Consider the following 72,089-nt stretch of genomic DNA (forward strand, 5'->3'; position numbering starts at 1 on the left):
AGCTGCCTTTGCTTCTAATTGTCCTCGTTCCACTGAATAACTAATTCTCTCCTCCTCCCACACACCAGAAAGAGAGAGAAGAAAAAAGCATGGGTTTGTTGGAAAGGATGAGTTGACTCAATTCCTTTCCCACAGCGCATGACAGCAAGCTGCAGTTTTTAGCTTTGCATCCAGGCAAGTTTAGAATATCCCTGCATGCATTTGTTTTGTTTCAAATCTTCTGGGATCAGCTAAAAATACTGTCTTGGAGAGAAGAGAATATGGAAGAACTAAAGGCTTGTGTTCCTTCGGCTCCTACATTGCAGCTGACCAAAGGGAATAGCACAGGTAGATCCCATTTGTAAGGTAGTTGTATTGAAGTAATTTTACACGTGTCAGAGGGCTGGGATGTGGGAAGTGCTGGGGATCTGAGCATGATCCAGGGAAAGAAGTGGATCCTCTCAGCCCTGAGATGAAATGCTGGGTTTACCGTAAGACTCATCCTTCACGGGGCTGTTTCCCAGGAAAGCCATTGCTCTTCCCTTGCCCTTGAACCAGCGCACATTTCCAGCATTTTCCAGGACACACAGAAGGGAAACACTATCTAAGCTGAAGAATAGACGACCAAAAAACCTTCAAAACTGTGTTTTGCAGGGCCCGAGCCCAGCCAACATGGTTCAATGCCTTACAAGTCACATATTTCAACAGAAACACTAAAAATAAACCACAGCAAACACGTCAGATAAAAACTGCAGAGAGAAGTGAATCTGATTTAAATTGGAGGGGAGGTGATGAAGCAGAAACAAATACAAGGACAAAGACAATGAGCTATAAATAAGAAGACAAGCTGATTTTGGGAGTTATAAGTAAAGAATACACACCAGCAATCTTCCCCCTACCACCCTTGAGTGATTTAACTGTGTACTGCACTTTGGTCTACTGTCTGAAAGTGTGAAGTATCATTTCCTACCTCCCCTCTCTGTGCCATTCATGCTTCGTGCAGTGCACTCACTGGGAATCCTTAAGAGTCCACCATGTGCTGTGCAAATGCTGCAGAAGGGAAACCTTTTAATGAGACCTTTCCACTAAGAAGAGGAAAAAAAATAGACAATCCTGGCATGAGTTATAACTCCAAAGGACTGTACCTGCATCGTATTTCTGAAAGGCAGCAGATCTCCAGTAGCGATCTCAGTACTGAGCTGTTATTATGTACGTAGACAAGGTAGAGGAAGAAGTCAGAGCAGATTAATAATTTACTTCTGCCTCAGAGCTGTTTAATGACACTAAATCAGCAAAAGCATTCACAATAAAAACATCACAATACTGCAGGCATTGCTAAATTACAAAGGAGTTGCCTCTACCAGCAGGGATGTGCCTCTCTAGTGAATCCATAAGGTCTCTGCTCCCTGCATGGCAGGGCTGAGCCCTCAGCAAGGACAGCAGAACTGAGTATTTTACTGGTGCCTTTGCTGCTGCCACCCACATATCCTCGCAAGCGTAGCCAGCAAACATCACAGGCCAGAAAACAGGCTGATGCTGGTGCTGGTTCTCGTTGCCTCCTGTCAGCCCTGTAAGAGGGGCAGTAGGACAAGGACAGAAAGCTGAGAACACTAGCAGCAAAATCCAGAGCAGCAAGGAGTGGGCAGGGAGCTCCTGATTGCCAGCACTGGCATTTGGCCTCCCATTACTCATCTTCCCCCAGTTCAGCCTCAAGGTACACAGCCTCAGCCCATGCCTAACCTGATCCCACTGGAGGAGGAGGGTGAGCAGCAGCTCCAAGGGGGACCCAAGCACGGATGTCAAGATTCAGGCTTAGTGCCAATGCCTTTCCCAACGCTGTGCTGATGTACAGCCTTCAGGCATGTCTGAAGCCACGGGTCCCCTAAGGCTGTGTTTGGGATGGCTGCTCTCACAGGGGCATCTGAAGCTCAAGGGGAAAAAGTGCATGGTTTTTATTTTCCCCCTGCTTTTGAAATCTTCCACCTTTTTTGCTTTTAAGGAGGAGAGAGAGCACCAGAGCGACAACCAGTAGCACCCAGCCAGTGCAGCTGGAGCACCTGCGGTTCCTTGTGCAATAGCACGCATCGATGTCTCCCCGGGTACGTTACCATGGGATACTGCATCCTAACAGCGCACTTTGAACACAGGGCTCTTATCTGCAAGAAAAACAGGGTCCTCAGCTCTTGCTGATGCCCTGGAAGCAACACTGGGAAGTGGCAGGCTTGCTGCTGCCCATGCAGAGGCCACGCTTGCCAAAGAGCCCCTGACACAAGTCGCAGCAACCATCGCAGCTCCCACAGAGCTGCTTTCCCAGGTCTTATACACAGGATGCACGACAGCATTTGTACAAGTCATTTTCTATCACCACGAAAGAGCCTCAGAAGCTGCATTTCCAGGATGATCACAGCCCTTATGTTAAAGCTGAGTGCTACAGTTAAAAATAGATGGAAGCGGGGATTACATGAGCCAAGAAATAGACCAGGAAATCTGGTCTAGTTCAACAGCACCCAGGTCTAATCCAGGAGCGTGCAGGTAGGGAGCTGTAGTCATCATGACAGACTTATATTGCAAAACTGAAAATGTATTTTTAGAATTGGGCCTGGAAAGTGTGTCTTTAGAAAGAGCTCAAGCATGCCAGAAGCAGGGTCGTTGAGGGATTTGCAGAGCACCTTCAAATAGAGGAAGACTGCCTGGGTGCTGTTAAACCTTTGTGGATATCAGCCTCATTCTTGTAGGTGGAACAAGCCTGGCATACGTGAGATGAGAAAAAAACCTCGACCCTCAGCCTTCAGCACACACCTCAGAGCCACACTTCACACTCCTGGTGTTGCCTGAAGCCACTGTCTCAGCCAGCAAAGGGCACAGAGCTCCACGTCGGTGCTGGCTACCCACTGCCTTCCCAGGGAAAGGCTTCAGCAAACCCCTCCTCAACAAGCTCCTGCCCCCTGTCGAGAACCAACACACCAAGCTGCCCCACTCTGCTTTAGAAAAAAAGAACCAAAAGGGCCTCAATAGACAGCTGCTGTCTTTTACTAGTGTTAACTATGCAATTTCCTACAGTGAAAAGGCAAATTCGCTTGTTAAATCACCCGACACACCACACAAAGAACTATGCAGAACGGAATAGCTGTGCACAAACTGAATGCAGAAGGTCAGTTGCTCCTTTCCAGATGCACTTCTGTACACCTTCACAGAACTTTTAAGGCTAGGAAAGGGTCTATGCTTACCTCATTTCCACACACATTCCCTCATCATTTCCACACATCTGCAGTGTTCTATCCCAGCTGTTGGTTGCATCACTTGCCTTTTTTCCAGTCGAACCAACCTGTGAAATCAGGTTAAGGCCACACATCCCCTTTGGGGCTGTTTTTTGCAGGTACAAGGAGCTGAGTTAGGCTGCACACAAGAGGAGCTGGAATCATCTCAAAAGCCAGCGTGGTCCAACCTCTTGCACTTCTCCCAGCTCCCAAACTTGTTCAGAAACAAAGGTCTTCAAGTTCAGAGTGCTTCAGTCAACTGGTTAAATCAAAGGGGTCATTTCACTTTTAATCTTCATTCATTTCACATTTCTATTTTATTATAGAAGCCCAGGGGGAACTCAAATAGGGACCTGAAGTCAAAACTGCTTTCAGTTAGCTCACACATGGTATGGAAATTGTTCCTCAAGCTACTCAACAGCTGCTATATCCTGCTTTGGATGTGGGCTTTGTGTGTCTCAGGAGTTTCAATACCCATGTTCTGCACTTTTAAAAATGGGATTAAGCCCAGCATGGGTCAAGAGAATACACAAAGGCAGAGAGTGTGTGTCAGACTCTGAAGGGTTATACAAGCACAATGCTACCCAGAGAAACAGCCAGTCATGCTAAGACTTCTGTTGTGTTTCATTTTTATTTGCGGGTGGGGCAGGGGTAGGGAAGTACAATGAAAGCCTCAAGTACCATCTTAATGGAGTAGGGTCTCTATGATGGTTGTGTTGGGCACAAATCTGTCCTCTTACCCTCTCCAGTCAGATGTGCATGTACTCAACTGCACTAGTGGCTTCACACCAGCATCCAGCCATGCCTCCAACGTGGGGCACGCACGCCACTTTCCATATGTCTGCTGCCTTCCAGTCCTCAGTCTGTTTACACAGTTCATCTTTATATTACTCATACTGCCTTGTAGCTTTCATCACGTCCCTTTCTGATTTTTCATATCCCTGCAGTCAACAAGATCAGGACAAGCAAAGAAGCATCAATTCCATTTTGTGGCAGACGGAATCAAGAGCTCTTGACATTTTACAAGAGCCCGGCCATTTAGTTGAAAGTTTCTGCTTACACTTCATTACTTGCAACTTACTCTGTGAAGAGATTATTTAACTATGTCTTCTGAACAACAATCTCACCTTTGTTCACCTAGGGTGAAACATAACACACACTGAGAGGTCACGTCTGAAAGGAACCCTTCAAACCCAGGACCAAGAGAACACGTAAACTTTTTATGGTTGGCTTCTTTTGTTGTCATCTTAATCGAGATGTGCAGAACAGACACCTTCCATGGCAGCAGAAGGGCTACCTTTCCCATTTCTTGGAGCAAAAACAACAGACAATCCCAGCATTTCTATTTTTGAAAAGTGTTTACTCACGTAGGTTGAATAAATTAATTTGCAAATAAAAATTAAACTACAGTATACTATAGTTGGAATAAAATGATTAGAACAACTACAATACAGGGATTTCTTGCTGCATAAAGTTTCATTACTTAATGCATATAATCTGGGAAAATGTCAAAATCAGTTATATTTCTAAGGAAAGGGAGTAACAGCAGTTACTTGTACATGACAGCTAACTGAACTTATAATACAGGTTTCCTGACACATGCGTTTCCTGAGTGAACCAAACAATATATATCATTTCTTTTTAAAAATGGAGAAGCAATTGACAGTCAAAGGAAATAACTTGTGACATCTAAGCAACATAGGTCTCTCTTTAAACCAAGGAAATTTTAGAACAGCTACAAAAGGGGAAAAAACCCAAAATAAAGCTATGCTATAAAGTACAGAAGTTTGCTACTGTCAATTCTACAATATGCATTTTGGGAAGAGAAAAAAAAAGTATGAAGCTGGCCAAGAAAAAGCTCAACTCAATCCTAAAAAGGTCAGGTTGTGTATTTGCCATGAAGCACAGTGGGTTAGCAGCAAAGCTGGATGTAGTGCACTGGCCTTTCCTGGTGGACATAGAGGGAAAGGAAGTATAAGGAGGGGAGAGCAGAGAGAGACCACTAACCAGAGCATCCCACTCAGAGTCTGTCTATGAGTCCAGCCCAGGCCCAGCTCAAGCTCTCACCTAACAGATTGCCAGTTGTGACAAGTTACACAAGGAGGCTGGGAGATGGGTGGGCATCCCTCGGGTTATCAGGCTTCAACTTTTGTTCTGTGAGTGGCCTAGAGGAGGATTTGCCCCTCGCAGCAGGGTGAAGGCAAGCACGCCAAGCCCGTGGCAAAGCCTGTGGCTCCCATATGCCGAAAGAAAGGCAGCACATCTGACTGACACGCCTGTCCCAAGCTGGGACTGTGGCCAATTCACAAATTGCTCCCTGCTCTCCACACACAGGTACATCCACTTCTCCCCTCACCCCCCAGCCCCAAACAGCAAGGAAGAAAATGAACCTCATCTTTCAGATTTAACATTGGAAAAACCCTCACAAATGTCACTAATGCTAAATAAAGAGATGTGTTAGCATGAGGGGAGAAAAAAAAATCCTTAATCTAGACTAAGTTGCATATTCAAAGAGTCTGGTAAATATTCTTCTCATAACCAGATCTTAAGTACAGTCCTACCAAAAAGCCATTTTAAGAAGTCCTCCTTAGCTACCTTTCGACACGGTTAAAGCACACCTTTATGTCATCATCGTTTGCATTAGCTTCATTTAAAAAGCAGGTTTTAACTATCCTAAGAACTCAGTATTTTAGATTAAAAAAGATTTGTCTACCATTTCCCCTCTCACGTCCTCCTCCATCCAGAACTACTCTACACATCCAATTGCTGGATGAACACACTATGACCATGCTACTCTAAACGTTCTACGCGTTTTCAATAACAAAGATAAATAGAAAATAGTTAATATACACGTTATATTTTACAACGTTTGCATCCAAGCTGTAAACTAATGGTCTTGGAACTATTTACCCTCCATATACAAAAAGAATGAAAGGACTTTCAAGCACTGTGGGCGTGTGATTCCAAACCACTCAATGGAAGGCATCGAAGTTCATTCTACAACATTTCTTGCACCTCTTCAGAAGTAGTTATTAACTAAAGAAAGCAGGAGTTCTCCCCCTTCTTCCCCCTGTTTCTTCCATTTCCAGACTTTTCTCAGTAGAGAGGGATTTAGGTGTTTTAACAAAAACCCAAAAATTCTTCATCTTAATGCAAACCAGCAAAGCCCAGAGAATAAGAAAACACAGTTGGGTTTAAAAATCAGAACCTCCTAGCTCATCAGTTTACTGCAGTCCACGGTGGCACGTGTGTTAGTCAAGAGGTCCTTGGAAAATGAGTCTGATGTAACCTTGCTCACCAGCCAGCTGATGCGCACAGAACGGACAGGCTGCGTGAAAAGTGTGAGTACCGTGAGGAAGAGGAATTTGGGACCAATATGCAGTTGTCTTTTCTGAGCACACGTGTCCGCAGGGGCTGAAGGCATGAGTTGGAGGTCCTGCATCCACATAAAATCCCGCTTCACATCCGAGCCACAGAGGCACGTAGGGGCCAACGGAGCGGCACATGGGACACTCGCGATCCTTGCCGTCTCTCTCCTCTTTGTTCCCCCAATTGTGATAGCCGTGGACGTGGCCACAGTTCAGGTACACCCATGGCTGCTTCTCATCTACAACATCTTTTCTCTTCATGCTGGGAAAGGCCAAGGTGTTAAAACCCACAGGACACTGGGGTCTTGCTGCATTTATTTCCTGTCTTAGTGCCTCCAGGTGCTTGACAGTAGGGGTGCGTGAAAGGCCTTCTGCCGTGCGCCACAGCAGTGTTGCTCCACACAGGTCAATCAGAGAGCCATCCTGGAGCTGGTTCGTTTCATTCTCAACCTTGTGATGGACAAAGAGAACTTAAGGTTACCTGAAGAGTAATGTAATACACTTCCATAATACAAATCCACCTGGCAGATTCAGATAAAAGGGGTTTCCAGCAGCTCCTGACTGCCCTATAGAGATTTCTACAGAGAGCCCAGGGCCAGCTTCTCCTCCTCTTTCTATTAAAAAAAACCCCACTTCTTAAGAAGAGTTGTGTACCTTCAAAAAACAAAGGCATGAAAAGCTCCTCTCCAACCTTAATAACTTCTCTCAACTCCAACCCTACAGTACTCCCAACTATGTTACCTGAAAGGCATCGAGAAGGAATGGCACAAGGCATGTTTTGTTTAGTCCTCTGTTTCATTTTAAGACTGTTTTCTTCAAGCACACCTTTACACGTGGCTTTCCTCTCCTCCAGAAAAAGTCAGCTGTCAGCATTTCTAGCTAAATGCATTACTTAAGCATTCACATAGCATCTACTAAGAGATCCCAATTCACACTAAGACCAATCATCTTCTGCAAATGTCACCAATGCTTTGAAAACAGGAAGAAAACTCAGAATGCCAAGGTGGAAATGGATTTCCAAGTATATAGGCATGTGTCAATAAAACTGTAATTTATTCTATAAAAAAGGAAAAGTGGGGAAACCTTAAAAGCACAAACTCAAGAGGGAGAATCAGGAAAATACTCTTTAAAAGCAACTGAAGTGCTAGTTTGCAAATAAACTGTCAGTTATTCAGGTTGAGCAAGACATCTTCATCTATGAAGACAGACACATAAGAAGTCAGTGTTTCTAATTACAGAGGTGACAACATCTACAATGTATGAGGCAGATCCCAGCCTCTGTTTATGCCCAAGCTTTACCACCTATGATTGTACCCATTTTAAACAAGCTGCATAAACCTGTTTTATAGGTTTATAAAAACATTGGTCACTTTTCTTACCATTTTCCCCCTCTGCTGAGCTGATCTGGTTTCACGGAGGCTGAACACGTTCCCACACACAGATATCTCTCTCCACACTCCTGGCTTGGAGTCTTCTGTAAATCCATTACGAGGATGCATAACGAGAACTCCATTTGTGGTCAGCCCATCCATTTGCCCATCTGATGTCTTCCACTTCGCAGCTTTCTCCTAAGAGAAATTACATGAATGGGAACTTTTGGCTCAAGAGGAGTTACGAACTAGTGTAAAAGTAAGCCTGTAGAGAACTCAGACGGAGAAAAAGAGTTCCCCCTTACCCCAAGAAAGATGTTTTTGGAGGAGTCAAACCCTGCAGCATATATCCTTGCTGTAAAAGGAGGGTTGCGTTCACATATGATCCTGCAGGCAAACCTTGATATAGTGCTCTGCACCGACTGCGTGTCCGAATTACTCTGACTCCCAGGAACTGTATCTGTCACAACAAAGTCTATGGGACTCTCTGTTGATCGACCAATCTGGAAAGGGATTAGGAAAACAAACAAACCTGTTTAGAAGTTTGCCTTTGGGTCTAGGAATACTCAAAACACTTAAAAGTGATGAAGAAAAAGTCATGACATTCCAGTTGGAAGCATTCCCCTCCACCGATCTAAATTTAGGTTTCTAAAGCTTAATCTGATGTGTTATTTCACCTCCATGTGTTCAAAGTTATTCTGAAAGCTGAAGAATTCAGCCAACTGAAGGAAGGGGAAATAAAATGATGTAATTAAGTCAATTCTGAGGCAGTTTCCCATTGAAGGCCTTCTCATCAGAACGGTTATGCTCAGGTCAGCCGGACCAGCTGCAACAGTGCCAAAACAGCTAGGAAACAGCAGTTAGATGGAAGAAAAGTTATATTCAGTCACTTTGCATGCCTGGAACATTATGAACAATGTCAGACTAGGTGGAGGTGGAGATGCAGAAACATGAGATTATGTGAGCTGACTCTCCGAGCTCTGCTGAGGCACTGAGAAGCTGTACATCTGTGTGGAAAGATCAGGTACAAGATGCTTGTGACAGGGAGGGGATGCATTAATATGCATAGAACACAAGAAGAATGGAACATCTGACTACAATCACTTTTTTCTAGTAGCTGTGCCTTCTTTATCTCGTTGCATGGAACAGTGAGTTTTGCAGTCCCACACAACTGTTACTGGGTTTAATAGAATGACACAGATTCCCCCGTTTTTCAGTCAACTCATCTTGTCCTTTTCCTTATAAAGTACAAAGAGGAGTTACAACATACTCTCAAACATCCACATAGCCAGGTTTAAAGCCCAATACCTTTCATTCACTTCCAGAGCTCTCAGCCTCTTACAAAACAGCTGGCTATATTAAGACTGATTAACTGCTGGGCAGGAGACTCAAAACCCTGAGGTGTTTTTTTTTTTTTGTGAAGGCTGGAGAGCTTTCATGAGACTGAAACTGCTTTGTCAGAAAGTATTTTCCTATTGCTTCCTAGGCAGGATAACTCATCACTACACAGGGACTGCCAGTGGCAATTTTAGAGCAGCATACATGCCACAGCATGCCTGAAGAGAGAACACTTACACAAACAATAGCTTATGCTGCAGTTAGTTCCTTACAGCTCTTTTGCTCTGTTGTAGGTATTTGCAATTGCATAGCAGCTTCCTCCACCACTTACCCACAACCTCCCGCCTCCTTAGACCTCACAGTGGCGTCACAGCTAAATGCTGTGACAGCAAAACTCCTTGCCATAAATCAGTGACAAGTAGTAAAACAAAATCAACACAAGAACAGCCCAGGAATCAGAAGGAACGAATCACACAGACACACACACAAAAAAAACCCCCAACAAAACCCTTTTGAGAAAAACAGGAAACAATTAGAAGATTTGAGCCCACACCACAGCTGCAAACGTGTTTGTGGTTCCTTCTCATACGTACAGGAACTGCAGCAAAGATGCTCTAAACTGTCAACACATCAGAATCGGGTCTCCTCTCTTTCACATTTCCCAGCCCCTCTGGGTTTGCTTAAAGGAGTTAGGGGTATTTTTCACATGAATTGTGTCAAAAGCTTTCCTGTATTTTTGCATTGTATTTCTTCTACCCCATCTCCAACTAGCTGATCTCAAATCCCTCAGTGAATGCCAGATGCCAAGTTCCAAGTGCTTAAAGAGAACTGTGCACCTCATTCTTCTTTTTGCAAGGAAGGACTAAGAGACAGGTTACGTGACTTGCAGACTGGCAAAGACAAAACCATCATCATGTGCATTAGTCACAAAGAAACAACTTTCGCTTCTGCCCAAGTCTAAAAGAGATGCCCAGATATCCAACCTCGTCCACACGACAGCCTTGGGAATGAACAGTAAAGTGTACAAAGTGATACATGCAAACTTCTGGGTCTGAGGGAAAACACCTATTGAGAGGATGTCATTTTAGAAACTACCAGAATCAACAGTACATTTATATACCATATTTACTTCACATACCTGGAACATATCTGTGTTGCTGTCATGTGTATATTCAACTACTACTGTCTGGGCCCGAGACAAAGTGTAGGATATGCTGTGTTGGTCCTTATTGCTTATTGCCTATGGAAAAAATGCCAAATATTATTGAAACATTGAACAACAACTCCACTGGATACAGCAAAGAAATAGACAACGTGTATAACTAGGCTCTTGTTCTGTTCAATTAATGCATTAAGGCAGATGGTTGTTAGTGACACACCTCCAGTTAATTCCACAAAAACCAGTTCCAGACATTAAAAAAAGCTGCAGGATTGATTCAGCAACAGACCAAACTGGTCTCTTCACCACACGCTGCAACAAAATCCACGTAACCAAGACATATTATTAGTCATGCTTCATGTTAAAACAACGCTGGCCTTGACACAAAAGAACAAAACAACCCAGTGCAAAGCCTAAAACTCAATGTAAACCTTCATGGCCTTCTCAGCCTGTACTTCTCCAACCGCAAAGCAAAGACAAAAACTTAAGGACTTCAATCTAAAAACAGGATCTGAATTCATACTAAAATCAGTGCTGACTACTAAGATACAGACAAAAACTGTAATAAATAGCAGTGGTAAACAGAATAAAGTGGAGAAAATCAGCACAGATTGCTGAAGTTGCAGTAAAGTAATGCAGGTTTCAGTTTGTTAGTCTAGATTCTCATTCTGCAGCTACCTACTAGAAACACACACTCTTCTAAAAAGCGCTTCTAAATAGCACTTACTTGCAGACCATAAAGAATTATCAACAATAAATGTTCTTTTCACAGATCTCCTATAAAAGTAATTCTATTACTGGAACTTTGGTTAGAAAAATGCTTTGGATTTCAGAAAACTGTGTGTCATTCCCTGAATTTAGAAATAGATATTCTTAGGTGTCAAAGTATTTAGGGAGTCAAATACTTCAGACTATTGTATTTCAGGGTGTGATTTTGACACTGGAGATCTCTAAACAACCACTAAGCATTCTCAAATGCCATTGCTCTTTGTGGAAACCCTCCATCTGTTATTGAACATAATTGCATATACACTTGAATAGCCACAATACAGAAGTATTTCATGGTAATACCTTGGCTGTGCAGTACATTAGTTTTGGCATGAAATACAATTCAATTTCAGGACCTAAGCCATTCCTTTACTACTTCTTAATGAGAACTCTGAAACTGACTGCAAGCCCTATAAAACATGCCCTGCAAAACCCACATCTCCCCATCCCTGAGGAACTCCTACCCACTGGATGGAAGGGCAAGTGTGCACAGAGCTTTGGCAAAGGACCATTTAAAAGTCAGCTTCATGTGAAGCAAAGTTAGCCCTGAAGCATGAGTACAAAAACAGGAAGTCTAGAACAGATGGCTGTAGTGAGTTCAGAAGGAAAACAAAACAGAAAGTGTTGTAGAGGACTAGCTTGTGCCCTAAACATTCATGTTTCAAAAATAACCATTTTTCTTTGCGGACACAAGGACTGGGCACCAGATTTGTTTTGCTGAGCAGTTTCTTGCTAACCCTGACAGGTATCAAAAAACCTTGGATAAACATGAACCATTCTTTCTGCAGTTAGAACTTCATGCTTTTTACATCATTTCATCTCAGCATAACAGCATTGACTTCACTGAACTCTTTTGACAGCAACAGAAGAATTAAGGCTGAACCAGACAAATGGAGCTTACCTTTGCTGCTTGAGGGGTACAGGCAATATGCACAGTACTAGGTTTCACCCCATTTGCCTTGGGCCTTTTAAATAAGGCAAATCTACTTTTTCTTCTTCCTCTATCTCCATTTGGGAGAGACCCATTGTACCTATCAAAAAACACAGGAAAATAACAAAGTCCATCTTCCTATCTTACTTGTCTTCTTGTGACATACAGATCCACTAGAACTTCCATTCTAAGCACAAAGTCTTTTTAATTAGTAAGGTATTAAGAATTACAGATTTCCAATTAACCACACTTAAATCTGAGAACTGATAAACAACATATTGAAACTTGCCCACAGAATTACAGCATGTACACACAAAGCTTGTAGGGCAAGGAATGCCACCTGGATTAATCTCAAAGCTACTATTTGACAAGCAAAAGAAGCTCAGGTCCCAAATGTGAAAATAAGTAAGGTTATATGCCTATCTGTAGCTTTATCTTTAAATGATGTGTTCACACTGCAAACAGAACATTCTAAATACTAACCAATCCTAAGTGGAGAACTAGTACTTTAGAGATCTTTGATTGAAATGAATATCTGTAAAACACATAAATGCTGCTCTTCGAGACTCCAATTTAACCTATTAGAAAATCCTCTCACTTTGAACATATCAACACAAACAAGTCAGATGGCATACTTGCTTTATTAAAATCTTCTGCTTGCACTTGGATATTACAGTCTCTTACTATGTTCCTAAAAAATTCCTTTTATTTTACTTCAAATTTGAGGCCCTAGGGAACCTCTCCTTCCACATTACCACAGTCAGTCATCTGTCTTGGCCCAACCTGGAACCAACTGGGAAACTCTTCATAAATTGTCTTTGTTTGTCATGAAATGCTTCCCTGGGAAGTACACAAGAGCTGAAAATCAACTCAAGTGTTGAGAGCCCTACCTCCAAGCTCACACTGTCACCAAGAAATATGCATTCCGCAGTGCAACATTCCAGTATACGACATTTAAGGCCTAGTTGCTCCTGAAGAAGACAGTGCTCTCTCTATTCCCTCCCAAACATGAGATCAGCTACCAAAGAAAAACTTCAGTCACACACTCACTAGATACAATGCACAAGAGAGAGTTCAGGTGATAAGTTGTGGGCCCATCTCACAGCAAACTGCATTTTATCTGCTTTAAGAGCACCCTGAAATTCTACCTTCGTTCTTACTTCCAACCAAGATACACTTACCCTAATACAATCAATTCACCATATTTGACTGGTGCTTTTGATGGATGATTTTCTTGATCAGGAGAAAACATGAGCTTAGCTAATGACTTCTTCTCAAAGTTCAGGTCTCTGATCAAGAGTTGTGGCACACTTTTTTCATTATTTCCTGTGAAAACAAAGATAAAAAAATTAAGTGTAAGAGAACAGACTCAAATCCATCAATTATACAAACCCACACACTCATCAGAATTATGTTTTCCATAGTTTGGATTAGCCTGAAATAGTTTTTTAATTATAGATATCAACCCACATCATTTAAGATTGAATTGCCTGTAAGAACTACCAGATCACCAAAAAACCCCCACCCAAACCCCACAACCACATGTAGAAAATCCCAGTATAGCCTTAATAAAACATGCCATAGTAATTTTCCTTCATGCTAATTTTCAGTATAAATGGTATATAGTTTAATTATTTAGCAGGTCTGGTTCAGCTATCAAGGAGAGCCAGGTAAGGATTAATTTTAAAGAAAAAAACAGCACAACAAAACAAGACTAGTCCATTGGTTAGCAAGGTAGAAGTTTTCAGGGAACATATCTAATTCAGAAGTTTCCAAGAAACTTCTGGACTTGCAGATGGAAGGAAGTCATATAACAATTTGATAGTGAGTCTACCATACAAGTTTGAGGTGTGCAATGTGATCTCTCATGTTTAACCAGAGACAGAAGTGATAGAAACAGCTGTCTGAAGATTTCCTGAGAGAATTTCATATCATTCTTAATGAGAACAGTCTTTTGTTACACTTCTGCTTTGAGGAACAGTTCACACTGGTATTTTTTACAGCTTCTCATCAGTAACATTTTCAGATACATCTGACCTACTCAAACCACCTCTGACCTTCCTATAGACAAAGCCTACCCAACAGAGCATTTGCTCGATGAAGAATAAAGCTGATGCTAGGCTGTTTGAAGCTCTGACAGAAATAAGAACATTCCTTGGTCCTTTCTCACCTGTAATCAGCTCACAGAACTCTCACAAAACTCAATATGCTCCTTTGTGCTTTCTTATGTGCTATCCCACATATTTGTGAGGGCTTCACACAAATACATCTTAGTGGCCTACAAACTTTTGCTGCCATGCCTCCGAACACAACCAGGAAGCTAAATCAAAACTTCTGTCTCCTTCCATTTCTCATTAGCTGCTGTAGAAAAGTGCTTTATACCGATCCAACAGTCTCCATCTCTCACACAGCAACACCAAGAGCAGCATAGGAAGGTACAAAGCTGTATCGTTTGCTCTGAAGAATTACATTGCTGACACATGTGTAGCAGTAACTTCTCTGGGACAGTGAAGGTACTCACTGGTCTAGCTGAGGCCCAAAGTTTTGCCTTTCAAAGTCTAAAATGAAGAATTTGAAGTTATCACATGAAAGCATGACCTTAAACTCCATTCATACCAGTCACGTAACACATAGAAGTGGAAATGGTCCCATTTGATAAATGGACTCCCACAACATTAACAGTGTTCACAACTTTCACATTTGCTAGGGCCATTTGGGATTTTCCTTGCCTCCTGCCATCACCACCCAGCCTTGGAGACCACGCCACCAGTCCTCTGAAACCATGTGCCTTGTAAGACACTGCAGAGGTAACTTACTGACATTATTACTGAACTTATCTAGCTCCTAGCATTTAATAGGGCTTAGTTCTCTGGCCACATTTCCTTTCTGAAGTATTTCTACTTAAAAAGTGAGTATAAATCTTAATTATTTATCTGTACATAAAAATAAGGATATAAATGTATTTAATTTTTACTGTAAACTTCAGCATTTCTTTTGCTTTAAGATTTTTGCATTACAGTTCCTTATATATTTGTCCTCTAAAACCAGCTCCTCATGTTTTAATCTCCTTCCCAAATGATTAATCTATTTTCTACTTGATTATTGATCTCCTCAGCAGCCTTTCTTCTGCAAGTCAGTCTTCTCCACATACCACTAATTTCAGCTTAGCCATTGGGATGCTTCATGTTTCTCTGCTAGAATACATAATGGTTGTCCTTTGAATTGACATTTAGCAACTCAGAAGAAATACTGCTGTGAAATCTATAGCACCACCCATTAAGAAATAGCATAGGACTAGTAAATGCCATGGCAGGGGGGAAAAAGAAAAAAAATGAGTGCTGAGCAGTTCATCCCAGTGAAAAATTTCAGGGAAAGCTAAAAAAAAAAATTAAATCTCCCAGTCAGAGTCAGCTTCTGAGTCTCATTAAAAGTAATTCCACATCAACAGTTGAAGGAACCCCTGCTTTAAAGAGTTATCTGACCGGGTGGCCCGTGTCCTCTTCTTAAGAGAGACCTGAGCAGAAACCATAACAGTGACCAGTTTCAAGTGACAGACTTCAGCAATGCAAGAACTAGAAAGTCTTAGTAGAAAGAAAAAAGTATCCCACATGTAACGCTCAGCTCTCCCTTAATGCTAAACTATTTTTTGTTTCGTATTTAAAGAAATCCACACAAGTTTATTTTGGGACCAGCACATATGATGGAAACCCACTTATTTGACTTGAGGAAGGTTCAAGAGTTAGAAATCGAGAGCTATCATTAGCAGAAGAGCTTGCTCACACATTTTCAAAAGTATGGCTTGAATATTAGAACTTGATTTTTAAAATGAAAACACATCTCAGAACCTTTATGAGCTACACATGCCACTTTCACAACTACTAAGACCACCTAGTTAGCATCAACTCAAGCACAAAATTCAGCACCCCTAAAAAAATAATTACTACAACATACATGTTTTAGGAATGGAAACCCAGTTTCTCGACAGCGTTCTTTTTCTTCAGTATTCACTTGAGTCACAGAAAGCAAAGACTACTATGGCACAAAGCAAGCCACAGACTTCCTATTACTTTCAAGTGGAAAAGCCGTATCATTGTACTCCTCCTCACATTCAAACACTAGTTTCTGAACCTAGGAACAAACTGTTCACTGGGAAGATCTCACAAACTATGCTTCAGAGTAAATGAAGAGTTTAAGAGTTTGCCCACTTCCACTGAATATGTCATGTTCAGCAGAGGGACAGAGATATAGTAAATTTTGGTTTGTCTTGTACTATGAGCTTTAGCTTAACAGCTATCCCTAAGCACTCAGCTGCCTTGTCTGATCATGAGACTCATACATGACTAGTCTTGGGTGCCTTCCACAGAAAGTCTTCAGATCTTGTCTGAACTAAGGCACAGCACCTGGTGAATAAGTTCTCTCTTTCTTAGACAAGAAGAGCTTTTGGAATTGCAGCAAGAACAGCAGCATATTAATGGTTAAAACAGGGCAGGGGGAGGGGAGAACATAAATTCAATGAGCCCAAGCAGAGATTCATTAAACACTCGGCTGTGAGCTAAAAATACTAGAATAAAAGTCTCTTTGTAATAAATTACCATCATTTTCTAAACACAGAGCCAGCATTATAGGCTGCTAGCAACGGTAGCTAGCGCCAGACTAGCCCTTTTCTAAAATGCTGCATAAAAACCTGACTTTCCCAGTATAAAAAGAAGTCCTCTGTCAAGGAGTATATTAAAATAAAAATATGCTGATTCAGGTGAAAAAAATTGGACTTCCCCACCCCTGTTTTTTAATATTATCTTCCTTATGTGCTATACCTCTAGCTTGTAAGATTTGGAATTTTGGGGAGGCTTTTAGAAATCAAGCACAAGACAGCTCATGTACCGATGTTTTTATTTTTTACACACTTTGCTATTTGTAGTTCTCCATTTACTATCCTTGCAGTTCTCATATCCAGCTCTTCCCTCAGCAAATTTCTGTTAAATTGGGGAAGGGATAGGGAAAAAAAAAATACACCCCTGTCCTTCTGACAGGCATGCAGTGACAGGACAAGAGGCAACAAACAAGCAACAATATGGAAAATCACAATTAGCTATCAGGGAAAAACAACAATCCAGAGGGCATGTGGGATTCTCCATTCTTGGAGACATTTAAACCTCAGCTGAATGCAGCCCTGAACAACCTTATCTAAGGCAGTCCAGCCCCACTCTGAGTAGAACTGGACCAGACAACGCTCCAACCTGAATATAGGAATAGAATTAATTTTAGGAAGCCACATAATTTTATGCAGCAACTGATGCATGCACCTTGGGTGCACTTTTGATCAGTTAGACATGAATTCTGAGCAACTCCATTGGCAACTAAACAAAATTTTATCCTTACCCTCTTAAGACTTAAACATTACTGTCTATAGCTTTATTTGGATTTAAAGCCCCATACTGTTCTTCAAAGAATTCACATTGAATAGTGCATTCCTTGTGTTTCAGCAGGTAAAGACTCAAATTTGCCAACGTCCATTTTCACGTTTATGCTCTTTAGCAGTCCTGTTTCCACCAGCAATCTTGTGATTGCAAGATAAGAAACCGAACTCCTCTGAACACATGCACAGTATTTCAGTGTTGCGTGTTCTCTTCTGTGGTTATGTCTCACCCCTTCCAAGGCAAAAATCTTGATTTACAGATTTAAAGGACCAGAATATCAAAGTCACTGTGAGACACAAAGGATCTATGCTGAATACTAGTCTCTCAAGATGAAGACATTTGCAAGCAAGAAGAAGGAAGAGGTGATAAGCAATGAGAGACTGAAGTAAAAAACCCCACAACCCAAAGTAATTCCCAGCAGGCTGTAATTTTGTTTGATTACAAGTCCCCATAAAGTCCAGTTTGCCAGATTTCACAAAAAACATCAGTGATGTTATTGTTGACCTCCACCGGTGCAAGCAACAAGCAATCAGCTCCTTGCATCACTGTGGTTCTGCAAGCTGAGACTAAGATTGAGAAATCCCTTTCTTCTACATGATGATTCAGTCATCACTGGAAAGTTATTATCTTTTAACTGTTTTTCCTAAGAAGCTTTTTGGAAGCTTTTATTAAACTAGTTTTTACTCAAGCAATCACCTGGGTAAAAGAACACACAGAAAAGTCTGTTTATCAACCATAGTTTTCACACTTCCTCCAGTTTCCAGTTAAATACAAGCTCATCTTCCCTTCATACACATCTGGAACTTTAAGTTCAGCAGTTTCTATATTCCACTTTCAAGATTAGGTAGATTCTGGCTACAGCTTGCTTCGTTCACTACAGACACAAAGAAAAGCTACAGCAATGCAGGTGTTAAAATATTCAAATTGCACTATCACTTTAGACCAGTAGCCCCATTTAACCTAAGGAAGAAGAATTAACTTTCTTCTTTCTAGAAAACAGGAGTTTTTCAGCACCAAAAAGAAAAAAAAAAAAGGTAAGCCTTGGGAGCATGGAAGATCAGTCCAGTTTTATGCTTATTCTTTCCTTAGTCTACACCATTTGCCTTTTATTACCTCTGAATAAACTTAGTCATCCACTATACACACAAGAATATTATATGAAAGCAATGAAAGTAAGTCAAGGCCAAGCTCTGAAATGAGCAAACAGTGTCATCTGCACAGGATACCACACGTGAAACAGCGCAAACAACTATCTACTGCTATACTTTAAGAACATCTTTAAAATCTCAGTAGAGAACAGAATGAAAGCATCTTTTTACCACAGACATGTGCCATTAGTAGGCTGGTCATCCGGGAAACAAGTCATGCAAGAGTCACAGCACACACACAATAAAGCAACATGTCGCCTGTAGACACTTTCAAAATGGTATTAACTTGATACCCAAAAGCAAACCTATTGCTTTGCACCAGGGCTACAGCTAACGTTTTCTGTTTAAGCAGCAGTAGTTATAGTTGGATTGGCATCCAGTGTCCTACTTCAAGTTCTGTTTCAACTTCAGAAGCAAGCCTGAGCAGTTCTCAGCAGTTTTAGGCAAGTCAGGAACAGTGCTGGGAGGACACGCAATCTTGTTCAACGAACAAGGAAAGCGTTTTAGAATGAGACTTCTATTATAGGCACCTGTATGAAAACATGTACTTCATGATCTCTAAAGGTCCCTTCCAACCTCTACCATTCTATGATTCTATGACACTACTCAAAAATAGCATTTCTGTTCAGAGGACAGAAAAAAATCATCTAAGGATAGGGGTCTGATTTCAATCAGACCTCTGCTAACTTCGGTCCTGTTATTCTGAACTGCTGTCAATGGGATGAGAATGTGGCTGAGTGTATTAAAACTGAAAGATTTATGTAACAGCTGATGATCCACTCCAACAGACTGGCAAAAACGAATTCTGACAATATTCCCCTGGAAAAAAAAAACCCTATTCCAGTATTTTTTACAGTTAGAAAATAAAAAAGTAACAGCTGATCCTCTCCTGAGGAAACCACGATAGCCTCCTACAGGTTATAATGATGTAATTCAGACTGCGTGTGGGAAGCTGAAAACATTTGTCTTTTAGCACAAAGTGTCTATTTTAAAGCTGTCATCGCAATATTATCTATAACCTTAATTAGCTGAGAAAGTTCTTCACCAGTTAAACTGCTACATTTACATGCAGTCTACACCCCCTTACCACCCGTGTCCTCCACGTCATCTTTCGGATATACCAGTGACGATGCGCACGACCTCGCACGAGGCAAAGCTCCTCTGCTGACAGCCCCTGCAGCACGAGGACCAAATGCCACAGGTTGTACTTGCTCAGTCAGCTGAGCTACCTGGGAAAGTTATTCACGTGTACATCGGTTGTTACTACCCACTCTAGGTTTGATTAAAAAGGGATAGGTTTGATTTCATATTCAGGTTATCAATGAAGATTGTTTATATCACCTGTAATGCATGAAGCCATAAAACAACAGGCCAGAGGCATGACAGTAGAACAATATAAGGTGTTTGCTAGCCATAGCACTACCTATTTTTATCTTGAGGAAGTGCCTTGGAAAAACACAAGCAGGAAAACAACAAACTTTTCCCATATTGTACAAAGTACATTTCTGATACAGAACTTCGCAGTCAGGATCCTTTAAAATTATCTTCTTTACTGCCTTCAGACAAATTACACAGCATTACCTTAAAAACAAGCAGTCCTAACTGTCCAAAAGCTTCTTATGCTTTGATGACCGAGGCCGGGGAGACCTACTGTCTGAAACACTTGAACTAGAATACACAGCTGAGTACCCTGTGCTCGCGGGAAACCACAATGACTTCTTGTTCTACAGATCTGAACGTTACCGTGTTGCTTTTTATGAGCCTCTGACCTCCAGATGAAGCAGTGTATGTACCAAAGTATCAGCTAAATAGGCGTCTGTATTACACCAAAGCCTTCTTCACATACTATACTGTGGCATTTTGCAAAAATAAGAATTACAGTTACATTTAAAGCCTTTTTTTTTTGGTGGAGACAACTCAAATATTTAATAGCCTTATGAGAAACTCCCCTTGGTGTGATTTTGCTAAGCAACAATGACAGCTTCAAGGCATCTTGCTCTGCACCCTACAAATGGGAAACGACTGATGCTTCTTACAAACAAGAAGCAATTATTATACTATGCACTCTGTCTGTCCTATTTTAGGTGGAAGAGCAGCCTGCAGACACACTGCCTGTTCATAGATTCCCTTTCAACTACACGACTGAACTATCTTTCAACTTCTCACTAAAAAACTGCAACCAAGGCGGCTTTTAGAAGAGAGACTGAAACAATACAACACCAGGAGGGAAAAGTGATGGCATGCAGAGTACTTACCAGTATCTTTTTGTCCTTTCAGTACTTCCACACAGCAGAGAAGAAACAATCCACCTCTTCGGTCTCATTTAAAACCAGCTGAAATCCACCAACTCCTTTAAAACCCCCAGCAACTGCCAGACTGAGTGCCTCTGCTCTCTGTGCTTTTACTTAAGCAGTGGGTAGTGCCTTCTGACTAAAGAGGGGCTGGCTCTGCCTTGCGTAAGCTAGGTAAACACCACTGCGCCACGCGCCATTGGCTGGAGTCAGAGTCTGCATCCCGCTCCCCGCTCCACAAATTCATCCATCTCTGGCCTCAAAAAGGAAAAGAGGAAGTGAAGGGTGTGTTGAGAACGATCTTGCAGCCCAATTTCCTGGCAGCTTTTGTGGATGAGGTTCTCGGAGAAACGTCGATCTATTTCCTTCTCTGCTTCTCTTACATAACTGTACCCATGCATGCTATACCTTCTTTCTTCTTCTATTTCTTTTCTAATCATAATTTATTAACCCAGCTAGTTTTCCTCACCTCCCACACAAAAAGTGATTTCTTCATACAGTTAAGATTTAAACCAGCAGAAACTCTTCAGGCATTGCTATCCCTGTTCTCACTAATACTACAGAACTGGAGACCCGATACACCTGCAGACACCACCAGTGTGTACTGGACTCCCATGGCCAGTGATGCTCCAACAGCTCATTTCTGTAGGATGCATGTTTAGAAAGGCAAATCTGCATGTACTAGCTTCTCAGCTCATTCCTTATTCCACTAACATTAAAATCACTGCATCAAGACAGCAGATAGGGTAATTTAAATGTCTGAGCCATAAAAGGGTGATCAAGTTCCCACAGCTTCCAAGTTACCATCTCTTAAAATGCATCATGCAAATACTCCCAGGTTGCTGCAAGCATATGACACAGTAGCCTAATCTTTGTATCAAGTTTTACATCACAGTTGTAGTGGGCCAAGGAGGTGTGAGTGGTTACCCTGACTCAGGCAATGTATATGCAGGCTGACACTTGAGATCAAGCTCTACAGGTGACTACTGCTCCCCGCTTCTGTTGCTCCTTCCTTGAGACTCGCCACCTTAATTTTGCAAGCACATCTTTATGGATTGGTTTCCCTGATCTATCCATGCTTTTATAAGTCAGTTTAACTTATTTGGTTGTTTTTTCATCTGGATCTGTCTCCCAGTTCAGCTCACGCACGGCCACGCAGTCGTACCAGCAGAACCGAAGGCGGGAAGGCAGGGGTATTACTCAGCAGCACTCAAATGCTGCCGAATGAGCTTTTTGTTCATGATGACATAACACAGCATGAGTTGCAGCTCTGCACAACTCAGACTCACTGCTGAAAATGTGGCAAATGCATACCTGTTTTTTCTCCCCTCAACCTGTACTCCACAGCCAATCTTTCCCCAAGTAATATCGTAAGGCTGTCCTGTTACAGGATCTCGTCATCTACCTGAAAACTCAACTGCAGAACACCTTGCCTGCCATAGGATATTCTGGACAACACAAGTACCCATAGGCTGCTAAGCACAAAGATATCCCTTTGCTCCATGAAGTGACTGAGTCACAGCTGCTAAACACTGAGAAGTGCCTGGATAAACATCAGTGCACAGGTGTTCTCGGCTTCACTCTTCTTCTGGTCACCAAAAAACCTCATGCTATTGAATACTGATCTGAGATAGAATGGTCATTATCACAGCTATCAGATTGATAAACTAGTAAAGGGCTTAAGGGAAAAAAAACCCAAAACAACACACAAAACTCAACTATTTTAACACAAATCGTTTTTCTTATCTGCTTGGGGGTTTATTCTGTAAATCCTCAGTTTCACAATCAGTTGAGGAGATAAAAACCTTCTGAATCAATCAGTAAAGCTAGAGACTCATCAAGTCACATCTTGAGATTAAAGTTGAAGCTTCTTCCCTGCCAAAAATCAACAGCCTCACACTGCTGGCATGTGAACCTAGCTTTTCCAATGATAACTTGGCAGAACCTTAAAATGGCACCTTTTACTGCAGTAGAAGAGTCACCCAATCCCACCTCCCCCGTTATCTTCAAGTATTTTATACTGAGCCCTGGCCTATACAAGGTCAGTAGCTTTAATGCTGTTTTAATTAGGGCTAAAGGTTTGGGTTTGTGGCTGGTTTGTTTAGATTTTTGGGGGGTTTTTTAAAAGGAGAAAACTACATGAGGACTGTATTAATATCAACACAGAGATAAAGCAACAAGAGCACAAAAGGTTCTGTGTATTCAGGTATTTAACTGTAGTGATAAGTTACATCAGTATGACCACTCACAGTTGCATTACTGTTCTCACACAAGCCCTAACACTTGAGTTGCACTGTGTCAGAAGCTTAAGTTCTGCTTTTCAGAACGAATGACTAATTTGCTTCTAGAGTTCCTTTATTTTCCCATTTTACAGATGACACTGTTCACAGTCCAGGTTTAATAAGCGTGTGGATTACTTTATGCTGCAGCCACTCTGAGTGAGCAACTGCAGGTGGATATGCCTTTCTACTGCCCAACCCAGCCTTCCACAGATAACAACCCTTATCTCTACCTGCCTTCATATCTATGGTATTCTGCAGCACAGTCTCCTGCTCTCAGGCAAATATACCACATAATGCCCTTTTCATAGCTAATGGTGTCCCATTTCAAAGGAATTTTTTGAGGGTTTATGTTGCCACTTAGCCACACAGCTATGCGTCTGCCTCTGAATCTCACCCTTCTGAGACTGAACCACTTTGTTTCTCTGTCCATGTTTACTCACAGCTATGCTCTACTCATCTGTTCTTGTGTCAACATTGTCTTTTATTAAGAGGACAGTTTAATGATTTCTACTCCACACAAGAACGACCCTCTGCCTTGAAGACTAGAGGCAAATGTCTCAAGCATGCTGTCGCTAGGCAAGCTATCAGACTTTTCCTGGAGCAGAGATGCTGTCGACCATGCCAGACTAAAACAATGAAATTCGTAGCCCAAGATATCACTGCTAATTTCATGAAGTGATGCTTAACTGCAGGGGAGGTTCTTTCCTTGAAGTTGTTCAAGAAATAAAGGGCTGTATCGTCATGTTCTTCTACCTGACTCACAAGCGATGCAGTATAGTTTGATATAATTACGTGATTTCACATGACATTCAAAATGAGCTTTGAGGAGGAAAGCATTTCTAGCTGTATCAGTTAAAAACACAGCCTTGCAGATAGGGACAAAGGGCAATGCTGTGACCTCTGGTATGCAGAGAGCCGAGAAGTCTGAATGGCAAGCTCTTGATACTAGAGTTGATCAGCGGATGACTGCTGGATTTCAAGACGGACATTTTAAACATGTCTGTTGATAATTTTATTTAGCAAAACAGGCAAGGAATGGAATAAAACCCTCACACAGCAAAAGTACTTGAAATTGCTGCAGACAGGCTACAGAGGAACAGAGACTAAAGGAAACATTGAGAAAGAGCAAAAATGTGGAAGACTACAATCTGTTACTGTCCCAAGGGGGAAGTGTATTTGTATACTCAATACTGAAGGCTGAACACGGACTATACACCACCTTAACTCTATTTCCCATTAAGTCAGTGGCTGAACTCTGATCAAAGCAAATGATATTAAAAAAAGATGAATATTTCACACATTACAAAGTATTAACACTTTTGGGAAGGTCCCAGAAGGTTAACCTCAGGTACATGAGGGAAGAAGGATGGAGAGAATTACTGACTTGCCAGCCCTGTTAATCTTTCATTGTGTTATGTCACATGTAATCTCTGCAAGGAGTTCCCATGTTACACAGTTAATAAAGTCATACTAGAGTGTTTTAAGGAGATTGGGGGGGGGGAAGACAGTCTGAAGCCAAGAACATGCTAATTAGAGTACACAATAGAAATGTTAATCAAATAATCTGCAGGAAGAGGAGGAGGGAAGGAAATGACCTAATCCCCTGCCTACTGTGTGCTGCCTTGTGGCAAGAAGAAAAGTCTTGTAAGGGCTGAGCAAACAAAAGTCCATTGTTAAAGCTAGAGCTTTCAGAAAAGAACACTTCTCTGCATCTCAAGTTTCTGTAACATGAAAGGCAGATGGTACTTTATGAACTCTTTCACACTGACCACTTCTGGAAGGGGTAAGAGAGGCTAATTAGATTTGCAGGACACCTGAGTAAAAAGAAAACCTAAGTGGAACCTCAAGATCTTAAGGCACAGCATATTGTCCTTCCAAGAGATTTGCCAACTCTAAAATGTCTGTCATCCAACCACCATGGTGATCCTTAAGCAACTCGTTGCTGAAGCTGCGGTAGCCTAGTTACAGAGAGGCAACAAATCATCATGTTGCAGAGGCACTTCCCGTGACACAAATCTGATGAGCATTTCTTACAAAGTCCTATTCCACCCTTAGATCCTTCTCTGTCTTCTCCTCAGGTACACCAGGGAAGCCCTTCTATTCAAGGACAGCATGTTACCATCAATGCTTATCCCACCCTGCAGACCAAAAAAAAAACTCCCAATTGGTCCTCTGTTTTCAGTTTGATCTCTGCTTTAGTAAGCACATATAGCTTTCAGCACTGTATTAACTCAGTATTATGAACTTCCTAGGGAAGAGACCCCCATCAAGAAAAATGCACATAAAATTTCTGATCTTTGGACTGAGCACACGTTTCAAAATGAACCTTACTATGAGCTGACGGAAACTCAGGCGGGAATAAAGAAGTCCGTACAGGACAGCACAACCACTGATTCTTAACATGCTGTGGCATTTCCAAGAAGCCGAGTCAATTCCTTTCCTCAAAAGGGACTTCACAGAACCACAGGATAATTCAGGAGGTCATTTACTCCAACCTCCTGAAAGCAGGAGTTGGTTTCCCAAATATCAAACTGTTACTACAGAAGACAGGGATCTTTAGGTATGAAACAGCCTCTCATGTTGCAGGTTCTCTCAAGAAACATGAAAGCAGTACTGAATGCTGGAGAACTGCAGATGACAAGCAGGCTTGTAGACCAGTCTGGAACACCATGTTTGTTCTCAGCCTTCCTGTGACTGCTTGATTCAACATTCGCTTAAAATACAATAATTGGCAAAAATTACTGCAGAGAGCTTGCTGTAGCCACACCAAAGATTGTTTGGGCTGATTAAACACTTCAAAGGGTGAGATCCACAACATACCCCGTGTTTTATAACAGCTTCACAAGAGAAATGTGTCCCAATAAGCAGTTCAGCAGCGACACTACAGAATCCTATTCACAGAAATCGTTGTCCAAGTTAAGACACTGAGTTGCTCTTAAGACAGTCCTTCACTTGGCTTCTCAAGAACAGTGTGAAGCATCAGATATGTTAAATTCCAAAAAAAATCCAAGACAGAGGATGACAGGTAAAGCATCATTCTCAAGAAAACAGTTGTTTTCCAAAAGGTCTAAATGATATAAACCATCTAAGTCAGAAACATGAAGATGTAGTTGTACCAGACTTCTTTCCAAGACAGTAAATTCGTGTTTCCCAGGCACTTGGAAACAGTTATTGTAAAAAAATATTTTAAAGTTCTCCAAGAACATTGCTGGATCTTAAAAACTCTGCAAGTCAAATAGCCTACATGAAAGTTCAATTAACCTAGGCTATGGACAAACATTTCTTAAAAAAAACCTTTTTAGATGTAGTTCTGCTTTTTTTTTTTTTTGATTCACTGAGCATCAGGTATTATGTTTTTCCTTAAATAAAGGGAAGCCTCATTTGAATTAATTTCCAAGACATGGTTTTACTGCTTGCAAAACTTTGAAGGTACCTTCTAGCAGAACTAGCTGAACCTGTGCTACCTGAAAGTTTTCATTCCCATTTGGCCATGGACTTCTTCAGCGAAAGTTAAGACAGACAATTGTAGAAGTATTAATGTATCTTCGCCTCACTTTCAGTGATGAAAAACATTTCACATAGATTATTAGAAAAAAAGCCAGGAAAGGTATTCACAGTTATAGAAATTCAGCTATAATTGCCTGGCTCTCCACACTCAACAGTCTAGGAAAAATATCTACAGCAGGCGAAATTTAAAACGCATTCAGTACAGTTTCTATTCAACTTCCACATCACACAAATGGATATCCTGGAATAAGGCAAGTACCTTTTCCGTCAAGAGAAGTCATGAAGCACAAAAGCCAAGTTTATCCAATATGGTTTCCCTCTGCTTCATCCTAAATTCTTCACTACACCGTTGTTAGACTGTTTTCACTCACGGTTTCAACTATAGTTCATCTGCAATTCCAGTAAAAGTAGTGCGGGATAACCTCCACACTGCTCTCCTCACCTCTGCATGTTAATGTCCCAGGACTGCAGCTCATCCCTGAACATCTTGTAAGTCACTGCTAATAGATGTACCATCTTACTATATTCGCACTCCTCAGCTCCAAACTTTGGATAGTCTTTATGTAAGGGACAAAATCTGGTCCTTTCTAAACATATCACCTCCAGCATTTACATATAAAAGCATATGACCTACATACCTCTGAATAGCTGTCAGAGGTCTGCCTACTCTCTGCAAGCCAAGTGTCAGGTTTTTATAGTGGTCTCATTGGATATATTACAGCCCTATATATAAATGGCTGGTTCAGTACCTCAGTTTCCTGTATTTCTGATGTTCAAGTGTGTCTTTTTAGGAATATTTTACATAGTGTTGTATGAGCTCAAGTACAGAACAAAGGTTACTTTAGGCAACAACCCAAAAGAATAAGAATGGATTTGCATATGCAATAGGTTTCTAATAAAGTTATATTGAAATATCTCCAGAAACATTAAAATCTGTCCCTTAAAGAGTAAGGTGAACCAGCTTTTATGCTAATACAACTTGTATTTATATATAAACACAAAACTAACTTTTTGCACACTTAAGTTCACATGTTAATCGCCTCCTACAGCCAGCAACTAAAGCAGGCTGAAGTTCAAACATCTTTCTCCTCTGCATGTTAGATCACCTACCTGCTCCGTTTATTAAAGCTCAGAGAAAAAGAAATCCCATGCATTTGATGATATCTTTTTCTTTCCTTTATAATCCTACAGGCAGTGCATGATTTAGCATATCTAGAGAGGAGCAACACTTTACTTCCTAACACTGTTAATCCAATTTGGATAAGAGCTTTGCCGCTTATAAAAATAAACAGGCAGTTGCACTTCACCTCTATGCAGACACTAACACTTAACTATAGAAGGTCATTCCCAAAGAGTAGTAAAAATCCAGCACTAAGGACACCATCAAATTTTACTCCTTGGTTGAGACAGGAATCCAGTTTCTTGTTTAGAAGTACAAAGAGAGAACAGGCAGGAACTCTTGGCTCACCACATACAACATTTGGCATTATTGTGACAAACATTCTACCACACAAAAAAAAACCAGTCAAGGGCAGAATACATCAGTCATGGAGATGGAGCTGTGCTACTTCCATAGGGACCCAAGAGACTTTGGTCTGAACACAAGGTCCAGTTGTAATTACGAACTAAAGAAATCATTATATTTAATATTTGACTTCCAGTTGGAACTTTAAGGTATCACTAGTTTCAAGTTCTCAACTTGTTACACATAATGAAAAAGGTTACCTTGAAATAAGAGAATACAGCAACTTTAAGCTAGCACAGTCATCACTAAGAACCAGAACTCTGATAGAAAAATACTTAAGTGTGTGGGCCATAAAAGATCCATTTTCTAAAAACATCAAAAGGGATTTTTGTACCAAGATGATGTTTTTGGGTTTTTTTAATAGCCATGCTCCTCAGAATGCTTTTAGTCCTCTCAAAGTATGTCAAAGTCTAGCATATTAAGAGAAAAGTAGTTTTAAATTGGTAGAAGGATACTGACAGTCACCGTGGCAGAACACTTTTCCTGCAACAAAGTGTGCACCACTTGCTACGCAGCTGGTAGTTTCATGGGCTGCCCTTGCATTTTCAGTGATGTTAAACCACATCACTAACCATAATGAAATTATGTTAGCAAGACACCACTCTGACTCTCGGTAACTCTGCCAGTGAGGAAATTGCTTCTGGAGACAAAAAAACCCCAGTTATTTCTTCATCCACCAAACTCAGAATCCTATGTGAATACCAAACTTCAAGATTTGGCCTAGAAATTTATACCATCCCTAAAACTGAGGTTTAGGGACATAAGTTCAGTATAGTTCTCATCATCCAATGCAAGTTTACTCCATTTCCCACAATATTCCCAAGCAAAATAGCTCAATAATTTCTTCTGAAAAAACTCACATGCTTAAAGCTGTATCCTGGCTAGGCCTCTGGTTCTCTGTAGAAACCAGCTCATATTTCAAAGTTACCTAAAGAAGTAGCAAATCCAAGTGTAGTTGAGCAGTTACAGATTGGACTAGATTTGAATTAGCCCATGCATGCAAGAAAAAAAAAAAAAATCTACATTTCTTTCCCATTTCAGGCATTTATCTGACAGGTAAACAGATGCAAAAGTATCTTAACACTTGCAAACTCATTTCTACCAATTACCCTGGGCTTTGCCCTTTGTACCTGAATGCACCGAGAAGCAGGCTTTAAGCAGCAAAGAATTACTCATTTTCTCTCCAAGAAATTATTTTCCCTTCAGGAAATAGGAAACACCATTGGGCAAATACATCGAAAAAGAGCATACAGCCACACAAAGTTGCAGTTTTGACAGCACCACAACTAGGTAATTTTTAAGCTGTACCAGAACAGTTTAGAACACAGTAGTACTTCAGTTTTGAAAACAATTTCACATGATTTACAGCATGCATTTATTCATTAACCAAAATGACTGGTTAATATCACACGGACTTCTTCCTTTCCTAATGTTGGAAAGAGGCTGAGAGAAGCCTTCACTTTAACCCATGGTGTGCACCTCAGATAGCAACACAGGCTCCCAATATGCTACTGCTCAGATATCTTCAGGCACATCTCTGCGTACCACAGAAATCTGAAGTCTCGTTTTTCTAGTATGGCAAAGTTAAGTAATAATCTAGCGTGAAGGAGCTGTTTCACTTGCCCTTTTTTAGTCAGACATTCAGTACTGACTGATTCAGTACTGAATCTGGCTCTTCAGAAGTAGTATTTATAAGTTTTTAGGAGCAGACCAGTCCTCTCAGATGGAAATTGTTCATGAACATTTCTTTTAAATAATTAACAGCTGCTCATGCTGAGCACAGCGGTGCCTCATTCACACGCAGTCATAAAGGTTTGTAGAAGTCCTGCTCACATTTGATTTTTTGCCTGTCATGAGCTACTCTCCTGGGTGAAGGATGTCTCGTCATCCATTTGCAGAGCAGAAGAATGCCATACAGCTGCAGAGGGTACAGACAGTACCTGGGCTAATAAGTTGGCACACATTAAGAAGTTACTACCTAGACTCAGCAGAGATGCCTGACCACATCCAAACTCCTGGACCAATGCAAAATCAAGGTAAAAATAAACATTTTAAGAACTCCATTTAGGTAATTAACTATGCAACAGGCATACTAAAACTAAAGAACTACCAAGACAGCAAAGTCATTGTAGAGTTTAACATCAAACAACCAGATGAGTTCATTATGAAGTGTCAGGGGACTGCGACGAAGGCCACAAGTTTGTTGGGCTGATCAGCTGAGACAATAGGCAAGCTGCTGCCTTTAGCACCATGTACTGCCTTGATGCAACTCAGTGCCAGACATTTCATTTAGAATTTCAAAACCAAGTTGTCAAGCACACTCAGCCTCACTTCAGCAACCTCAATACCAGCTGTAGAAGTCACATACTTTCTGAACACGAAGGAAAGGCTTCCTCTGGCTTCACAGCCACTGTTGCACTAAAACTCTTTAAAGTCATCTGTACTTTTAGGATTTCGCTGATGGAAGTGTGTGAATTGCATATCCTCAAAATAAACTCTGAACTATACAAATAAACACAGCATTGTCACAAACTCACCCTTCTCTAGCCTCTCTTTTACAATACTTATTCCTTGTCTGTAAACATGACTGCTAGGACAAAAAGGTGTGAGGACAGCAGTAGCAAACAACTGAAATGCTATCAATGCTACAGAACATACCCAAACCGATTTTATTTGTTTCTAAGGTTAATTATTTTTTTCTTTAGTAACCACTTCCAAGCTGGCTGAGGCTTTTTTCCTTCTTAGAAGGGAAGAAATTCACTTTAATTGCAGAAAAAAATCCAATAACCCCCAATAAAAACAGGCAAATACAGAGAACCTAGCTTCTAAAAAAATCCTTAACTTTAAAACCAAATCTGACTTAATTTTCCTCATATTTAACATCTAACAAAAATAATTGCTTAAGAGAAGGATATGAGCACAGCCAAAATGCAGAAGTGCAAAAAGAAGTTGGCACAAAGCTCCAGTCCCAGAACTTGCCTGACGAGAACTGAGTTAAAGCTCAGTGCCTATGAAGCAGAGCACCACTTCTGGGAATAGCTGCACGTTCCTAGTGTTGCAACAGAGAGCTGGTTTTTACTGTTTCTGGAATTAAAACTAAGACTGCTCATAGTTGCTGGATTGGGATTTGCCAAAGTCCACCTTGGGAGTAACTGCATCTTTTTCTTCTTTTAAGAACAGGATTGTGCCTAACATTAAAAGGTGTGAGTTCAGGAATTATGGGATTTCTTTTTATATCTAGACCTGTCTTTTCTGGTCACCCTCTCTCACCTGGCAAAATGATAATGTTAATAGAAACACAACAAATATTATTTCCACCCCAACATTCTCACATGTTACGTCCCAATTAACAGATTTAAATATCTGTTTCCTCAAGTTATAGCATGGTGCTTATTGCTTAACTTTTGATATAGAAGTCTACCTAAAACATAAAAATTAGAGAACAAGAAAGTCTGCAGTCCCCACCCCCAAAACAATACCAGCTGTATACATTGAAGCTGCCAAACTTGCCTTTACCAGCAAAAATAAAAGTCCAGAACATGAAAGTTACGTGAAGATAGCAGAAGACCTAACACAAAGGGGCAATGAAAAATCACAATTGAAACTCCCCCTGAAGTGTCAGCCAACTGAAATCAAAGATCATTAGAAAAGTTTTCTTGTTCATTGGAAGCAACATTGAGTCTCTTTCCAACTAGAAATGCACAGAGTAATCTAAAACAGCTTCTGCATACAGAAGACTGCATCCTTTGACAAAACTACAGCCTTTCAGATAACTGCTTGCAAGCTCAGCATGCTCCAAGGACTGCTTTTATTGTGGAATAAACAAATCTCTAGTCAAATTTGAAAAAAAAAGAAAAAACACTACTCACAGCCTATAAATTTAACACAGACTGGAATACTGCAACAAGTTCCTTTTCCCTAAGTGTCCTCTTAAAGCGTGCCAAAACCATTCCTTGGAAGGATAATCTAAATAAAGCCACTGTTAAAAAAATAAAAACTATATCATACCATAGCTGGAAAAGCTAAAAAACTGGTCAGGGAGTGAGGATTATTTCCTGGCACAGTAACATAGCAAGAAATGGAGTTCTCTCTCTTTTTATTATTATAATAAGCCTTCACAATGTTTTGCAAAATAAAACTGAGGTTTGTAGCTCATCTGTTTAATAGATGATTGATGGTACTGAGCAGCAGGACTTTGTTTCTAGGCATAGTGTGTACAAAAATCCTCCAAAAGAATACTTGGAAGGGAAAAGAAACTAAAATACAAAAGCTCTGATTTTGTACATCTACCAGGTCACCTCACCAAACCTGATACCTGAGCACAATTATGTGTGTGCAAGTAAGGACTCAGCTGCATTGAAGGCAACTGAATTAACCAGCGTAAGCAAGATCACTATCGGCCTACCTAAGCAAGACTATACTAGAGCAGATCTGGGCTGGATGTGTAATTTAATTCACTGCTCTGATTTTGGATAAGCCCTAGAATAATTACAGCACCACCAGAGACAACACTCAGCATTGGTTGTAGTATATAAGTTGTTTGCTGTTTATCTGAAAAGACAAAGCAGTCAAATGCGAGGTACCTTCCAGCTTTTCAAGCCACCAGCTTCACAGCTCTTAAGGAATGATACTCTTAATAACAGCTCTTTAAAAGTATTTTGGCTCATACACAAGTACTTGAACATGTAATCCCCTCTGACCCACCATATTTCATTAGAAAGAAACTGCTTCTGAACAGATGAGACTCTTGAGTTGATGAAACAAAGCTCTAACAGCTACATTACTATTAGAGCTCTAGACCACGCTGAACTTATCTGTTGAGCTTCACCTTGAAATGCACTGGCAGAGTTAAGTAATTCTGAAACAAGAATTCACTCATGATAGAAAACTTGGCAGAAAATGGAGAGGCACACTGGAATACACAGCTGACCAGAAATTAAAAGAAAAATGCAGGATGAATTCAAGTCAGAAACTCATGTGAAATCAATAATGAAGTGATGTTTTCTATACTTAAAATGTTTTTGGGCTGTTAATCACCAATACTGGCTGCTCATAACCAGTTTTAGGACTTTGGCAGTTGAAACAAAAATAGCAGCCATTGAAGTACTGATATCTTTGATCATGAAAAACATTATGATGATTAGCATCTCATGCCTATTTGCTTCAATCCCCCAAGAGCTAAAACAGAACTATAAACATTTTCAAAGTTATATGCCAAAAGTCTTCTCACTATTAATCACACCCATTGTACTTGAGGCTGTACTCTCAGTTTCACTAGAATTAACTTGGTATGAAAACTGGTCCAAGTAAGGAAAAGTTTATGTCCTCACAACACCACATCACTACTTCAGAGCAAGCAATAGTGAAGGGAGGCAGCAGCTGTTGTCCTCAGACCAGAGCACTAAGGAAAAAGGACAAGCCACAGATACATGCACAGAGAAAGGTACAGAAAGCAGGAATTTTAAGTCTAGCACATCAGAAGAGTATATAGTCAGGCTAGTGACAAAGCCTAATACATGGCTCCCTGAACCTCTTAGTAAACTCCTGTCATTAAATTCCTTCCTCTCGCATTAGCGAGAAAACTCAGCTCATGGAAAAACTCTGGTTGGTAGGTCTTGAGCAAAGAAAGGTGCAGCACTGTACAATGTAGATCTAGGGAAAGGGGACTTTGTGTGTACACAAGCAAGGGAGATGAGAGAGAAGGCATCACCCTCAACAGGCAGTATATATCCTATCAGCTCAGAGCCTCTGGAAACAACCTTCAGTAGAAATCCAAAATTAGGGCAAGGGAAAGTACTATTTGGTCCAGCTCTGGACGCACATCTCTAACAATCACCTGCAGCTTTATAAAAGCTGAGAGTGGTGGCTGTAGAGAGACGTTAAAGCATTCTTAAAGCAACTTAAAGCATTCTCTCTTTATTTACCTTAGTACTTACTTTAAAAAAAGATAATTATTTAGATAATAAACACCGTTAGGGACAGTGACAGCAAGACAATACTAAGAGTTTGTATCGTCCTACATTTGCACTTCTAGCAACTAATCTCAACCAAGATCTTAAAGAGGTAAATAAAAGGTCTATAAAGGTAAAGAGGTAAATAAAGAGTCTATTTCACGGAAATTCTAGAAGTAGAGTTACTGGGATTTTCCCTTTAAATTTTTCACCTAGAGGAGAAGTTCAGGTGCAAGTAGAAAAGTCTGTCTCGTAAAGCAGCTGTGTAGATGTAAACTCACCGTCTCCAAGAGCGAGATTGTAACCGCACTTCCACTTGGATTTACGATACATAATCAAAAGCCACACTTGCAGAAGGAAAATGACCTGTTGATGATGGTGGCTGTCAACAATGGGTTCTGATCAGTTTAGCTGCTAGTGCAGACAGGACAACACTTTTCAACACTGCGAGAGAAAGTCAGAGTGAGACCATATGGTTAAGCCCCATCCACATTAGCATCAGCAATTGAGAACTGTCACCTGGGAGAGGCAGAGGTGGGGAGTCTACCTGTTGCTCACAGCCACTGTAAAGAATGGAAAAGTTCATCAATGTTGGCTCAGCGTCTACTGGAATAAATGTATTTTGAGAAAAGCACGAATAACATATCTTTGAACACAGTGTACACTCATGTCCAGTCAATATTCCTAGTTCAGAGCAACTCAGCTACTCAAGTTGTTCAAAATTACTCCAGGAATTTAGTTACCAGTCAGTTGGTTTCAGCACGCTCAAGCTCTGCTGAAAGAACATGTTCTGGAGTTATATTGGATAAGTCTAAGTTTTACATTTACTGACAGCTGCAGGTAAGTATTGTCAGCAGACACCCTGGCTGTATGCTATTCAAGACCATGAAAAATACAGCCAGCTCTTTTATTCCTGTAACTTCGAGTAGGGGGAGCCAAACCAGGTATCTCCAGGGCTCCCTTCCAAACAAAATTCTTCTGTTCATTGATAAATCTGGCCACTAGTGCAGAGGCATGAGCTTGCATACAAAGACAGAAGCACTGCATCACAGAACTGTTATTTATCACCCATTCTCACAACCTGCAGGAACATCTGCATGTAGTTGTTACCACTGACACATATCAGGAGCATATCCTGCAGTTAACAATTTGGAGGCAGCACAAAATGCCATTGCCTGCAAAAGCAGCAGCCCTGCCTGCTGACCTGCATCCAAGCACAACCATGGGGTCCACAGATTCACACCCCAGTCTGTTTCTCGATTTAGCAGGTTCCACAGTGGACAAAAGAGAGCTGGGACCACCTCTCATATAGTGGGTTTTCTGTTCATTTCCAGAAAAAAAAAAGTTATGCATTTTTAAATGATGGACTAATTAATAGTGAGATGACAGCAAAGAGAGTTTGTCCCTAAGCAGTACTTGAAAGCTGTGTTTAATCATGAAAAACAAGGGAACATACCTACTTCTATTCTTAACTTTGGAGATAATTTTGTTTTCTTTGTATTTGCTCTTCTATTCAACTTATTTTGTTCCTTTAGGTAACAAAAGCCACATTCATCAACAAAAGACAGCTTAGTGCAGCAATAATCCTATTAGCATGCATATTGAGTTAATACTAAGCTTATATGAAGGATGTTTGAAAATTAAGCTTGAAAACAAGCACAATAACAGCAAAGAAGTAGGAACTCCAAATTCTGTCTCAGTTAGAAAAGCATACTTGCAACAACCTATTCTGTGTTCATCAAGTTTAGTCATTTCCCATACACTTCTCCATAGGACAATTTTTCTATTATAGTTTTTGCTGTGCAGGGGGAGGGTCTAGGACTTGTGACAAGAGGAAGACAAGCACCAGTAGTCTACTCAGTTCTGCAGCATGATGTAGCACCAGATCTTCTTATGAGGAATGACATCAAGGTAAAAATGACCAAAACACTTCTGGGAGGCAAAAATGAAGTGCAGTTTGTTTGCTAACATTAATGCAAATTTCTTCCCTAACCAAGATAAAATAAAACTTGGGGCATACTGATATCAACATCTCTTAAGAGTCCAGTTGCAGCTACTGTAATCAGTGCTATCAGTAATTCTTCCAAACTGGTCATTTGGTTGCAGGTTGGGAAAGCATCTTCTAGCACTGCTTGGCAGTGGTAAACTGCAGAAATTGAACAGGCCTCAACAAAGACTCCAGCACACGTGTGCTAAGTTAGAATGAGAAGACAGGTAAAGGAAAGAAAGCACAGTCTTAGAAGACAGTGGCATAGTATCTGAAGACTGGCAAAGCTTAAGTAAAGTTTACAGAGACTAATCACCATCCTTAAAACAAAGCAAAGTCTGAACTATAAACTATGGCTGAGGACTGGACAACCCAAGTTAAACTTAATCATATCCTTCAGCATAAGAGTTAGGCCTAACAAAAACCACTGAGTATCACGGTTAAGCCTACAATGAAGGCTAACTAGGAATTCCTACATACTTCAATCACAATAATGACTATGAAAAGGAAGTGTAAAGCTCCTTGGGATTTTAAGGCTCTCTGTATCAAGAGATGCCTCTCTTCCCCACTTGAGTGCATGCCTTTACTCTAGCAACACTAGCACAAGGTTAAAGTTGCAAAGCAGAAACCGAAACAGTCATGTAATAACAGGAGGTTCAGTAGGAGTAAAAGAGGCAGAGGGGGAAAACCCAGGCTCCACTGACTGCCATGCTCCTCTACACCAACACAATGGAAGGGAATCCCGCTCTACTTTGAGGGCTATGAGCCACTTGGCCAGAAGCCACACTTATGCACTGCTTCTTAGCCCCGAGGGTTGAAAATAAAAGATGAACAGCCAAAATGTAAGGCAGGCAGATACAGCTGTCAGGCACGGATCATCAGACCTGATGACTGTAGCTGTTTTGCTACTATACCCTAGCCTTTCCCTCAGTTATTTCCTTCCTCTTTGTCCACCTACCATAATTCCTATTTGTGATCTGTTTCTCTGTCCTATCTCTTTCCTTTCCAAAGCCTTATAGGCAGACTTCTACTCACAGAGCATGCAAGCACCGCAAAACGAAAGTTCACAAATATTGGTATGTTTAACTGATTCCAACATTCCTGTCTCAGGTTTTTATAATCAAGTTTCTTGCAAGGCAGTTGATATACTGTGTGTTTGTATAACACTATCCTTAGTCACAGCGTATCAGTCAGTATTCAAGACAGGAGTTTGGAAATAATGTGGTGCTGATTTAGGTTCTATAAATGGAGAGTTTAGCCACTGCAAAGATGTCTGATGTATAGCTCTCACTCACATAAACAGTCCCATGTCACACAGATAAAGAACTGTCAAGTCCTTCCCCAAAGTCCTGCAGGAAAACAAATTAAAATGATAGCAGATTGGATGGAACAGCTCTAAGAAAAATCAATAATGGTAGCTGTAAAGTCTAAAATTAAAGTCTGGTTTTGATGCTTTCAGTACACACAGTACATTAAATTTGGCATAAGCCCAATGGAACATGAAGTACTTGTGGACAATGTCTGCCAAGAGCTAGAAATACAGCACTTAGTCTTTAAAGAACAGAGAGCCTCAGACCCGTTCTACTTCATGCATCTGAAAAGAATTAAATCAAGGTGATCTTTCTGAGGGAACATTTGTATTCAATCTAATTGGTGTGCTTTGTGCAATACTGAACTGAGCACATGCCGATTGGCAGAGAACCAGCATTTGTCATTTTATAATCCATTCCACTTGTGATAAAGGGTACAAACAGATGTTATACCTCTACATGTTCCAAATGGCTGTGTTTTCCTTCTCAGCATCAAGCTTACGTCTCAGATCAAGCTCTTTACCTGGGCTTTAGCCACACTGATACTTCTAAACATCTGACATAGTGGAAGCACAGGAAAGAAACGAGAAGCATGAACTCAATGAACTCATGCTGCACTATCACTTTTCTCCAGCCACTTTCACGTTTGTTGGTACTTCATTAGTTTACATGCTTCAGAGCAGAGCAAGATTTGATTAGTAACTGAATACTAATTTGCTTTTCTGTAGCAGCATCCAAACATTAGCAAATTAAGCATCAACACACCTGTGAGTTCCTTACCTTCATCAAAATAAAGACACACAAAAAAAGAAGAAACAAGTATAACATCCATCTGAGGCTTGGAAGACATCATCCATCATCACAGCACACAGGCTCGTCTCCCCACCACCTCCCATAGGCTGAGGCCCTAGTAGGACAGGAGAGTGGAGTGCAACTCCAGCTTTGTTAGGTTTACTGCTATTGTGCATGAGAGGGCTTATACATCCTTTCCCACATCTGCCAGGGATTCAGGAGGGAACACATCCCTCCTAGCTTTGAGGCCAGTAGAAGGTGCTAGTGCAGAAGGATCACAGCCTCAGCTCAGCCTTGGGAAACTAGGGAGCAAGAAAAAACAAGCAATGCTACACTTGACATCTGCCCAGAGAAAGAAACTTCTCATGCCATCTCACTCTACATGTAAACCATATACTATTTAGATATTCAAGACTACTATTTCTGGAATACTGAGGTTTTGAAAGAACAAAATAGCCAGATAAATCTGACCATTGTCATCCTCAATAATAATAGCAGCATGTGTACAGTACTTGCTATTGTGGACCCTAAGAGTCTGAAAGATAGCAGAGGCTTGCTACACATGCTTATTGACATGATAAACAGGCTCTTCACTTCTCCCTGCCAACTTTAAAGCCTCTTGGCTTTAAACTCTTCCCTCATCTTTTGAATTAGGCTTTTATCTCTGCTCCTGTTTAGACCATACCAACTGAAACGATCTCCTCCCCAAAGCTGCAGTAACTGAAAGATTGCAGGAAAAATGTTTGTAACACCTCTCCTCTAGAGGTAGGAGTTCCCCTTGCTAACTATGTGTATCTCAGAAGGCTGAAATATGAATAGCTATTTCAATGAGTAAAAAATTAAATAGTGTATATATACTGGCAAAGAAATTCAAATGCAGTTCCTGTATCTAAGTCACAAGTGGCTTGAAAGTGATTTACAAGCTTCCTCATTTTACTACAGCATCCTGGCCTTTCTCAGCCAGCAGTGAGAGGTGTAAGGACCTACTTCATGTTCACATCTGCTGCTCAGATAGCCTCATAGTACACTGACTGTGAAAGTACACACACACACGTGGAAGAAAAAAAATAGAAATGGATAAAAACAAAAGTTACTCATGCATTTATCTGTTTGCACCATCAAGTTGGGGTCCTGAACTTCAGCAAGTGGCTGATCACCTCAAGAGAATAACGCATCATTTCTTTTAAAAGAAGACAAAAGAAAAAAAAACCCACCCAGCTGTTACATTCACCATGGTACACTACAGCCCTCTGCAACAACCTTGAGTGGTTTACAGAAACCTTAACCACAGACAAGAGTTCAGGCTGCACCAAAAAGGAAAGCTCTACTGGAATGAAATTTCACAACCACCACATACAGAAACAACTGAACGTTAAAACAATTGATGTGGGCTACCAGCAGCACAACAGCTACCTTATTAAAAATAATAAATAAAAGAACAAAGATCCAGTGTGAAGGATTCACCTACAACAGGAATTGAGATGACTTGGCTGTGCAAGTCATCCAAGCACAACGGGGTGATCAGCTGTCTTCAGACTAACATGCATTACAATCTAATTTGTCTGAAACTTGGTCTGCTAATTTCAGGGTATGAAATACACAGCTATATATATATAGGGTTTATTTATGTATATAAAAACATATATAATGGTTTAACTCTAACTGGTGCAGGGACTGCAGACTATAGCAGGAGGCAGTCCTTATTGAACATACCAGCACTAATGTCACGGATTCCTGCAAACATTATCACACAAGAACACACAAAACACTTCAAGAGCCTGCTTTTGGGATTTCTGGTTCTCTGCACTACCTATCCAAAACACCTGCAAAGAAGGAGGTAGTTTAGATCTCTTCTTGTTGAAAAGCAGGTTTTTACCAATTGCCCTCAAGTTTCAGGAAATGTGAGTCGGATTTCTTCCATCTCTTGGGTGATGGTGGTACACAAAACCAAAATCCCCCTAACACACACAAACAGTAGGTGCTGAAGTCAGCTGTTACCACAATGACTAGTTGTACAGTTTGACTATTATCTTCTCCCCTCTCACTATTCAACTTCTAATCATTGCTACCGATGCTAAAAAACATATTAGCACTACAATACAAATTATACAGAACCTATAACCAATGTAAGCAGCAGCATGAGTAAAAACAGAGACGGGCTTTACGTGGTGCTTTAATTCATTCTTTTAAAGCAGAAAAAAAAAGAGAACAAAAGTAGAAGTCACTTCAATGTACCTAATTATTAACAAGTGTACAGCAAGCGATATTCCTCCTCCTCTCCAGCCCAAGTTCACCAGTCTCACATCTGTGGGTCATGCAAGCCTAGGTTGTGTGCTAGGACTAAGATAGGGCCACTCATCAGTCAAGCACAGAAAACTGATTTCACTAGAGCATACCTAGATTAAGGAAAACCATCCCCTAGGAAGCTGTACATGGACAGCCAATGCGCTCATGCCATACAGTTTCTGGTGGAGGTTTGAAAGCAGCATTCCTACATCTGAAACCAAATTACCATCAACATTTGATCATGAAGATGGAAATAGCAATATTGACTGAAGAGTCCATAGCTCTAGTTTCCTACACGTGAGGAACTTTGTATCGGAAGATTATGACATCCTTAGCAGCATATTACATTTTCTTTCCTAAATTCAAAACAGAGCACTTGCCCAGCAGAAAGGAGCCAGATCCAAGAGGAAACAGATACCCTACCTGCAACATTAGCTAAGGGTTGAGGCCCCTGCACTCCCTTTCACTGTAGAACTTAATTTCAAAAGTCATCTTCTGCCAGCCTTGAAATACAGCAGCGATCCAAATACAGCAACTCAAATACCTACATGCACTTATTTTTTTCTAATGTTGACCATTCCTCGAGTATTTTAAGTGGCTCAGGGAAAAAGCAAACCAAGCCAAACAAAGAAAAAAACCCCTATTATTAGTGGGAAACTGTGGAACTGACATATTTTTAGAATTAGCAGTTTATCCCAAGAGGTGTGGTAAAGAAGGAAAATGAGCAACAAGTTCTTTAAAAGGAAGCAAATGACTTTATAGTAAGACTCCATGTAAGATGCATGTTGGATTTTTTCCCCTAACCTCATACCAAATAAATAACTCAGCTACATGTTATGATAGAAGAACCATTACTTATTTTCCCAGCTGAAGCTTGTGTTAAAACTACGATTAAGGCAATATTTGTTACTTTAAAAATATTGCACTGAAGTACAGCTGCTTCAGGTAAGTGGTAAGGGTTTCAAGGCAGCATCAGACAAATTTCAACACACATATTAACACTCAAGAGAAGATGAGCCTTAAGATTTCTTAACAGGAATTCTTTGGAGACCACTTTTATTATTTAACACAAATAATTTCTCTTAGGACAAATGAAGCACAGACAAAATACTCACATTTGTATGATTTTAAAAACATACTATTTATTACTGCTCAACTATTAAAGGCAGAAAGAAGTGAGGGCAAGGAAAGCAGGCACTTTGAGGCAGATCTGTAACCATTGGAGATGCATCTTTACACAAGAAGGAGAACTATAAACACATGAAACTCTAAACCTAATTTTGCTATTTGTTTAAAGTTATCTTACAGTATCTCAGTGGTCTTGATGGTTAAAGGGGCCATACACACAAGCAACATAGGCACATTAGTTCCCATACCTAAAGCCCACAGCTCCACTGAGGTGCTTCATGTGCTGCCCTAGCCATTACTGATCACTTCTCAGGCAAAAATGACCAGCTAGTTGGAAACATTTCAAGCCAGACCTAACCCAGAGATGCCAGTTTGGTTGCCCTGATTCAAAGAACAATTAAGACACTAATGGTGTTGACCCAAGTGAACAGGTTACCATCTATAGGACAGGCTGGCAGCTGCTACTTTCCAGTTGCTTGCTGCTCCAGTCAGACAAATGGTGAGCAATTAAGCAGGAGCGCTGAAAAGGCAAGCAGGACAGGGTGAGATGTTCAGATCACTAAGTTTGCTCTCACTGTACCTCCAGAAACTCTTCCAGGCCTTGAGCTCCACCAATGCCAAAGGCAAATCTTAATAGTTAACAGAAACCAAATAATTCCTTTCATATTTGATCACTATCCACCACCTTGGCCACAAAGTAATGGGTATCCAAGAAAATGGGTAACCCAGCTCAAGAAAGAGTATTTTTAAGTGCTTGTAATGAAGCCCAATGGGCTAGACAGTTTCAGAAACATTGCATACTTTAAGTACAAGCAGCTAAGTACATGGAGGCAGATGAATCAATTGGCAACAGAGGCAAAAAAAACCCCCATTGGTGGTCTACTCAAAAGAGAGTTTTGGCTAGAGAGGGATTTGTGGTTTGTTTCTTGGTTTTCTGGGTTTTTTTTTGAGGGGGCAGGTTGGTTGAGTGGGGTTTTTTTTTTCCAGCTTGCCTTCAAGTCCTAGCTCCAATATACTATCCCCCAAAGAATCTTAATCAATAAAATTGCTCCAGTCCCACAGCTTGCCATATAAAATATTTTTACATCTCTCACCTACTCAAAATCTCAATCAATTCACAAAATAGCTTTCTCTAGTAGCTACTCATATTATCAACTATAATAATAATAGTAGTAATAATAATAATATTCTATAGATCATTTCTGGTTTGCATCTGTTGAACTTTAGCTTTTCCTGCCTTCTTTGCTGTTCATTTCTGTGCTATACTACAGACTTTGTCTACCACACAGAGCCTCAGCCACCATGGCAAATGTTACAGATGCATAAATGGAAATGCAGCCTTTAGCGACAAAAGCTTTTCTGCCAAAGCAGCCATACTTATCTCCCTGAATTCCAAATATGTAAAGTAACAGGCTGGGAAAAGCACTCTAATCTTGCCTACATCTGGGACTTTACACTTTTGTCAATTAGACAGTACAATTGCTCCCTCCAACACATACATGCCTACCCTATCTAACAGCCTGACCAACATCTCTCCGGCCCAAACACCACTGTACCATTAAAAACCCTTCTCCCCAAAGGAATGCTTTTCACCCTTCTAAAAAACACATTTATGCAATTAAGCTGCTATGAACAGGGTCAAGCACAGGAAAACATCTGGTTGGCACAGCTGTATAGCCAACATCAAGGGAGATCAAGAGCATTTTAAGTCAGCGTGACACACATCCAGAGTCTTCTGCAACATACTCTACTGGTGAACAAGGAAAGTACTGCAACGCCAAGTGTAAATGAAATGACTCCTTTTCCCAACAGGAATATAATTATGGGGTCAGAGTAAGAGGTTTTGACCATCTGTACTCTGACAACTGACATACACCTTCAATTAGAAGAGTAAAATTACAGGACACTCCCGATCCTGAAACCGCAGCCAGAAACGCACTGTGAAGTTCAGTCCACTCTGCTCTCGAGTACATCAGATTCAAGCCCTAATTCATCAGGTAAGTATGTAACATGCATGGCAGCCAAGTCCCTGTGACCGAATTCAGCAGCATGGATTAAGAAACAAGGTCAGCAGATTAACTTTTGTTACCTCTAACTATGCTCCTGCACAGAAGAGACCAGAGGATACCATCAATCTTTAACCAAAGGCTTCCACCCCTGGTGCTGCATTCAGTCTGAATCAAACAAGCTGCTGACTAGTTCACCCTTGAGCCCATGTCCCGAAACACCACCTCACAGAACTTACACCTTCTAGTATGGCAGGCAGGAGACGTTGCCAGAGCAGAATTCATATCGATGACCACCTACATTCACAGCACAAGGTGCCAACAGAGGACAAGACTTTTCCTGTAAAGCCTGTAGCTTCCAGTCAGTTCTTACTTTACATCAATTCATGACTACGTTCCAGAAAGGTCATTTTGAGCAGCTAGCAATGTTTGGTGCTTGAAATCACATGACATGGGTCAGTACAGCATAGGGCTCATCCAGGTAGCCAATAAGCCATGCACTCGCTTCTGTGAAGCACTGAAGTGTTTCTTCCTCCTTGCAGCAAAAGAGCTCCTTTTAAAATCAATATAAATATAGGGTACTTGGAAAAGCACATACTCATAGCACAAGGCTGTATTTTTTCTGCAAATCAAGTTATCATTGATAGTTTTTACTGCTTTTAAGAGGAAGCAGCAACAGGGTGGAACTTGCCTTTTTAGTTTAAGGATGCCAAAGAACTTTTGTCTCTTTGAAGCTGGAAGGCAGGCTTTTGAACACATCAACTCAAACATTTTAAACAATATAGTCAAGAAGCAGTTGTGTTTCTTAATTGCCACATACATTGCAAAATATGAAGGCCACAAAGAATCACAGAATCTTAAGGGTTGGAAGAGATGTCAAAAGATCATCCAGTCCAACCCCCCTGCCAGAGCAGGACCACCTAGAGCAGGTCACACAGGAACTCACGCAGGCAGGTTTTGAATGCACTTCAACGTTACACTATTGGCCCAGCTCAACCCCAGCTGCCCCGTGGAGAACTTATGGCAGTATAAGGGGAGGAAAATTCATCCCATGAGCTGCCCACAGCCTCCTGGGACACAGAGCCCCTTCAGTTTTGCCCAAATTTGACCCGATTTGCACCAGAACTGAATAGGATCAGAACGGAATTTCTCTTTTGCCTTCTTCCCCACAAATCTTTCAATTCACATAGCCTACCTGGGCCTGATTAGGGATGCAATATTACTTACAGCAGAATCAAGGGACTACAGTAGGAGTATGAGATTTCCTTGTGCATCTTAACCATTAGATTGAAAGGAAACAGAAACTAGATCAGATGGAAACATGCTTACTTTTTTCCACTGAAACTCTCTCAGCAGTATTTAGTGGTGCTTGACCTACTTCCTACACCATCTCTTTGCTGTCACTTCCTTTGACAGTTTGTCAGCACGCTTCTGAATCTGGAGATTAAGGAACAAAGGTCTGGGAAGCCAAGGAGCTGGACATTTTCCTCTCGATGCCACCTACAGTCAAAACTTTTACAAATCTAACCAGCAAGGCACAGAGTGACCAGCCAGCAACATGTACCTCCAATTACTGGCACCCTGCAGGAATTCCTAATCAACTGTGTAATTTTGCTTACAATTACACACTTAAAAGGTCGCTTTGATTTCTTATGAAATACCCCAATTCTTCCATTTTTAGCTGAGGGCATGGATTAGCATCTACCAACAGTTTTGGTTGTTCTGCTTCCCTGTATTCTAGAGTTCCTGTCTGAGAAGACATTTTAGATCAAAATATACTTGGAATTGGTTCTTTCCAAATGAATATGAGTTTCAAACATCACTGGCTCCAAGCAGTCGATGCTGTATATCTACACACATACAGTTTCTAGCTATGCATCCTGAAGTGAAAGGATCCTGTTTTCCATGCCTAGTTTCTTAATAGAAACTAGCACTGATACCAAAAAACAAAACAGTTGTAGCAAACAGGCTTTATAATAATATTTAAGTTCTGCTTTAACTGAAACATTAGTAGTTACTCAAAAAATTAATTTCCATGATGAACACTAGCATGGTGTCCTGCTGTGTTGAGAAACACGTTCCAGCATTTTGCAAGAACGGAAACATTCATTAGGCACACTTCACAAGACTGCACTCAGCATAATGTAAGTGCTCCTACAAGTTTAATTCATTCGAAATAGGAGACATATAAGTTTCAGGTACCCAGTAGGTGCCTATATACAACTAAAATATATTCCTAAAGCTTCCTGCCTGGCCATTCATACGACTTCAAAAAGAGTTAGGACACTAATCCCATGTGGCACTAAAAAGGTCTAATTTTGCAGCTACAAGCGCTCAATTTCCTACAAACCAGGCTTCTTGGGGAAGGAGGGGGAAAGGGGGAAGTGTCCTGTATAGACATCTGAACTTTGCGCTACGTTACTCACTCCAAAACTGTCGGCCTAAAACATTACAAAGCCAACCAGACACATGCAAACTAGAACCCAGGGAGTCCGTTTGACTGAAGCTTTCACCTTCACTAACCTACCGGCACCTTTCGGCAAGAAAAGCCACGGAAGATGTATCATCAACAGGTCATCCGTCTGCTTCTTTGTAAGAAAAACAACACCAAAAGCCGCTCAAGAGAAACCGGAAACGGTGCCTTTTTCCCCCCAGCTCTCCCCCCACCCCCCACGCACGTTCAACATGGAAAAAATAAACCCTCGTCCTTTAGATGCAGAACCGCCAGCTCTAACTGAAACGCGTTGTATTTTTTACTTCCCAAGCACTGTGTTTTCAAGGCAGAAGAGTCCCTGCAAAAACAAATGGGTGGCTTTTAAAAGGTAAGGCCAGAAACATGAGTGTTACAGCTAAACCTGCTTTTTGCTTGCATGTATTCTAGAAGCTGCGTTTTGCAGAGGTGAAGTAGCTGCAGTATTTGAGGGGGTAATTAAAACAAAAAACAATGGAGGAGGGGAAGAAAAAAGCTTTCAGTATAAAAATAACATTTCTTTAAAATATCTCCTTTAAGGGGCAAAAATTATTCAGCTGAAGACACAACTGCTCCTCCTCTCCCCTGCCTTTTAAAAACCTTCTCCTGGGCTGTCTCAGGCAGAAATGTCCCTCTGCTATTAGCTCTTCCTGAAACAACAGTATTTAGCTATGTGAAAAAGACCCAAAAGATTGAAAAGAAAAACACGACGGAAGTTGAGCTGGATGGCAGGCTGCTCACAAAAGAGACAAGGCTGAGAATACGGGAGAAAAACCTTGCCATTCCCCCAGGAAGCTTAAAATTAAAAAGACACGACTTACCTACCAGCTATCTCGATTCTTCCAGTGTAAAACAACATCAAATTTGGAAAAGCTGCGGGGGGCAGGAAAAAAAAAAGTAAACAAGCTTTGCCATCAACATTTTTCAGATTAGCAACAGCAAAACAAAATCCTCCTTTGTTTTTTCACCCGCCTGCGTGCTGCTCCCATTCAACACTCCGGCACTGGGGGCTGCGATAAATGGAGCCTGGACTTCAGCGAGGACTCTTTCCTCTCTCTCTCAAAATAAATATAACAATACCATCGCCAAAAAAACCCCACCCTCCGAATTCAACAAAACCTCGCGGTCCAAATAATGAACGACTTTCTTTCTATTTTTCCTAGCGCTTCGGTGTTTTTTTCTTAAAGTGATGTTTTTCCCGAGGGCAGGGGGCCCGGCAGCCGCTTCATGACAAAGAGCTTCCCCAACACATCCAGCTCCAGAGCGGGGCTCGGCCAACTCCGGATGGGTGAGAAGGAAAAAAGACAAAAGAAAAAGCGAAAACAAAAGCGAAAAAAAAAAAAGCCCAAACAAAAAAATTCCCCGAAACCCCAGGAAAAAAAAAAAGAAAAAATAAGAAAAAAGACTTCTTTTAAAAACAGCGACAAAAAGGCAGCCGGGCCGAGGCGCAGCACAAAGCGCGCAGGGCGGCGGGGAAGAGAGGTGAGCGGGGTGGGGAGAAGCAGCCCCAGGAAACGGGCAGCCCTCGGGCAGGCCCCCAGCTCCCCTCGCGATACGCCCGCGCGGATGAGGCTCTATCGCGACAGGCACGATACTCACCCCAGGAAGGAAGGAAGCAAGCAAGCAGGCGGAAAGAAGCACACCACGCCGACAGTCGCAACTCCCCGAGGCAGCAGGGGGAAGCCGGGAGTGTGAGGGGACGGAAAAGAGGGAGCTTCGGCCTCCGTCCCGCTCTCCTCACGGCCGCACGGACGACGATAACCCCGTCTGGGCAAGAAGGAGCTTCCGCAGCGCTCCCCCGGGCCTCCGCGAGCTCCGGCGGGTGGACTCTGCAAGCGACAGGCCGGGCAGCAGCGCCAGAAGCGGCCGGAGGCAACAACCCGATCGACACCGGCTCACGCCGCCCTCACAGCAGCCGCCGCCGCACCTCGCGTCGCCCGCCCTCTGGGTCGGCGGCCGCCGCGCGCTCGCGCACCCCCACGGCCGGGGTGGGGCCACGCGCCTCAGGAGGCGCCGCCCCCGCCGCGCGGCACGACGGGACTCGTAGTGCGGGCCCGTGGCCCACGCGGAGCCGCGTGTGTGTGTATACGGGTATCTGTGTGTATACAGGTGTCTGTGTGCAGGTACATAAGCACTTTGGCGTCTTTATGTCTGTATATGTCAGACACTGCGGTGCTGGAGCATGTCCAGAGACAGGCAACAAAGTTAGTGAGCAGTCTGGAGCACAAGTCTGATGGGGAGCGGCTGAGGGACCTGAGGCTGTTTAGTCTGGAGGAGGCTGAGGGGGGACAGGATCACTCTCTGCAACTCCCTGACAGGAGCTTGTAGCAAGGCGGGGCTCAGTCTCTTCTCCCAAGTAATCATTGACAAGACAAGAGGAAACGGCTTCAAGTTGCGCCAGGGGAGGTTTAGACTGGAGATGAGGAAGAACTTTCTCCCTGAGAGGCTAATTAGACACTGTCCCAGGCTGCCCAGGGAGGTGGTGGAGTCCCCATCCCTGGAGGTATTTATAAGACACATAGCTGAGCTGCTGAGGGACATGGGTTAGTGGTGGGCTTGGCAGTGTGAGGTGAGTGGTTGGACTCCATAAAGCTTTTTTCCAACCAAAACAATCCTATGATTCCATATATGCATGTATATGTATTTATCTGCATATATGCGTATGTATGTATAGGTAAATACATTTATTTGTGTGTATAGGTACAAGTCTATGCATATACATATATATTTATGTATGCACACACATAGACATAAATATGCGTGTGTGTATATTTAAGACATCTATGTACATATAACACAAGTATGCACATGTGCACGTCTTAGATGCAACCATTGACAGAGAATTCCTGCCATCAGTAAGCCCCATTGCAGCAAGCAAAACCCAAAATAGAGGCCTCCATCCTCCCAGGCATGGCTTGGACATGCTGGTTGCTGGGTACCACTGAGGCTGCAATACACACCCAGGGCAGTGATGCAGTGAGTGCTCTCCCTTCCTCCAGGAAAAATTAGTTTTCCAAACATCCATGGACATTCATGGATCTTGGTCCTGGCCCTCAGGTCCTTGTGGTGCAATGCTGAGAGACAGATGGCAGGGCAGCAATCCTCACCAGCTGGGATCCGGCACCAACAGCTGCAGTCACACATGCGTTTAAAGTTTGGGAGCCTCGCACCACTTGGAGAATTTGAACAAGAGACGTTTCAGCTGACAAGTTCCTTACAGATACAACAAAGCTCTCCAAAATGTTACAGGAATGTTTCAGCAGCCCTCCTCATCTCTGCAAACCAGATCTTCCCTATTTTTCAATAGCAACATCAGGCACAGTGGAATAAGAAACTCACTGACTTGGAGTCAGGGGTGGTGTGCAAAGGCTCTTACAAGGTATCAGGACAGAGTATAAATTGAGGCTCACACCTGGCACTGCTTTGTGGATTTTTAACTGCATTCCTTTGAAATCCTGGATATTATAATTCATGGTGTGCTTCTCCAGTCCTGTCCAGATACATGTTGCTGTGTTTATGGGGGTGCTTAATATAGATGGAGCTCGCTCTATATCATAGGCTGCTCTGGCAGTACTGATGATGATGACTGTTACAATGGTTCTGTATATATATTCTTGAAATACATACCTCAAAATGTTATTTCGGCTCAAAGACCCTTCTGGCAATAGAAAGAAAGACTACATTACTTGATCTTCTTCTATGTTATCCATCGCTTAAGGGAGATCACAGCCAGGATGTGGCCTTCAAAATTACTTTTATGTTCTTCTACAGAGTGAGAAACAAATAAACAGATTTTTTTAAGGAAAATGCAGGCTTTCACCACTGCAGTACTCAGAAGACAACATGATCCTGCTGCAGCACAACACATGAAATCAATGGAGATGCTTTCGTTGTCAGCACACCAAATTCAGCTAGAGCTGGAAATAGTGGTGTTGGACCGTGTCAGCACAACTCTACTAGTCGTTAACCTGAGTTTCATTGGCTCAGGGATTTTTTAAAGAGAGATGAAGAGATACAACTAGCAGCTTCCAGATTATAAGAGCAAAAGGGTCTGATCTCCAGCATCTAACCCTGGGCATCCCGAAAACAACTTGTGCCTCAAAGGCAGTATTTCTTTCAAAGAAGTGTGTACACCTGAGATGAAAATAGCCCTGATGGTAAATCCACCCCCTCTTTTGGTGACTGCTGCAAACAAAGGCTGATGTTAAAACTGAGCTCTCCATGGAGCATTTATTAGTTTGCCTTTGGACTTGCTGTAACTTTGTTCTCCACGCTCGGCAACCCATTATCTCTGCTTTATTTCCAACCTAGGTATTTATAGCCCTCTGATCAAGGCATCCTTTAATCTCCTCTTTGCTGAGCTAACGATACCAGAAGCCCCTAATCCTTTGCTATGGGGCAAGTCATACCCTCACCCTTGAGCGGGAGCATACCCCACGTCTCCCCATAGCTGCTGGAGGTGTCTCTTCCCACAGGACTCAGCCACAAGGGAGTAAGGAGCACATGTATGGGCACGTGGGAGATGGGTGGCAGGTGACGGCAGCACAGGAGCGTGGGTGGAGAAGCTGCTGGCATGAGCCTCGGCACTGAAAGCCCTCTGGGTCCTGCCTGGAGAGAAGCCACATCCCTCCTCCCAAGGACCATGTGCTTCCTTCCTTGGAATGAGGGACAAAAGTTGGGGGAGATGGGACAGGAAAAAAGATGAAGGATAGGTGGAAAGCTGCTGTGGTCACAAAGAGGCGTCACGCTGAGATGAGCTCGGTGCTGCCTGACCCCTGCTTGCTGCCTTACGTGATCAGAGCTTTGCCTGTAATGAATCACTTGCCACACATGTGATGTAACATGACAGTGTTAATAGATCTCATTATTATCCAATTTACTAGGGGAAACTGAGGTGTGGAGAGGTGAATATTATGCCTGGGGCATACTGGGGCTAGATTGCAGGAGACCTCATGCTGCAGTCCCATGTTCACTTTACTAAGCCATACAGGAATTAGGTGCAGCTGGCAGAAGTACCCGTGGAGGATGCTGAAGAAAGCCTGGGGGAAGAGGATGAGCTTGGCATTCATGGTGCAGAACCTTCATGTCATGACACAGAAAGCAGTCCCTCTTGCCGTGTTGAATGGGGTCTTGTTCAGGTCCCAAGAGCTGTTGGGTTGCTGTTGCCTGCTGCGCTCATGGGTTTATCACTTTGACCCTTGAGAGGCTCTTTTCTGATTTCACCCAGCTTTGCCACCCTCCCACAGAAGCCCAAGTGCCAACGAGGGATTTCCAGTATCCCTGCCACAACCTTGTCCCTGCTGCCTTGGGGACAAGTCGCCGAGTGACAGTGGTGATGGAGCCAAGCCTGTTCCTGTCCTGGGGCAGCATCCACAGCATCTGAAGCAGGACCAGGGCTCATGTCCCATTGCTGACCCTCTTTTATGTAACTCTAAAGTAGCACTTTCAGGATGAATAACCTTTGATGTGTCTCTGTGTCATAAATTGGCCCAATCCCTTTTTAAGTCCATGTAAGCATTTATCCTTCACACATCCCCCTGGCTCAGCCCTGCTTGCCATCCTCTTTCCATCTCCATCCTGCCTCAGGGTTCATTTCTTTCTCAAACGCAGTTCAGAGGAAGCTTAAGAGACAAATCAGCTTTACAAAGCATTCCTCTTGTAGGAAGAACAATTTTCAGAAGGCTTTTCATTCCCCACTTTAAAAAAAAATAATAAGAGAAAGAGGAAACAGCTGAGTTTAGTGGCTGCTTTTGGTATTTCCTTATATTTAACACATCCCTTGCTATGGAAAAAGAGCAGTCATCACTCAAGGCTTACAGTCTTCTACAGCATGCATGGAAGAAGCTGATGTTAAAAGCTGGACTTCCTAATCTGGCTACCTACCAGCAACAAGCCCAGAGGTTGGTTTTCCCTGTGATACTACCACATCCCCTTGTCCCATAAGTTGGTGCCACTCCATGGTGAGACAGCAGGGAGTTGAAACATAATGGACTCAATCTTTCTAGGGGAGCCAAGCTGTCCTGAGGTGACCCAGCACCATGGATAATTGGTGGGAGAAGAGAGAGTAGGTAGGTAGAGCATCGCCTCTGCTGCTCCATCTTGTTTCTGACCATTTTTTCCCTCCCCGCACCAAAACTTGGAGCTGCTGCCCAGTGAAGCAGAGCTCTGAAATCATCTTTGATATTTAAGCAACTATTTTCTGTTTTCTGACAGCCACATACTGTTCCAGCATTCGTGTTGAACAGGCTTTCTGAGTCATATGCAAAATAAACCGACACATGGTCCCCTCTAATGTTCCCATCAGAGCACGTATGATCCTGTGATCTCTCTGCAATGACGGAGAAGCTCTTGGCCAGGTTTCTGTGCTGCTCTAAACTGTATATGGCCCCAACAGCAACCACTCATCCACACAGCACTGCTCCTATCTGTATTATTAAATAAGATGACCCTAAGCCAGAGTGGCTTGTCTGGGTTTGTGGCCACACCACTAAATACCTTGCATCCCCAAAAGCAGATGCCTGGTCCAGTGCAGTCTGTCTCCAGTGCATCTCCTGGCCATACCTAGATAATCTTTTAGACCTGGGCTGCCAAGGAATCTTGAACAAGTTGTCCCCAAAGCCTCAAAGACTCCCCTCATTCCTGGGTGAGAACCTACATCCCCACAAGGTGTCCTTAGACCTCTCTAAGGTGTAAGGTCTCGCCCAGGCTGCTAAATGGAGGTTAGCATCACCTCTTTATCCAGCCTGCGAGATCTGTAAGGACTCAAACCTATATCCAAACCAACTTCACTGGGGGCTGAAGCTGCTGAGACCCAGCATGATGACAAGGTGCTGGGTGGCTGCCGGTGCCACAGGATGCTGCCGTGTGTGTCTGTGTGGGTAATCACTGTGGCTTGGTGCCACAAGCTGTGATTAAGTCATTAGTCGGGCTTCAGTCTCGTGAAAATAGTTGAGATTGTAAATCAATGCTGAATTCTTTTGTGGAAGGGTTAAGCAAATCAATATTTAGGGCTGTCTGACAGGAGGTCAGAGCATGTCAAACAAGAATTGAAGCTATAACCCAGAGTGCAGCCATTGCCCTCATCATCAGATTTTGGGGTGCTAATTCCCTTGGGTTGTTACAAACTCAACCTTTGGCCCATTGAGGACTCTATCATGTTAGAAAAACTGGACCAGCTTAAGCCTGGCAGCCCATCCCTCCTTTTCCATGCCCAGCAGTGGAGATACGTGCTTGCACCTGCACTGTGCTTAGGCAGAGTAAAGGAGTGGCTGTGCAATCATTCGCAATCAATCGGGCTGATCGTGCGTGCCGATTAAATTATGTTCTTCCACTAGTTCTTAGAAATGTAATTTGCTTTAAGTTAATAAGCAAACATCTACCCTCTCAGAGTGTATTTGCAGAGATGTAAAATCAAGTGGCACTTCATAACAGCAAAGAGGAGGGAGGGACAGAGCTGTTGTACCAGCACAGTGTTTAACAAGGATGGTGCTGGTGGTTGCGTTGCAGTCAGCCACCCGGATGGACACGGTATCAGTCCCTCTGATGTACATTAACGATGAGGGATGAAAACTGCAGTCCTTTCAGAGAACCTCCCTTTGAGGACAACTGCAAAGAGGAGCTTAAGCAGCACGTGAAGCCTCCTGCTGTCCCTTTGCTGAGAACAGGATTGCACCATACTCTGCGTGTTGCTTTCCCTTGCATGTGGGTCTGAAGGAAGGTTTGTTCAGCATGTGCAGTGATTTCCCAACCAACTGCACCCCACTAGGTACAGTCAGCCCTCCACCAGCAGCACCTCAGGACCAGCTCACAGGTGGCTCAGAAGGTGCTCAGCCTCATAGAGGTCCTCCCATGAACCATGCAAACACACATCTCAGCTTTTCCAGACACCCACTCCCAAAACTTCAGTCTTATTTTTTTAACCACTTCTTTTTCTTTTGTTCTTCTGTAAAGCACGATCTCTGAAGCTGTCAGCTGGAAGGACGTCGACCCTGTGCATTTTCCCAGAGAGGAGGATGTGGTAGCATCTCCCCCTCACCCAACCCACAGCACAACCAGCAAAATGGAGGAGGCAGGTGTTACTTCAGCAAGACATTTAAATGCATAATTAGGTGAAATGAAAACACCACGCGTCGCTCGTTAGAGCTGGTGTATCAGTCTGCAAGGTGAAGTAATGAGAAAATCAGGACATAAACATCAGCTTGGGAGTGCTCCTGGTACTCATGGAATGGCTCCACTTCACAGGTGACCTCCACAGCCCCTTTTACTTACAAGGAAACTGAGGCAGATGAAAATGAAGGGGCTTGGCCCAGAACATCAGCAGCATTAGTGCCAGCACAGGAGCACGAGCATTGAGCATGCTGAGACGGCACTTATTCATATGTTAAAAGAACTGGCAAGCAGTGGATACCCATATCACTCATCTCCCATCCAGATGTTACAGCCTCCCCTCTTGTACTGTCCTTTGAGAGGAGCAGCCACTGTCCCCTTGCCGATTTACCACCAGTCCAAGTGCACACTGTCTAACCACGGGTTAGTTGAAGAAACAAAGCAGCTTTTGAGTCCTCGAATGCCATGAAAACACTCCAAACCAACAGATGTCTATATATTTTTGTTTGCATTCAATATAGGCAGCCAAAGCTCCTTCTTTTTTTTTTTTCTTCTTTCATTTTTCTTTCCACCCCCTCTTCATGTTATGGAAAAAATCCTGTGCTTTCTGCCTGGGAACTCATATGCCAGAAAGCCCGGTGTAGCTATGATTTAAGCCACATGAGCTGGCTGCGTGGTAACAGAGTAATACTCTTTCCTCAGCTTTCCCACTCAAAAAATATGAGTAACATGGTGTCTTCTGGCTGGTTGAATGCTGACAGTTCAAGGAAGAACTTAAAGGGAAGGAGGCCACAACAGCCTCTGTCAAAAGGAGGTTTGTTTAATCATTGCTCAAGGGGGATTTGCAGCCGGGACCTGGTGAAAAGCTCCCCTAGGGCCAGCCAGGCAAAGCTACATCCAGCCTTCCAACCTTTCTGAGGGTAGCATCAGCAAGACCCACAGGTGCCTGGCTGGGACTGGACCCACCAGGTCTCCTCTGAGGATCTCCAGCTGTACCAAACAGGCCAGGATACCACTGGTGGTATAGGCAACATGTTTGGGGAGGAACTGAAAGGCTCCTGTTGACTTCAAAGGTGCTGGGCAATTAGCTTCAGTAGTTTTATGCCAAACATTTCAAATCCCTCATTTTCTCTGCTTGACTGAAGGGTCTCATGAGGCAGGGCCAGAAGCAGATCTTCATCTTTCTTCTCTAGACCTGTTGTGTTTGCCCCTTCCTTAGGGCCTGCTCCTGGATCCAAACTGGTTTGGGATTTCTTTTTGATTTTAGGGTCACTGATTCATTTTAGAGTTAGTACTTGGCTGTTCATAGCCAAATTCTGTTCCTGCACTGACAGATCTCGTTTCTTTCACCTAAAAGTAATGTTAATTGACACTGCCCTTTAATTTGCATTTAGCATCACTGAACTCCATTTGATGTGATCCTGTCCTTTCACCTGAGAAAACTCCCTTTCTGCAGCCTCTCAGTTTCACATGGGTTCACCTCAAGTGAGTTACTGTGATATTGGGGAGGAAAAATCTTTGCTCTGAATATTATTCAGATGATGAAGAACAGCGTGTCCCAAGCTGGTGTCTGCAGCTCGGGTTATGGCAGCTTGCTGCAACCCAGAATGAATCAGATCTGTGAAAACACAAACTCACTAACAAGAGCCAGCATCCCACCTTCCTAGCAAATGCACAGCCTTGCCTGCCCACCAGCCCAGGCTCTGATGGTTCAGTGGGTCCTGCATGATCCTGAGGAAGACACGACGTTGTTCCACCCACCACTGGTGGTCTTTGCCAGGACCCTATCACCTAATGGCTTGGTGATAAATGCCTCCTAAAACATGTTGACTGTGGCTGCAGCAATAAAATAACCCGTGCCAGGGCCCCAGCATTGTTTTGGCAAAGGCCAGTGAGCTCAAGAGTTGCCCAGGCATGCTTAGGAAATCCCATGAGCTGGGGACCACTTGGACAGGACAGTTTGGGTCAGGCCACCTGGTCTGGGGCTGCAGGAGACTCTGACAGCAGTAGTTTGTTGCCTGCTGGCCTCAGGACCAGGAAACCACTGGAGACACAATTTATTAATATATCTATTGTGTTTGAGGCTTGATGATGGCCCAGGAGCCACTGGGGTAAACCACACTCACCCTGCTTCCTCTGTGCTGGCAACAGTGATGCTCCCCTCCAAGCCAAGGTTCACAGCCATGAGAAGCAAGGCTTTCCCAGCAGGAAAGCTGGGAAACGGAAGGGAAACATGCCATGTTACAAAAACTCATATACTGGTTTTGTGAAAAGGGGAGGGGAAATGAAAGTATCTGCTTGTGGAGCACCTTGTGACTCACTCAGATACTAAGGTGTGGTATCACAGCTTGCAGAGTTCGGCAGGTCCACCCTTGCTTCGCTGCCTCTGTGGCAGAAGCCAAGCAGTTTTTCAGGGCTGGGTGTTGACACTGTTTCTGGGTATAGCCAGTCACCCAGGGAAGATGGGCTTGCTCCAGGATTGCCCAGCATCAGCAGCCTGGCATAATCCCAAAGGGAGTGAGCCATGCTCTGAGGCAGCCCAGCCATGCCAAGACCAGCTGCCACCCGGGCTCTGGTGCTGGCAGAAACCATTCACTTTGGGATGTAGCACACAAATGCATCCAATGGTGTTGTGTCACACCACTCAATGTGCCAAAAATAGTAACAAAAACTGCAGAAGCAACATGTCAGAGAGGCCAAAAGGAGGACTTTCCTGGCTGCATGCTGGTAGCAAAGCCAGGCTTTGACCTCTGCAAGGCCAGGAAATGTAGGTGCAGTGCCCACGCCTGGATCTGGCAGCAGGAATTTTCCCTACATAGCAACAGTTGTTATGTGGCAATAATACTTGGCAATTTTCAATGCACTTGAGAAATAATTAATCTGCACATCAGCTTTGCCAGGTAGGCAGCTAAAATATTTTCATCCATGCTTTTCAGCTTGGGGAAGTGAGACCATAAAGAAAATGAAGCAGCTTGTCCATGGTCATAGCAAGAGCAGCAGCCAAGATGGGGGCACTGCTCAGGGACTGCATCAGGACCATGGCTGATGGAAACCTCAAGAAAACCAGCACACCTGTAGGTAGTGTGTGATGAAATTTAAAGGAAGCACCTAGTCTTAAACATAGGGAAGCAAACCTCCCATCAGAGGGACGTTTCTGCTGCTCACGTTGGCATTTCACAGCTCAGTTTAATTATACTAATCACTTTGGTGATGACTCCTGACATTCACCTTCATTAGCCACTGGCGGCCACACTCAGCTGCCTCGACTTCAGAGCTATCAATGTCTGCTTTAAATAACCCATGAGTAAAATCAACTAGGAGACAGTGTGTCTGGGTTCTCCTCTGGCATAGCCTGCATGGAGGTGGCTGGGAATGCAAGACTGAAGCCAAAACTTCAATTTAACCCTGGCTGAGCATGGACATGACCTTTTTCTGGGTGTCTCGGGGTGGGGAGAGCTTTTTCTCTGTGATGCTGAGGGTAATGGCTGCGTGGAAATGGAGAGCAGGGATGAGGTGCAGAAAGGTAGAGTCGAGAAGTTCAGCCCATGCTCCATCTTCCCAGCTGGTTCAGGAATGGTGTTGCTGCTACACCTCCTGTTCTATAAGCCCATAGCTGATACTCTAACTAGGCTACAGTTAAAGTGGGTTTTTTTCCCCAGCACCCATTTTCTCCCAACAAACAGCAATTCAGGTCACACAGGGGGAAGGTACATCCTAAAAGCAGGGGGCATGACAGCTGGAAGGGCAAAGCAAAAAGCAGGGGTATGGGTGGTGCTGCAGTCTCCTCTTGAAGTGTAGGGCTGTATTGCCAGACAGGAAAGCCAGACTCTGTCCCACACTGACAAGAGCCATCAAGGCAGCCACATTTTACTCACCTTAAGCCAGAGTGGAATGTAGAAAAATCATTACATCCCAAACAGATTGCAAAGGCAATTAGGTGCTGTAATGCAGCTGCTTTGTTTTACCTTCCTTATACTTTAATGTGCTGTCTATAGCTTATGGTTTCCATTCTGCTGGATACACTGCTTGGCAAACACAGAAACAAAGCTTCCAGTGATGCCATTTCTCAAAGCAGAGGAATTTGAGCCCTGCAAAATAAAAGCAGAGAGGTGAGATGCTGTTGCTTTGTAGTTAAAGATGCCGCAGCAATGCTAAGTGTTGGTTGTCGCTCTTATCTGAGGGATCCCAATTATAATCCCTCCAAAGCTGCAGAAGTTGATGATTTCAGCTTACTAGCAAGCAATTTCCCCCAATACTGACCACAGTTCAAAAGCCTTTCTCTGCAATGTTTCTTTATGTAGATATTATTTTGCAAACTAATGCCCACAGCAAATCCTCTCATGCAGATTTTATTTGCAGGGACCAGTCACTCATTAACTGCTGTGGCATGCAAGCCTTTTCTAAAACATTGGAAGGCACCTGTTTGTAATTAAGAGTAAATAAAAAGCATAAGGCTTTTATGTTTTAGAGCTGGTCAAGATATCAGGCATGAGTGGTGCTCTTTGTGCTGGCAGCTCTCCTGAGTGCCTGGTGGGATGCTGTGTTTAAGAACGATGCACTGGGTACGGCGCTGCTGCCCTGGGGTAGCTGGACAATTAATTCTCATTGTACCTTTTGTGTTTTGCCATGAGATGGCTGATGCTTTTAAGGAAAGGGAACTAAAGAGGAAGTGAGATGGTTTCACTGTGAAGGATGGGATTTAAGTATTCCTGCGTTTCATTCAACCTTTATAATCGGCGTTTTCCTGACTCTGAAAGTGCATAAAAAAAGCTAATGTTAAGACTGTGAAAGAGATGGCCCATGGCAGATCCTTACGCCTTCCTTGAAAATCTTTGCTTTGCACCAACTTAAATGTCTTGATGCTGGCTCAGACATGCTTTATCTGCTGTATATTTTGTCTGGCCTCTCCGTTGTGTGCCTTGTTTTTTTCCTGTGACACACAACACACAGTCTCTTAGGAACATGATGGACTTTTGCACTCTTATTGAGACTGATGTTGTCACTGCAAAACTTTCCTATGTAGCCACAGGAGTGTTTCTGAAGGCTCCCCTTGGGGACCACATGCCCTGCTTCCTAGAAAGGCTATTCACTGCTTTTTCTTTTTGCCTCCTGGAAAAGTCCATGAAGGCAGGTCCCTCTGCTTCAAACGTAACCTTGGATTGCCAGAGCAGATGCTGCTGGTGACAGTGCTGCTGTGCAAAAGGCACCCTGGAAAAAGATGTGGGCTCCTGGGCTAGGTTGCCTGAGTGAGGAGACACTTCTGCCCCTGGCAGGGTACTGCTTTGCAGAGCAACCAGCTTCCCAAACTTGTTTAAATGATGTTACAAAGGCAAGAGCAAACTCTTTCAATTCCCAGATGTGTATGAGCCCACACTCTTGCCATTGCCCTTTCCACCCCACTGCAGTGATGGGCAGCTCTGCGCCCCACTTTGCACCCTGTCACGCTGTGGGAAGTGAAGGACCACATGATGTACATCATGTACCTGAGCCTTTTGGTGCTGCCAGTGACAACCAGGAGTTGTACTGGTTCCCAGGCTGTGGCAGAGGCAGTGGCAGAGCACCGGCAGGCACAGGCATCACTTGCAACGATGAGGACAGAGCAGGGAGGAGAAAACTGGAATTCTCTTCAACTGCAGGCCAGCAGGTCCATTTGTGCCAGGGTAGGGAGGACACAGCATTCTCCTTGCTTGACCCTGGCTGGGAGGGACCGGGGAGCCAACTGCCTGCATTAGGTTCATCTCTCCCCAAGTGCTGCTGCTGAAGCCACTAGCCTCCTCCCACTCCCCCTTCAGAAAAGGGGAAAAAGGGTAGGAAAAACCCCAACCTTGATGGAGGCTTACAAACTCCTAGTTTCTGTATGTCTTCCTGAGTATGTATACAGATTTTGATACAACAGACAAACTATTTTTAGTTTCCTTTGGGGTATGTTTGGGAGCAAGCCCTTAACTGTTGCTGTGCTGCTATAGAAACCGTATCCATGTACACTGACATGTTTACAATTGTTTTAAACACCATAAGCTTTCAAGGGCAAACTCAAGCAGCTTATTTCCATTAAAGTCACTGCCCTGGTGTGGGTTTCTTTTACTATTACATTTATTAATTGAGGACCCTTCTCAGCTGCATCCGGCCCCATGAAGCTTTCGATTTGAGAGAGGCTTGTCAGCTCTCACTGCCACGGTCTTTGGCAAACCTGGAGCAGAGTGGTTCTAAATCTGGCTTGGGGAAGAGAAAATGTTTTTGCAAGCTCTCCTCAACCTCAGCTATAAGAGAGGTGTTTAACAGATACCAGGGTGCCTGTGCAAAGCTTGCTCTGCAAGCACTGCCTCCCGGTGCTCCATCCTGGAGCTGGGCAGTTGCTGCAAAAGGCTGTGCAGCTCTTGTGGGCAGCTGACATCTATCTGGGACAGCAGAACAGTGGCTTAACTTTAAAAAAGAAAAGCACCCTCCCCCTCCCCTTTTAATTTAGGCTTTGGGAAGATAAAAAGGTTTTTTTTCATGAAATTTTTAAGATTTCCTAAAGTTAGGCTTGCCCACCCCTTTTTGCTTTGAAGTTGCAATCCTTCTCCTACAACAAAGATTAGAAGAGGGGAGAGAAAAAGGGATTTAATTATTTTTTTTATCAGGATCCCAGGTTGGCAGCAGATGTGAGAGAGAGGAATACCACATCCTTTCCTGAACATGCGACAACATGTATTATTTGAGCCAGATGAGGAGCACAGCATTCATCCTGTCCTCAAAGCAACAGCTATCATGTGCAACGTGGGTCAAGGGTGTGAAAGAACCTGCTCCTGGAGCACAAGTCCCAAAACAACCATGCCAAGACATGGGAGCTCCATCCATGGTCAGGAAAGGTGGGATAAAAGGGGACACTTTGGGGTGATTCAGCACCCATTGGAGTCCCCAAGCACACATCTCCTACCTCCTGCATGCTGTCTGAGTCCCATTGCTTTGCTGGGTTGAGCTGGATACTCCAGCAAAGAGAGATACTTACAGTCTCAACCACACCAAACTGGTTTTCCCTGTCCAAGAGCATCCGAAGCAAAGCCTGAATCAGGATTTGGCCTCCAGGGTCTGTGTCTGCATTGAGCACTGTCTGTTTTCAGAGGTGTGAGCTTTGAAACTGGTCCTGTAAAGCTCTGCAAGCACTTTGCTACACTTAAGTTGGGTTTCCCTGAGTTACCTGAGACCAGTGAGAATCAGGTATACATTGAAGTAAAGGAAGTGGATGGGGCTTTGTGCTGAGTTTGCTCCTAACCTGATTTAATGCCTTCAGCATTGGCACCATCTATTTTGCCTCTTTCTTGTGCAAATATGCCTGTGCTGACCTGGTTATTATTTGTCATTTCATCCCTGCCATGGTCAATTATTTACATTTGCTAGGTCATGCAACACAGAACAAAAAAGACGACTGAATAAGTACTATCTGCAGTAACACCCAAATAGGTAAATAGAGGCCATTGTCAATGGTTAGCTATGTGTTGCTGTTTGCCTGAGCCAGCAGTTTCAATCTCCACGTGTCTGTGGAGAATGAGAAAGTGGCCATTTGACCTGACATCTACCTTGCTGGGGGATCCTGTGCTGTATTGTGCTGTGCAGAAAGCCCTGGGTGAGCTAGATGATCTCCATAAGATACTCCTGGGATTGAGGCAGTCATGGTCATGATGCTCTGGCCCCTGTGACTTAAACAAAAAACAGTAGTCAGAAGTGAAATCTTGGCCCAATGGGTATTGAGCAGCCTTGTAATAACAGATTATGTCTTATTGATGTACTCACCACAAAAATTGGTGGCTGAAAAACCCACAGCTTGTTGTCTAAAGAACACATTTGCCTGCAGCTGGAGTTTGCACTCCTCCAAAAATCCAGACTGAGGAGGCTTGTAAAGACCATGGAACGTGCCACCAAACTCATCTTGGGAACTGCTTAGAGGGGGAAAAAAAGACATGAAGAAGAGAATGCTCCCAAAGGTCCCAACCCCAGTTATGGTGCTGCTGGAGCCCCCTTACACAACAAGCCAGGCAATTATGCCAGTGTCACCATCAGGACAAAGCCTGCTCCTGTCTCCTCCTTTCTATCCCACTTCCACAGCCCTACATGATGCTGCACTGCTGCCTGGTGAGCAGGGTTCAGTAGTGCTGCAGGGAAAACAGTCTCAACCTGTGGAGTTTTGACTTTCTTTATCTTACTGCCAGTTAACACAAAGTTCTCATCACCCTTTTGGATATTGAGCTGTGTGAAGGCTCAAGTGTGAACCCGTTGGGTGATCATGCATAAATCAATTTGAATGCATGAATGAATTGGGCACCCATGCGTGAGCTAATCAGGTGCTCATGCATGAGTCATTTGGGTGCTCATGTGTGTACAGAAAGAGTAGTCATGCATAAACGAATCAGGCACTCATGGGAGCATTAACTGGTTGCCCAGGCATGGATTATCTGTGTTCTTGTGCAAACACTAGTGGGGTGCTCATGCATTAATTATTAGGGTGCTCATGCATGCACTAATCAGTTGCTCATGCATGAACTCATTGGGTGCTCTCATGTGAACTAATTAGTGCTCGTGGGTGAAGGCAGTAATCTCTGCAGTTCATTCCTAACTTGTTCCCCTCCTTAAAGCTCATCCTTAAAAGCTGTTCAAACACAAATCCATCATCAACTTACTTTCAACATCATCATCATAATCTTAATACACAACAATTACAAGCTCCATTCTTCCTCCCTGTGGACCAGACAGAGGGATTAATGCTGAAGCAACATATGTACACGCTCACTAAATTTCACTTCTTGCCCCTGGGAGCCCAAGTCTGGGGGTTATTGGCACCACAATGCAAACTTTTATCTGTTATGAGCTCTGCCCTTTGAACCATGGACTAGATTACCAGGGTCAGCAAAGTCCAAATAGGTATACTTCTTATGGCTTCACCCCTTGTCCCTTAGGACCAGGCTGGAGGAGTTAACGTTGTAAAAACCCAAGTGCAATACTTATTGCCAGCTTCATACCTTGCTCCTGCAAAATGCTCAGCCAAGCAACCTGAGCTTAAATCCATTGCAAATCCCATTCTTTCTACTTACTACAAACCTCAGGCCTTGTCCCTGCAAGACAAAACTGAGTTCATGATGGCAGTTTGAATATATGCCTGTTTCAAATGCAGCACTTTTTCCTTCTGTGTCCCAAGGGCTCTGGTCCCTCTGGCTCCCAAGTCACCAACTTAATTTCTCCCACACCATCTCCCCAGCTCAGAGCTACGAGCTGCCTATTGCCCACCAAAGTCCTCCCTTTTACACAGAACACTTGTTAATGCCTCTTTACACCCATGTAAGTTGTTCAGGTGCTCATGTATAAATTAATTGAGCACTCAGGCATAAATTATTTTGCATGCAAAAGCACAAACTCACTGGGTGCTCAAGCATAAGTGAACTGGGTGCTCTTGCATGGGCACAGGTAATCTGTCCTTTTACAACAGCTTGAGGAAAAGTTGTGAAGCAGCCAGCTTTGCACAACTGCACGTTAGCAGTGGGTCTGCTTTGCACTTTGGGCCCCCAGCATTCCACAACCTGTGCTTTAGGTCATGCTGTTGTTGTTTCACCAGCTGCTTTTGAGACATAGAACACCTGTACTCCTCACAGGCAGATGAAGCAGGGACAAGAGAGGATTGAGGTATCAGATCTTGGGCAATATTTTCCATGGGCCCATGACGTTAGTGAAAGACACTGTGCATTTCTAGTGAATGCAGAAATGTGGCAATGCCAGGGCCAGTTCTGGATTCCTTTAGTTATGCAAGTTAGCACCTTGCTTGGCAGATGTCAATGCAGACATTCACAGAGTCATGACATGGCCTCTCCTTGGAAGCATAGGCACATTGAAACAATTCCAAGAAGCTGGAAGGGAACATGAGGTGGGTCCATCCACACTGGGCTTCACTGCTCATGTACACATTCTTCTGGAGCTTGTCCTCCAGCCCAGACCACAGTCAAGATGCTATCTGAAGGGCTTGACACTTGACCCTCTGTCAGTGTGACCTGAGGACACTGACCTTTGGTGGCTACTCAGCTGACGGCTGTCCAACAGCAGAAGAGTTGAGGATGGGACGTGTGGTGCTCAAGTCACTGCTGGGCTTCGAGGAGGAGAAATTGTCTCACTGACTCAGAGACAACTCTGGCCCAGATCTGGTTGGTTTAGGAGGCTGATAGACCTGGAGACTTAGTAAAATGCTGATGTCCTTCCAGAAAGCAAAGACAGTCAAATTACAACAGGTAGTCACTGATACCAAGCAATGTTAGGGCTGCAGGGTGGAAATTCCTCGAGGCTTGGTCTGCATCTTCTTGTGAGCTGTATGATGCTCTTCACACTGTTCTCAGTGAACAACACAACAGCTAATTGCCTTAATCCCTCCAGGCTAAGCACGAGCTAAGCTCTTCTCCAAAGGGCAGCATTCAGCTGGCATCACAACCACGTGTGCATCCAGCTTCCAGATTTGTACATCTGGTGATGACACCATTGGGAGATGCTCAACCCATCTTCTTGCAGATACAAACACGGGGGCCTGTATCTGAAAACTGGAATTATTTCAAAGCCAGGATCAGCGAGCACAGCAGGGATGTGAAATTATCACCATGGAGAAGTAGCCTTCAGCGCAAAGCATCCCAAAATAATTTCTTCCGTGACTCTGAAAATGGTTTACAGAAGCCGCAAACACATTGCATACTTAAACACATCTCATGGCAGGATTACTCCATGTGAATACCCAGGGATGGATTCCTTCATATGTGAATTGCTCCACAAGCTGCATGTCCTTATCTCAGCAACATCTACAAAAGCTTCAGGCAGAGCATTTGGGTGTGCTCCTGCCTGATGCCACAGGCACCTTGTCTCCAAACTCACCCATTTCAACAAAACAGGGCGTATGGTCAGTTTCTGAAATCCTCCTGTTTAAGGAGCCCCACCTTTATGAAAAATGCACCTTTGCCACATGTTCCCCTTTGCATCTCCTCCTATACGGACCCCAAAAGATGCTTTTTGTTGCTGTTGCAGGCAAGTCAACTTTCCCCCCAGATGACAGAGTGAATATCAGGAAACAAAGCAAGATTTCAATGTGTACAATACAGATGTAGGCACGAAACCATCTGCAATGCATGCTTCCCTGTGCTTTCTTTATCCTGAGAGGCAAATCCAACCCAGTTAATGGTGAAGGGACTGCACGAGAGCCACACGCTGGATGCCCCAGGAAACCTCTGAGGCTGCCTGGCTGCTCCCACCAGACCATGGCAATCCCATAAAAGCTTGGTAATACAATAACCTCATTCCCTCAGGAATGCACTTAAACACTTGTTAAACCTTAGGTGTATACTTAAATCCCTGGGGTTTTATTCCCTTAAGCCCCGTACACTTTCTCCATGTGTCAAGTCAGGACACTCGAGTACAGAGTGGGAAAATGACACTCCATGCAGCTTATCCCTCTGATACTGGATCAATATCTGAATGGAGCATCTCTCACAGAGGCCACTGGCATAGCTCTTTTACAGAGAGCAAAGCAGGTTTGGCTCAACCTTTCCACTAACACGATCCATCACATAAGATCAGACCACAAACAACTGCCTGGACAGATGCTACATTATTTATTAGAGCAGGCTACCAATATTAGATGTGTGGCCAAGAAGGAGGGGGAGTAAACAGCAAAGAAGATAAAAATATGAGATTTCTTAACCTCCAGAACAAAAGGACATGAGAAAAAAGAAGCAAACAAAGCATCTAGAGAATTTATGCCTGCAGGAAAGACGTCAGATGTGTTTTTAATGAGTGTTTTTCTACTTCTTAGCAAAGGAAGGAGAGCCCTCAGAACATCCCATCACTCAGCATTTCCCCATCCGGAGACACTGGGACACCCTGAGAGACAAGCAGGTCCCTGAGGACTGCTGGAGAGGTGCCCAAATTTGCCAAGCACTGAGCCACAAGCTGCTAGCAAGCAAAGGGAGCTTTCTTTGCTTAGTTTTCAGATGCAATGGCATGATAGGAGGTAAAAATCCTGCTACTCTCGGTCAAAGGCAAAGAGAAAGCCAAGGGGGAAGCTTTCTTCTAGATACCTTGCTCATGCTGCGATCACTGGAACATCTTAAACTTCATCTCACACACGCAGGTGAATCACTACAGGGGACCCCGAGGGCAGCAGCTCGTCCCCAAGGCACATAGCAAGTCAATGCCCAGCAAGCCCCACTCATGGCATCACCATCTCTCAGTTTGGGCACCCCAAAACCAGCTCCCAGGATGGATCAGCTGCTGTGGAGGTGGTCCACAAGAGAGGGGCAAAAGGTGCCTGCAATGCTGAGATGCTGTGAGGCAGCAGGTAGTGATGCAATGGAGGAATGACTTTATTCTTAGACTTATGATAATATAATATTAATAATGTGTAATTATTACTGTAGCTGACTGAAGCTTTCAAGCAGGGGGAGCAAATCCTCCATCTCAGCAAAGAAGTTGCTAATTTTTCTTGATCACAGCAGCTGCTGCTGCCACCCTGCTGCCACTGTTGCTACAAGGCTTGGCTTTTTGTGCTGCACTCTGGCTGAGGAGGTGCTGAGTGGAAAGCTGGGGGCTGCCATGGGGGCTGCCTCCCTCCCAGCAGCTCCTGGTGCAGCATGGCAGCAGTTCATCCGACTGGTGGGCTGGAGAAAGAGGCCAAAACTAAAAATAGAAGTAGAGGGGGAAAGCAGCACTGGGAGGTCTTGGTGTACAGTTTCAAACAGCTTCAGAGTAGCTGGAAATAACCAGAGGGGTCTGTTTCTAAACAACTTTGCACAGCTTTTTTCTTGCATCAATGCAAAACAGATGGGGTGGGAGCAGGCGGAGCTGTAGCAGGCAACATGGAGCTGAGCTCTGATTGTGCTGCCTTTGAGGTGGAGTCAGGTCAGGAAAAAGCCTCTAGGGCTGATGAATGAATTAACTGCCAGGGGCTGATGAATTAACCACTGGATGAATTACTGGAAACCAAGGCAGCTTCCTAGCTCTGTCACAGGCATGAGGAGCAGCAGGAGAGAGAGATGTCCATGGACCTCACTTGCACATTTGGCCCAGACAGCTTTCTGGATACCAGAAGTCTCAGCACAGCCAGTGAGGGTAAGCACTTGGTGTAATTTGTGGTTTTTTCAGAGGTGCAAGCTAAAGTCCTGCTTCTCCAAAGGCTACCAGCTCTTCCAGAGCATTCTCCCGAGCAGTAATGGGTTTCCTGCCTGTTCCCCACACTGCAAACCTCCCCAGGACAGTGTTTCTGGTGGCTTCCTCAGGTCTCACTGAATTTGTCCCCATGCATTTTGTTTCACGCAACAGCTTGCTCACTCTCCTTCCTCTACACATACCTCTTCTCCTCAGTAAAGCCCCCTAGTGAAAAACCCTGATTGCCATGGTCTAATCCTGCTGATAGTTGCCTGGTGTTTACACCACCAACCCAACTACAGGACTGTGTTCACCTCATCTGAAGCATCAACCACACAGGTTCCTTTATCTGTCTTGTGGGGACCTATAATCTTACCATGAACAAGTAAGCTTGTCACTGCTGTCCCCTCTTTTTTCTCCCCATTCCAGCCACACCAACTCCTCCTACATTAGGGTATGTGCTGTGCCTGTGGTCCCCTGGGTCCCACATCCCCCTAGTAACACACAACTCACCTTCTTAATGGTCAAAGAAATTATCCCTTCAGCTACCATATATCTCTTTAACTTTACAACCCTGATGGGTAAAGATATGAGTGTTCTCCACCCAGCTGGCATTGTATGGTTATGGATGACACTGCTACACTTCCTGAACATTTTCCCCAAGGATATCCCCCTTAAAATTCTCTTGGGGAATCACAGAGTCACTTCAGTTGGAAAAGAACTTTAAGATCATCAAGTGCAGCCACTAACCTCAAACTGCCAAGCCCACCACTAAACCATGTCGAGTAGAACACGGGATGTACAAACAGCAGGCAGATGTTCATCACCAACCAACAGTGCAGGAGGACTTGCACCTGCCTCACCTTTTAACCAAGGTGGGTCCTTTTTGTGCCACATGTCCTCTCTCTCCCCAAGTACCCTCTCTCCTGGCACGGACTTGTGCCAGCGCAGCTGGTACTGCAGCTGCAGAGATGCCCAGGTGCAATCAAAGTGCTGCAGCACAGAGTTACCTTTGTGCATATTAAGGAACAGATAAACCAATTGCATTAATGCAGTGAAAGCAAATTTTTGGGCTTTAACTAGCCAAGTAGGGAAATGCTTTGAAATCAGTGTCTCAGAAAGAATAAAACAAAGCTCAAAACCATCATATTGCTTAGTGGCACTGTATTGAACCAAAAGTAGTTTTGGGGAAAAAAATCTATCCCTGTTGTTCCTCCTCAAAAAAACAGCTCTTGGAGGAGTCAGGGCTCACATTCATGGAGCCACCAGCTTTCAAAGCCACTAGGGAATGCAGAGCAGATAGGTAGAGATGAAGAATATCCATTAAAGGAAAACTTCCTGAGTGCTGTTGGACCACTGCCTCCATCACCTTCCGAGCTCTCTGACACCCACAGGTCTGGCACCAGAACTCTGACCAGAGTGAGTGTGTCCCTCTATGTCAGGAGTACTATATAAATGCCCCAGGAGAGGCTTTCATCCTTGTTTTGATAACTTCTCAGGGCTAGCCTTCTTTTTAGTGTAATAGCTCATTTATTCATATGTTCGTGATACATTTATTAGTGAGCAAGGATTCGGTTGTGCCATCTGCCATAATTAAATGTATCAAATCAAATCTCAGCTGTTACTATAGATGAGGCAGGAGAGCTTTGTTTTATTCTTTGCATCGAGAGTATTAGAAAATAACTACATTAAGAGCTATGCTCAATGAGACACACACCTGAAACTGAAAACTCCACTGCAGAGAGGCTCAGGAGATCAAAGGGGTTTCTGCCTTCCTTGAAGCTGAGCTTGGAACAAACAACTATTTTTTTCAAAATCCTGCATTTTCTTTAAAGCTCAATGGGAGCTGATGTCTTGCTTGTTTATTTTCAGTTGCTAGTGGTGGATCTGCAATGAAAACAAGTCTTTTCTTAACCCCTTCTGTACATCCCTCAAGGGATGGGAGATGTACATGTTCCCTGGCCAGACCCTCTCGTGCCATGGGCTCATCATGCCCAGGGCAGACCTGAAGTCTTTCATGCAAAATCCCGTGCTGTATTTTGAAGATGTGCTTTGAGACATTTACTGCTGCAATGTCTCATTGCTGTTGCTGAAATGAATTTCCTCTGCTCATAAGGCTTTGCTGGAGTGAACCTGGCACTCATCATAACCTTGTACAGTTTGATTTTAGCACCAAGTCCCAGTTCAGGCAGAACTCACTAAAATCATTCATGATACCACATAAATCTCCATCTGCTGTGTCACATGCTGAGTGACAGATCCTGACAGTGTGCTTCATCATCATGGGACCTATTTTTAAAGCATTGATTTAAAGTTGTAAAGAGCATCAGAGATCAGCATGTGGCTGAAAGCACCTCTGCTGCCAAAACCCAAAGGTTTCGACTCCTATTCTACCCATCTAGGAGCAACCACATCACTGTCTGTGTTGTAGAGCTTCAAGTCCGGGGAAATATCAGTCTCAGCCTTCATTTTTGGTTGCAAAGGCTTATTTTAAGAGCTATGGCTTTCCTGGTGTGGTCCTACTGTCTCCCTTAAGTTAGGGCACTTGCCTAATTTCAGCAAGTCACTGCAGAGGGTAGTACTCCCCAAGACTGATATTAAGGCTCCACAGGTTTTCACAGAGGATGATGGGTGAGTATGAAAAAATAACCCTCCCGATAGCTCTGCTGGGGGAAGTGCTGCTGGTTAGCCCAGCCTGTACCAGGCATCAGAGAATCCATGTGAGAGAGCTGCTGAAAGCCAGGCTTTTGGGTACGCTGAGCAGCTCGCTACTGAAAAGCATCTCAAGCTCAGATATACACTTCCACTCCATCTTCTTTCCAAGATTGCTAATAAAAACAATGGAGGATGAATAGAGAGGGGCTGAAATGTAACTTCACCCTGGTGTGTCATGTTTCTCCAGCATTTTGCTCCAGGTCCTTCTCTTTTTTCCCTTACTTCTTTTTCTTCTTCTCTATTATTCACATGATTTATTTCTGTTTCAGATGCAAACGAAACTCCAGCCACCCTGGAGCCATGGCATGGTCTCCAGATGCCCACATGGAGCAGAGAAGTGGCATGGATGCAATGGGGGCAAAAAAAAAAGGATGGAAAAACAGAGTGTTGTCTCCATCAGCTACATCAGGACAAAGCCTGAGGACAATCCCCCGAAACAGGGATTTGGCACTTTCCAGTAGGACCCGTTTTACATGAGGAAGATTTAACAGAGGGAAGCAATAAATGAAAGTTTCCTCCTATGCAATGGAGCAGGGTGAGTCATGGAGCACTCATGGCTTTCATCCAGGCAGCTAAAAACAGAGAGAAGCTGTACATGTGGGTCCCAGCCCTGTCTAGACTTCGTAAGTGTTCTCAAAAAGAGGATAGGAGGCAAGGGAGGTGAAGGGACAGGCTCTTCTCCCTGTAATCGGCCCAGTAATTAAGCAGAGACATCATTAACCCATAGTGCTCTGGCACCTCAGAGTTGCACCAAGCCCTTGCACTGACCTGCCCAGGTGGGAAGCAACCCTTCTGTAGTGTAATCCATGATGCATTTTCCTTCAGTCTCCACAGGACTGAGCCTAAAGACTGTTCTGATGATGTGTTAAAATCAGAAGACACTAAGCAACACTAAGGTGCTGAGCAGCGGCCAGCAGCCCAGGTGGGCACCGACGGCCAACCAATTTCAGTGCAAGTGCTTCAGTGCCCAGATGTCTGCAGAAAGCTCAGCCCTCTCGTTTCGAAAAGACTGATTTCATGCACCACAGCAAAAAGAAGGAGGGAAAAGGAATGAGTTAGGCTTAAGAGTCCTAAACTTAAGAGAAGACTGAGAGGGACCTTTTCAATGCTTATAAATACCTAAAGGGCAGGCATCAAGAGAACAGAGCCAGTCTTTGTTCTGCAGTGCCCAGTGACAGAACAAGGGGTAACAGGCACAAGCTGGAACACAGGGAGTGCCACTAGAACATGAGGAGAAACTTCTTTCTTGTTCAGGTGCGGGAGCCCTGGCCCAGGCTGCCCAGGGAGGGTGTGGAATCTCCGTCTCTGGAAGTTTCCAAACCTGCTGGACACGTTCCTGTGTGACCTGATGGAGGGGAACCTGCTTTAGCAGGGGCTTGGACTGGATGGTCTCTAGAGGTCACTTCCAACCCTCACCATCCTGTGATTCTGTGAAATTCATCACGTGCAACTCTGACAACGTCTGCTGAAGGGCTTACACCTCCTGTCTGCTACTAGGAGGTCTTGGTGGATGTAACCTTAGAATGTGATGAAACTTGCTGCCTTTTCAGTTTTGCCTAAAATCGAAGAAATTGTTCAGAGCAGACTGTTCAATGTGGCAGCAAGAGTGACCAAGGCAGAGGCTGCGGCAAGGGTCCTGTGGTGCCTCCCCCCACACTTGACCCAGCCATGGGAGGACAGCTTGGAGTAAGGAGAAGAGGTAAATTCATATATGTAGCACATTTAGAACTTCTGCCAATTAAGAAAATGACAAAATGATGCTTTGCAATTCCATCAAAATGGACTTGTTTCTTTCTTAGCAAATTCCTGTTGACCTCTGGGACACAGAAATCAAATGGTCCAGTTTAAAAAAAAA

The 72,089-nt window shown here is 43.2% G+C and overlaps 1 protein-coding gene across 5 annotated transcripts; it reads right to left on the minus strand.

Moving 5' to 3' along the window:
* Positions 1-3,579: 3,579 nt before the first annotated feature.
* On the minus strand, positions 3,580-48,238 carry PELI1 (pellino E3 ubiquitin protein ligase 1). Of its 5 annotated transcripts, none has more exons than XM_061989177.1 (8): positions 47,870-48,238; positions 47,096-47,143; positions 13,352-13,496; positions 12,141-12,270; positions 10,451-10,552; positions 8,280-8,477; positions 7,984-8,172; positions 3,580-7,054 (listed from the first exon to the last, which is right to left on the minus strand). In XM_061989177.1, exons 2-8 carry the CDS (start codon positions 47,127-47,129, stop codon positions 6,488-6,490), a joined length of 1,365 nt encoding a protein of 454 aa, XP_061845161.1. In that variant the 5' UTR covers positions 47,130-47,143; positions 47,870-48,238; the 3' UTR covers positions 3,580-6,487. The 5 variants fall into 5 exon arrangements, with proteins under 5 accessions (XP_061845161.1, XP_061845162.1, XP_061845160.1 ...); XM_061989178.1 differs by having other exon boundaries at positions 47,092-47,143; XM_061989176.1 differs by lacking the exon at positions 47,870-48,238 and adding an exon at positions 34,573-34,735.
* Positions 48,239-72,089: the final 23,851 nt, after the last annotated feature.

This window comes from Colius striatus, chromosome 2 (genome assembly GCF_028858725.1).
Source record: "Colius striatus isolate bColStr4 chromosome 2, bColStr4.1.hap1, whole genome shotgun sequence".
Classification (NCBI taxonomy): domain Eukaryota; kingdom Metazoa; phylum Chordata; class Aves; order Coliiformes; family Coliidae; genus Colius; species Colius striatus.

What these genes read in the sequence shown, in the direction of transcription:
- PELI1 (XM_061989176.1), bottom strand. Translation starts at nt 34,624, where the DNA reads ATGTATCGTAAATCCAAGTGGAAGTGCGGTTACAATCTCGCTCTTGGA. An exon ending in GGTGAATTGATTGTATTAGG is followed by an intron (nt 12,271 to 13,351) that starts GTAAGTGTATCT and finishes GTTTTTTGATAG; the next exon opens with GTACAATGGGTCTCTCCCAA. An exon ending in GTACCCCTCAAGCAGCAAAG is followed by an intron (nt 10,553 to 12,140) that starts GTAAGCTCCATT and finishes TTTTTTCCATAG; the next exon opens with GCAATAAGCAATAAGGACCA.